We start from the raw sequence: 72,089 nt of genomic DNA, 5'->3' as shown, positions 1-72,089 counted from the left end.
AAGCACTTAGCAAATAAATTGCCATTGGTACTCAGAGCCTTTAGCTTTCTCATTCTTGCCCTTTTTCTTTTCTTGCTTTAATTATATTTGCTTCTTCAAGGTTTTCATGATTTCAAAAGATTTCACAAAATATACTAGATGAAAAACTTCAATTAAATAAAATCCAATGCAATTGAGCAACAATCAATCACACTAGCTTTCCAATACTTGTATGCACATGCTAAATTCTTCTTTAATTCCTTGTTTGTTTATGATCATGATGCTTTTTTGCTTTTGAATTCACAAAACTCAAGTTGGTAGTCATAATGTCATAGCAACATGTTACAAATTAAGATTCAAGCTATGCTTTATTCATACACACATGTAAACAGAAAAGATGAAGACAATCATGCAATTTAAGTACTGGAAACAAATGAGAAGAAAAGGAACTCTACAACCTTGTAGTTCATCTTCATTATTGTTTGTCCTTTTTCCTCTATTCTTCCTCTTTCCCTTGCCAAACTCAAAATGCTTGCTCATCCTCAAGCAACAATTAGAATAATGGCTATGGGGCTAAGATGGATCATGAATGTCTTATGCAATTATATGTTAGCATTACATGTGTTACAAGCAAGCAAAAATGAAAAATAACAATCAAGGCACAAGAGACAGCGACATTTTGATTGCAAGCATAAGAAGGTGTGCACAATACTTTGCATAAAGAATAAGTGGCACATCAAACTTAGTGTGACACTTTCACTTGGAATTGATGCAAGTATCTAATAGATATTGGAACCAAATTTTGTTGCATAGCAACACCAAACATAGAATGCAATCATATGTCAATTTATTTGAATTAAAACTAAGCAGGTGAAACTGTTATTTGTTAAGTACAATCACCAAGCCAAGAATCTGTCATGAATAAAGCTCTCTCGGTAATGTATTAACAAACACAGTAAATAAGCAAACTAAAATGAAAGCATTTAAAAACAGAAAAATGACTAAAGAAAGTAGAATGACAAAGTGTCAAATTAAAAGAAAAAAAATAACACTGTAGAGGCGTTATGATTATGCAGACAAGTAGTGTTGCTTGAATGAATTGCATAGAAAATAAGTGGCACACCAAACTTAGAATCTTGGTGTGTCACTTTCATTTTTGATTTGATGTAATCATCCAAAAAGATTGAAAATAATTTGTTGCAAGGCAACACCAAACTTAGAATGTAATCATATGCCAATTTATTGAAATTTAAACAAAGCATGGAGAAGAAATGTACCTACTGTCTACCTGTTCTTTACTTTCTTCCTCTTCTTCCAATTTGTTAAGAGGAATGACCTCAAAGGGGGAGAAGATTCAGCTACTGTCCCTTGCCTTGGCTTTTCCTCAGCAAGCTTCCTTTTGCAAATGGCTTGATTGATCTTGCTTGCTGGATTAGGGACAGAATTGGTGCTCTTGTTAGTTGCCTTCACTTTTTTGGATTCATGAATTGGTTGCTGTGTGATTTTTGGAGTTTTGTATTCATCCAAGGCTTTTTGCATTGGTGGTTCCATGAGCTTTTCTTCTATGTACTTCTCTGCTTCACTTGAGTTTGACTTCTCTTGAGTATCCTCCTCACTAGCTTGTTCTTCCACTTCCTCTTTTACACTCAACATTTGCTTTAATAGCTCTTTCATGGAGGAGGTTTGTTGATCTTCCCAAGCTTTCTTCATCTCCTCTTCATATTTTTCAATCAGTGTTGAGCATCTTTGGTCCAGGGGAGTTTGAGGAGGTTGTGAGTGTTCAGGTTCTCTTGTCATCTCAAGTGCAGTTTTAGGTTCAAATGTTTCCACCACATCTTCCTTCTTTGCAATTTCACTTGATGCAGTAGCCTCTTCCTCTTGTTTTTCCTCCTTCTTCGTTGCACTCACCAATTGAGCTAGCTGCACTTCCATGTTTTTGAGGGAGTTTTCTTGTTCTTTCCAGACTTTCATTGTCTCTTCCTCATATTTTTTGAACATGGACTCAAGCTTTGAGAGCCTTGAGTGGTTCATGGAAGTTTGTGTGGGTGGTGAGTTTTGAAAGGGGCTTTCTGTTGAAGTATGGTCAAGTGATGATGTCTTTGGATGAATATCATATGGAGCACTAGAATTTCCTTCCCAGCCACCATTAGAATCATGACTTGCATCATTTTGTGGTGGAGGGAAATATCCCATATGATTTTCTTTCTCATCTTGTGGTTCTGAAGCATAGCTCCATGAATTGGAGTGCCCAGAATTTCAAGTTTCTTGGTGATATTCCTAACCACCATTAGAGATTGGTGATGGTGGGTGATATCCCATAAAATTTTGTTTGACCATAAGATGAGTTAAACTCCATTTGTATTTTGTAAACATCAATGAAATTTGAAATTCATGTCATAGAGAAAGAATTTCTTAGTGAGGTAGTAACTCAAACACCTTGGTTTCAATCTGAAACAGAAAACAAAAATAAAGAAAATGCTTGATCTAGACTTCTCACCCACTTAATCATTGTTGATCTAATCAATCCCTGGCAACAGCGCCAAAAATATGATGGTGTTTTTGTGGAAATACGAATTTTCCAAACACATAGATCTAACCGGCAAGTGTACCGGGTCGCATCAAGTAGTAATAACTCACAAGAGTGAGGTCGATCCCACAGGGATTGATGGATCAAGCAACTTTAGTGGGTGATTAGTTTAGTCAAGCTAACATTGAAGGGATATTGGATGAAATGTAGCCAACAAAATTGTAAATGACAGGAAATTTAAAGTTGCAGAATGTAAATGGCAGGAAACTTAAAGAACAAGAAAGTAAATTAGTTAAAATTTAAATTGCAAGAAATATAAATTGCATGAAAAGTAAAGGGGCTGGTGGTGCACGAAATTGCAATCACACTTTTGCAATCCCGCACAACTAACCAGCAAGTGCACTGGGTCGTCCAAGTAATACCTTGCGTGAGCAAGGGTCGATCCCACGGAGATTGTCGGCTTGGAGCAAGCTATGGTTATCTTGTAAATCTTAGTCAGGATATCAGAAATTATCAGGATTGATTGTGAAAGACAAAAGAACATGAAATGATTACTTGTTTTGCAGTAATGGAGAATAGGTTGAGGTTTGGAGATGCTCCATCTTCTGAATCTCTGCTTTCCTACTGTCTTCTTCTTCAAACACGCAAGACTCCTTCCATGGCAAGCTGTATGTAGGGTTTCACCGTTGTCAATGGCTACCTCCCATCCTCTCAGTGAAAACGATTGCATATGCTCTGTCACAGCACGCGGAATTCATCTGTCGGTTCTCGGTCAGGCCGGAATAGAATCCAATGATTCTTTTGCGTCTGTCACTAACGCCCCGCCTGCTAGGAGTTTGAAGCACGTCACAGTCATTCAATCATTGAATCCTACTCAGAATACCACAGACAAGGTTTAGACCTTCCGGATTCTCTTGAATGCCGCCATCAATTCTAGCTTATACCACGAAGATTCCAATTAAAGAATCCAAGAGATAACTACTTAATCTAATGTAGAACGGAGGTGGTTGTCAGGCACACGTTCATAGTTGAGAATGATGATGATTGTCACGGATCATCACATTCATCCGGATTAAGAACAAGTATTATCTTAGAATGGAAGCAAGCATGATTGAATGAGAAACAGTAGTAATTGCATTAATCCATCAAGACACAGCAGAGCTCCTCACCCCCAACCATGGGGTTTAGAGACTCATGCCGTGGAAGGTACTCAAAGAAAACGTGTAAAGTGTCATGAGGTACTGATACAATGTCAAAAGATCCTATTAATAGTAAACTAGTAGCCTAGGGTGTACAGAAATGAGTAAATGACGTAAAAATCCACTTCTGGGTCCACTTGGTGTGTGCTTGGGCTGAGCATTGAAGCTTTTATGTGTAGAGACGTTTTCTGGAGTTAAACGCCAGTTCTCATGCCAGTTTGGGCGTTTAACTCCAAGTTTTATGCCAGTTCCAGCGTTTAACGCTGGAATTTCTGAGGCTGAATTGCCACGCCGGTTTGGGCCATCAAATCTTGGACAAAGTATGGACTATCATATATTGCTGGAAAGCCCAGGATGTCTACTTTCCAACGCCGTTGAGAGCGCGCCAATTGGGCTTCTGTAGCTCCAGAAAATCTACTTCGAGTGCAGGGAGGTCAGAATCCAACAGCATCTGCAGTCCTTTTTGGTCTCGGAATCAGATTTTTGCTCAGGACCCTCAATTTCAGCCAGAAAATACCTGAAATCACAGAAAAACACACAAACTCATAGTAAAGTCCAGAAAAGTGAATTTTAGCTAAAAACTAATAAAAATATACTAAAAGCTAACTAAATCATACTAAAAACATACTAAAAACAATGCCAAAAAGCATACAAATTATCCGCTCATCACAACACCAAACTTAAATTGTTGCTTGTCCCCAAGCAACTGAAAATCAAAATAGGATAAAAAGAAGAGAATATACTATAGACTCCAAAATATCAAGGAAACATAGCTCCAATTAGATGAGCGGGACTAGTAGCTTTTTGCCTCCGAACAGTTTTGGCATCTCACTCTATCCTTTGAGGTTCAGAATGATTGGCATCTATAAGAACTCAGAACTCAGATAGTGTTATTGATTCTCTTAGTTAAGCATAATGATTCTTGAACATAGCTAGTGTATGAGTCTTGGCTGTGGCCCAAAGCACTCTGTCTTCCAGTATTACCACCGGATACATACATGCCACAGACACATAATTGGGTGAACCTTTTCAGATTGTGACCCAGCTTTGCTAGAGTCCCCAATTAGAGGTGTCCAGGGTTCTTAAGCACACTCTTTTTGCCTTGGATCACAACTTTATTTCTTTCCTTTTTTCTTTTTTTTTTCTCTCTTTTTTTTTCGAAAATTTTTTTTTCTCTTTTTTTTTGTATCCACTGCTTTTTCTTGCTTCAAGAATCAATCTAATGATTTTTTTAGATCCTCAATAACAGTTCTCTTTTTCCTCATTCTTTCAAGAGCCAACAATTTTAACATTCTCAAAACAACAAATTCAAGAGACATATGCACTGTTCAAGCATTCATTCAGAAAGCAAAAAGTATTGTCACCACATCAAACTAATTCAACTAGTTTCAATGATAAATTTCAAAATCCTGTACTTCTTGTTCTTTTGTGATTAAAGCATTTTTCATTTAAGAGAGGTGATGGATTCATAGGACATTCATAACTTTAAGGCATAAAATTTCCATTTTTATTAACCATGAATTAAGAACAAGACTCAAAAATAGATATAAAATGAGACTAGAAAAACGAAAAATAAAAGCAAAACAGAAGACAATAAAAACGCAAAAACATAGGCTCCTAATGATAGAGGTTTTCACAGAGTTAGGACTCAACAACCTTGATTTTGAGAAGTGGATGCTCCCTCAGCTTGAGAGGAGAGCTTTTGGCGTTTCAACTCTTGGCGTTCACGCCCCTGCTTCTCTTGTTCCTTCAGCAATTTGCAGAGCATGCAGTTCTGATTCTGCTGTTCTTCCTTCAGTTGCTCCATAGTCTCTTGCAACTTGGTAATAGATGCTTCTAGGCTGGTCCAGTAGTCAATTCTTGGGAATTCAGGGAGGAATTCCTGCGCCCTCCTCTTGATAGAGTTGTCTTGCACTTGTCCTTCCATTGACTTCTTGGTGATTGGGTGTTCAATGGGTATGAACTCATCTACTCCCATCTTCACCCCAGCCTCTTTACAGAGCAAGGAGATCAGGCTTGGATAAGCCAATTTGGCTTCAGTGGAATTCTTATTTGCAATTGTGTAGATCTCACAAGCAATCACATGATGGACCTCCACTTCTTTTCCAAGCATAATGCAATGAATCATCACTGCTCTCTTGATGGTGACCTCAGAACGGTTGCTAGTGGGCAATATGGAACGCCCAATAAAGTCTAGCCAACCTCTTGCAATTGGTTTGAGGTCTCCCCTCTTGAGTTGGTTTGGGACACCCTTTGAGTTGGTTATCCACTTACTCCCAGGGAGGCATATGTCCTCTAGAACTTGATCCAACCCTTTATCTACTCTCACCATCCTCCTCTTGAAGGAATCAGGATCATCTTGCAGTTGAGTTAGTTTGAAGATTTCTCTTATTTTGTCCAGATGGAATTCTGACCATGGTTCTGTAGGTATGGTAAGCAGTTCCAGTCATTCTTTGCTTATCTGTTAGCCACAGATTAGAGTACAATTCCTGAACCATGTTCCTTCCAACCTTTATTTCAGGATTGGTCAGAACTTCCCATCCTCTATTTCGAATTCGCTCTTGGATCCCCGGATATTCATCTTCTTTCAGATCAAATTTAACTTCCGGGATCACTGACCTCAGACCCATTATTTTGTGATAATGGTCTTCATGTTCTTTGGTTAAGAACTTCTCTTGATTCCAAAGATTCTTTGGATTATTCTCTTTCTTTCCTCTTAAATTGGTTTGTTTTCCCTTAGGAGCCATGATCTTGATGAATCTTGGCTTAGTGATCACGGAAAAGCACACCAAACTTAGAGGTTTGCTTGTCCTCAAGCAAAAAGAAAAGAAAGAAGAGAGGAGAGAGAGAGAGAGGAAGAGGAAATTCGAATGGTGTGGTGGAAAGAGGGTGCCAAACGTTTATTTATAGAGTGGGGGGGAAGAGATTTTCGAAAAAAAAGAAAAATTTGAAAGGAGATTTAAGGAGATATGGAAAGAAATTGAAAGAAGGGTGAGTTTTTGAACAAAATTTGGGAATGATTTGGAAGACTTGAAGAGTGATTTTGAAAATTTGAAAGTGAATGATGAGAGATTGAAACGTGTTTTTGTAGGAAAATATGGGAAAGAAAAGGAAAGTTTGAAAAAATCTGAGTTGAAAACAAAATTGTGGTCCCCCCACCTTTCTGGCGTTAAACGCCCAGAATGGCACCCATTCTGGCGTTTAACGCCCAATTGGCACCCCTTTTGGGCGTTTAACGCCCAGCCAGGTGCCCTGGCTGGCATTAAACGCCAGAAATCCTTTAGCACTGGGCGTTTTTCTGAACGCCCAGAATGCTGCACACCTGGCGTTAAACGCCCAGAATGGTGCCCATTCTGGCGTTTAACGCCCAAAATGGCACCATTCCTGGCGTTTAACGCCCAAAATGCCCCTTACTGGCATTTTTTCGCCAGTAAGTTCTTTTTCTCTGCTTTTTGAGCTAAATCCTTCTGTAACTCTGTGAATCCCTTCATTTTTGATACTTGCCTCTGTAAGAACAAATCATACAACCTACTAATGACTGGGTTGCCTCCCAGCAAGCGCTTCTTTACTGTCTTTAGCTGGACCTTCACTGAGAATCACTCAAGTCTCAGTTTTGAGCATTCCTGCTCAAAGTTTCCTTCAAGATAATGCTTGATTCTCTGTCCATTAACAATGAACCTTTTGTCGGAATCAGTATCCTGAAGCTCAACATATCCATATGGTGACACTCCTGTAATCACATACGGACCCCTCCACCGGGATTTGAGTTTTTCTGGAAACAGTCTGAGCCTAGAGTTGAAGAGCAGAACCTTTTGTCCTGGCTCAAAGACTCTGGTTGACAACTTCTTGTCATGCCATTTCTTTGCCTTTTCCTTATAAATTTTTGCATTTTCAAAGGCATTGAGTCTGAACTCCTCTAGCTCATTTAGCTGGAGCAATCTCTTCTCACCAGCTAACTGTGCATCCATGTTTAGGAATCTGGTTGCCCAGTAGGCCTTATGTTCCAATTCCACAGGCAAATGACAGGCCTTCCCATACACCAGTTGGTATGGGGAGGTTCCTATAGGAGTCTTGAATGCTGTTCTATATGCCCACAGAGCATCATCCAAGCTCTTTGCCCAATCCTTTCTTCGGGCTATCACAGTCCGTTCCAAGATTCTCTTTAGCTCTCTGTTAGAGACCTCAGCTTGCCCATTTGTCTGTGGATGAGACGGAGTTACCACTTTGTGGCTAATTCCATATCTAACCATAGCAGAGTATAGCTGTTTGTTGCAGAAATGAGTGCCCCCGTCACTGATTAATATTCTGGGAATACCAAATCTGCTGAAGATGTTTTTCTGGAGGAATTTCAGCACAGTTTTGGTATCATTAGTGGGTGTAGCAATTGCTTCTACCCACTTAGATACATAGTCCACTGCCACCAGAATGTAAGTGTTTGAGTATGATGGTGGGAATGGCCCCATGAAGTCAATTCCCCATACATCAAACAATTCTATCTCTAATATCCCTTGTTGAGGCATGGCATATCCATGAGGCAGGTTACCAGCTCTTTGGCAACTGTCACAGTTACGCACAAACTCTCGGGAATCTTTATAGAGAGTAGGCCAGTAGAAGCCACATTGGAGGACTTTAGTGGCTGTTCGCTCACTTCCAAAATGTCCTCCATACTGTGATCCATGGCAGTGCCATAGGATCCTTTGTGCTTCTTCTCTGGGTACACATCTGCGGATCACTCCGTCAGCACATCTCTTAAAGAGATATGGTTCATCCCAGAGGTAGTACTTGGCATCTGAAATTAATTTCTTTCTCTGCACGTAGCTGTACTCTTTGGGTATGAACCTCACAGCTTTATAATTTGCAATATCTGCAAACCATGGAGCTTCCTGAATGGCAAAAAGTTACTCATCTGGGAAAGTCTCAGAAATCTCAGTAGAAGGGAGGGACGCCCCAGCTACTGGTTCTATTCGGGATAGATGATCAGCTACTTGGTTCTCTGTCCCTTTTCTGTCTCTTATTTCTATATCAAACTCTTGCAGAAGCAACACCCATCTTATAAGCCTGGGTTTTGAATCCTGCTTTGTGAGTAAGTATTTAAAAGCAGCATGGTCAGTGTACACAATCACTTTGGACCCCACTAGATAGGATCTAAACTTGTCAATGGCATAGACCACTGCAAGTAACTCTTTTTCTGTGGTTGTGTAGTTCTTCTGTGCGTCATTTAGAACACGGCTGGCATAGTAAATGACGTGCAGAAGCTTGTTATGCCTCTGTCCCAACACTGCACCAATGGCATGGTCACTGGCATCACACATTAGTTCAAATGGCAATGTCCAATCTGGTGCAGAGATGACTGGTGCTGTGACCAGCTTAGCTTTCAGGGTCTCAAATGCCTGCAGACACTGTGTGTCAAACACAAATGGTGTGTCAGCAGCTAACAGGTTACTCAGAGGTTTTGCAATTTTCGAAAAATCCTTTATAAACCTTTTGTAGAATCCTGCATGCCCCAGAAAACTTCTGATTGCCTTAACATTGGCAGGTGGTGGTAATTTTTCAATTACCTCTACCTTTGCCTTATCCACCTCTATTCCCCTGCTTGAAATTTTGTGCCCAAGGACAATTCCTTCAGTCACCATAAAGTGACATTTCTCCCAGTTTAAAACCAGGTTAGTCTCTTGGCACCTTTTCAAGACAAGTGCTAGGTGATTAAGACAGGAGCTGAATGAGTCTCCATATACTGAGAAGTCATCCATGAAGACTTCCAGAAATTTCTCTACCATATCTGAGAAGATAGAGAGCATGCACCTCTGAAAGGTTGCAGGTGCATTGCACAGACCGAAAGGCATCCTCCTGTAGGCAAACACGCCAGAAGGGCAAGTGAATGATGTTTTCTCTTGGTCCTGAGGATCTACTGCAATTTGGTTGTAGCCTGAATAGCCATCCAAAAAGCAGTAATAATCATGGCCAGCTAGTCTTTCTAGCATTTGGTCTATGAATGGCAAAGGGAAATGATCCTTTCTGGTGGCTGTATTGAGCCTTCTGTAGTCAATACACATGCGCCACCCTGTGACTGTCCTTGTAGGAACCAGTTCATTTTTTTCATTATGAACCACTGTCATGCCTCCCTTTTTGGGAACAACTTGGACAGGGCTCACCCAGGGGCTATCAGAAATAGGATAAATAATCCCAGCCTCTAGTAATTTAGTGACCTCTTTCTGCACCACCTCCTTCATGGCAGGATTTATCCTCCTCTGTGGTTGGACCACTGGTTTGGCATTATCCTCCAGTAGGATCTTGTGCATGCATCTAGCTGGGCTAATGCCCTTAAGATCACTTATGGACCACCCAAGAGTTGTCTTGTGTGTCCTTAGCACTTGAATCAGTGCTTCTTCTTCCTGTGAATTTAAAGCAGAGCTTATAATCACTGGAAAAGTGTCACCCTCTCCCAGAAATGCATATTTCAGGGATGGTGGTAGTGGTTTGAGTTCAGGCTTGGGAGGCTTATCCTCCTCCTGAGGAATTTTCGAAAATTCCTTTACCTCCTCTAGTTCTTCTTGATCAGTTTGAGCATCCTTGAAGATGGCCTCAAGCTCTGATTCTAGGCTTTCAGTCATATTGATCTCTTCTACCAGAGAGTCAATAATGTCAGCGCCCATGCAGTCATTTGGTGTGTCTGGATGCTGCATGGCTTTTACAGCATTCAACTTGAACTCATCCTCATTGACTCTTAAGGTTACTTCCCCTTTTTGTACATCAATGAGAGTTCGTCCAGTTGCTAGGAAGGGTCTTCCTAGAATGAGAGTTGCACTCTTGTGCTCCTCCATTTCCAGCACCACAAAGTCAGTTGGAAAGGCGAATGGCCCAACCTTGACAATCATGTCCTCAATTATACCTGATGGGTATTTAATGGAGCCATCAGCAAGTTGGAGGCATATCCGGGTTGGTTTGACTTCTCCAGTCAACCCAAGCTTTCTGATAGTGGATGCAGGCATTAGATTGATGCTTGCTCCAAGATCACATAGAGCCGTCTTGGTGCAAGCACCTTCTAATGTGCATGGTATCATAAAGCTCCCTGGATCTTGAAGCTTTTCTGGTAAGCTCTTTAATATGACTGCACTGCATTCTTCAGTGAGAAACACTTTTTCAGTTTCTCTCCAATCCTTCTTGTGACTTAAGATTTCTTTCATGAATTTAGCATAAGAAGGTATTTGCTCAAGTGCCTCTGCAAACGGAATCTTTATTTCAAGAGTCCTTAGATAGTTTGCAAAGCGGGCAAATTGCTTATCCTGTTCCGCTTGGCGGAGTTTTTGAGGATAAGGCATCTTGGCTTTATATTCTTCAACCTTAGATGCTGCAGGTTTATTCCTTACAGAAGTGGTTGAAGAAGCCTTGTTAGAGGGATTACTGTCAGCACTTTCGGGTGTCTGATTTTCCCCAGGCGTCTGAACGCCAGGATTGGGTGGAAACTGGGCGTTTAACGCCAACTTTTCCCCCATTTCTGGCGTTTGAACGCCAGAACTGGGCAAGGAATGGGCGTTAAACGCCAGCTTTCCTTCCCTTTCTGGCGTTTGAACGCCAATGACATTCCTCTCTGGGCTCTTACTGTCCTCAGAGGGATTTTGAACAGTGGTTTGGTTGTCCTCTGTCAATTGTTCCTTGTTTGGCTTTTTACTCTTTTGAGCAGTGTTATTCAGGGTCTTCCCACTCCTCAATTGAACTGCTTGACATTCCTTTGTTATCTGTTTAGATAATTGCTGTTTTGCTTGATTCAACTGCAGTTCTATGCTCTTGTTAGCAACTTTAGTTTCATGGAGCATCTCTTTAAAGTCCGCTAACTATTCTGTCATCAGGAGCAATTGTTGATTAAGCTCAATTATTTGTTCTTGAGGACTAGGGTCAGTGACTACTGCCATGGCTTCCTCTTTTGGAGAGAACTCATTGCTAGAGTACAAATATTGGTTTCTAGCAACAGTGTCTATAAGCTCTTGAGCTTCTTCAATTGTCTTCCTCATGTGTATAGATCCACCAGCTGAGTGGTCTAAAGACATCTGAGCTTTTTCTGTAAGCCCATAGTAGAAAATGTCTAACTGTACCCACTCAGAAAATATTTCAGAGGGACATTTCCTTAACATACCTCTATACCTCTCCCAGGCATTATAAAGGGATTCATTATCCTCTTGTTTAAAGCCTTGGATGTTCAGTCTTAACTGTGTCATCCTTTTTGGAGGGTAAAAATGATTCAGGAATTTGTCTGACAACTGTTTCCATGTCTTTATGCTTGCTGTAGGTTGGTTATTCAACCACCTTTTAGCTTGATCTTTTACAGCAAATGGAAACAGTAATAGTCTGTAGACATCCTGATCTACCTCTTTATCATGTACTGTGTCAGCAATTTGTAAAAACTGTGCCAGAAACTCAGTAGGTTCTTCCTGTGGAAGACCGGAATACTGGCAATTTTGCTGCACTATGATAATGAGTTGAGGATTTAGTTCAAAGCTGCTTGCTTTGATGGGAGGTGTACAGATGCTACTCCCATATGCAGCTGTAATGGGGTTAGCATATGACCCCAGAGTCCTTTTGGACTGATTGATCCCACTTAAGTCCATAATGGACAAAAGGGAAATGATAATGATTGCAAAGAGATAAATTTTGTTTGTTTTTTTTTTTTGAATTTACGAAAAAAAATAGAATAAAACAAAATAAAATTAAAATAAAAATTCGAAAATTAAAAAGAAAATAAGATCAAAGCAAATTGAAAACTGAATCAATGAGTTAATCAAAAAGATTTTGAAAACAGCAATTAAAAAGATATGATTGAAAAATTTTTATGAAAAAGATTTGATTTTGAAAAGAGGAAAGAGAAAAACACAAAAAGACACCAAACTTAAAATTTTTAGAAAATCAAACACACAGTTTTCGAAAATTTTTAAGGGAAAAACACAAAGAGGACACCAAACTTAGAATTTTTATAAATCAAAAAGGGACTAAGAACATGCAAAAATCAAAAATTAAAAGAAAAACAAAAGCATGCAATTGACACCAAACTTAAAATATGAAACTAGACTCAACTGAAAGACTCTAAACCAACAAAAATAAAACAGTCCTAATCTAAGCAACAAGATAAGCCGTCAGTTGTCCAAACTCAACAATCCTCGGCAACGGCGCCAAAAACTTGGTGCACGAAATTGCAATCACACTTTTGCAATCCCGCACAACTAACCAGCAAGTGCACTGGGTCGTCCAAGTAATACCTTGCGTGAGCAAGGGTCGATCCCACGGAGATTGTCGGCTTGGAGCAAGCTATGGTTATCTTGTAAATCTTAGTCAGGATATCAGAAATTATCAGGATTGATTGTGAAAGACAAAAGAACATGAAATGATTACTTGTTTTGCAGTAATGGAGAATAGGTTAAGGTTTGGAGATGCTCCATCTTCTGAATCTCTGCTTTCCTACTGTCTTCTTCTTCAAACACGCAAGACTCCTTCCATGGAAAGCTGTATGTAGGGTTTCACCGTTGTCAATGGCTACCTCCCATCCTCTCAGTGAAAACGATTGCATATGCTCTGTCACAGCACGCGGAATTCATCTGTCGGTTCTCGGTCAGGCCGGAATAGAATCCAATGATTCTTTTGCGTCTGTCACTAACTCCCCGCCTGCTAGGAGTTTGAAGCACGTCACAGTCATTCAATCATTGAATCCTACTCAGAATACCACAGACAAGGTTTAGACCTTCCGGATTCTCTTGAATGCCGCCATCAATTCTAGCTTATACCACGAAGATTCCAATTAAAGAATCCAAGAGATAACTACTTAATCTAATGTAGAACGGAGGTGGTTATCAGGCACACGTTCATAGTTGAGAATGATGATGATTGTCACGGATCATCACATTCATCCGGATTAAGAACAAGTATTATCTTAGAATGGAAGCAAGCATGATTGAATGAGAAACAGTAGTAATTGCATTAATCCATCAAGACACAGCAGAGCTCCTCACCCCCAACCATGGGGTTTAGAGACTCATGCCGTGGAAGGTACACAAAGAAAACATGTAAAGTATCATGAGGTACTGATACAATGTCAAAAGATCCTATTAATAGTAAACTAGTAGCCTAGGGTGTACAGAAATGAGTAAATGACGTAAAAATCCACTTCTGGGTCCACTTGGTGTGTGCTTGGGCTGAGCATTGAAGCTTTTATGTGTAGAGACGTTTTCTGGAGTTAAACGCCAGTTCTCATGCCAGTTTGGGCGTTTAACTCCAAGTTTTATGCCAGTTCCAGCGTTTAACGCTGGAATTTCTGAGGCTGATTTGCCACGCCAGTTTGGGCCATCAAATCTTGGGCAAAGTATGGACTATCATATATTGCTGGAAAGCCCAGGATGTCTACTTTCCAACGCCGTTGAGAGCGCGCCAATTGGGCTTCTGTAGCTCCAGAAAATCCACTTCGAGTGCAGGGAGATCAGAATCCAACAGCATCTGCAGTCCTTTTTGGTCTCGGAATCAGATTTTTGCTTAGGACCCTCAATTTCAGCCAGAAAATACCTGAAATCACAGAAAAATACAAAAACTCATAGTAAAGTCCAGAAAAGTGAATTTTAGCTAAAAACTAATAAAAATATACTAAAAGCTAACTAAATCATACTAAAAACACACTAAAAACAATGCCAAAAAGCATACAAATTATCCGCTCATCAGCTGGGGTATTGGAAATTAAATAGAGCAATAGATGAAAATTCAGAATTCTTGCAGAAAGCTTAACTTGCAGGAAAGTAAATTGGGATCATGAACAGAAATGTAAAATGAAGAACAAGTGCAGAAGAGTTAAATTGCTTGAAAGTTAATTGAAAGCCAATGGAACAGTAAAAATAGAAGAGCAGCCAAGAACTCAACTCAATTTCAAAATAAAATTGATCTCAGGGAATCAAAGAGACTAGAAAACAAGTCTAGATCTCAATTCCTTCCTTGATCAAAGTAGAAAGCAGATTGAAGAAGAAAGAAAGATGGAAGCAGTAAATGAGAACGCAGATTCAACTTTCAATTCTTAGAAATTATGCAGAAAATGAACAAAGATGGATTTTAGATTAAAGATTGAAACAGAATTCCTCCAACCTCAATCCAAAATTTCAAAACAGAAATGAAAACTAAGAGAGAGAGCTCTCAAATCCTAATACTCCCTAGTGGAGCTAGCCTCCTTTTTTTTCTAATGGAGCCTCCTATTGATGCCTTTATATAGGCTTTACAAAATGAAAAATGAAAATGAAATTAAAACAAATTACAAAAATGAAAATCCTAATTTAATTGATCCATGTGCCTTTGAGTGATGATGTGGGCTTTGCTTGCTTTGGATTTGAGGAGGAATGGGTTTGGTTGGCCTTGATTCAATTTGGAGAGGAATTGAATTTAAATGAAATTTTGGTTGAATTTTGGCCCATGTTGCTCCCAGGAGGCTGCCCTGCCCTTGTGGAGGGCAGAGCAGGGAAATTGTGCGTGCCAAGTGTGGGATAGGCATTCAGGATGCTGCCCTGCCCTTGTGGAGGGCAGGGCAATGTTGTCATGGTGCGTGCCATGCTTCCCTAGGCCGTGCCAAGTTGTGTGCGCGCCTAAGCTCCTTGCCTTTACTTCGTTGAAGGTCTTGTGTTCGAACCATGGTGAAAGCATTTGGGGGAGCAATTTTCCTTGATTTTTTATGAAGAGCACGACATTGCCCTGCTCTCCAAGAGGGCAGAGTAGAAAAATGAGCGCTACTTGCTTTGGGGTGAGGCTCCAGCTTCGAACCTTGGTGGAAGCACATTGGTTTATTTTCGCTTATTTTTTTCCCTTAAAGATGCCTTCCGTTCCTGCCTCAATTGTACGCCAAATATGGATTGCTATATATCGTTGGAAAGCTCTGAATGTCAGCTTTCCAACGCAACTGAAATCACATCAATTGGACATCTGTAGCTCAAGTTATAGCCCTTTGAAGGAGGCAGGGTCATGCTGTGAGCGCCCAGATTTTACCTTAGCGAAAATTCTTGCTTCCAACCTCACTTTGCATCACGATTCTGCCCTGCCCTTGGCAAGAGCAGGGTAGTGTGTGCTGATTGCTGATTCTCCTTTAATTTGGTGGCTCCAAAGTGTGCTCCAACTTCAAAGTGTGTCCCAAAGCTCTTTTTTTCTCCTTTTTTTGTGCTTCTTTGCTTCTTTTTCTTCTTATTTTCTACAAGATTTATAAAATTAAAAGATCAAGGAAATATACCAATTAAGTATAAAAGCATTCAATATTTAAGCACAAATCATCAATTTCTTGTATGAAAAAGCATAGAAAAATAGGTATATGATGACATGTCATCAGGTACACCAAACTTGTTTGTGATCATATCGTGCAACAAGATTCGAAAATAATCTCACATCATGACGTGTGTTCAAGCCCTCTTGGTGTGCCTTGAACACCAAACTTATCATGTACTATATGTGCATGTAAGGGGGTCTTATCTTGTTTGTCAAAATTGATTTAGAATCCATGAAGTTTGCCTTATTACTACTATTAGAGATTAAAGAGAGAGAGGGTATAGAACATGGGTTGCCACCCATGAAGAGCTTCTTTAGCGTCATTAGCTTGACGTTTGGTCCTTGTCAAGGTGGTTGGTAGTGCTTAAAATCTTCCCCCTTTGCAGTGAACATGTTTCCATTGGCTTTGTTGAGAAGTTCCACATGTTCCAAAGATAAGATTTTGTTGATGGTGTATACTGGAGGCAGCTGAGATGGAATAGTGGGGAGGTGATGTGGCATAGATGGAAAGTATATAGAGACCACTTCATCTCCTAGCAAGAAATCTTCTGTAGGGATTTTCTTGTTTTTCCATCCCCTTGGGACCTTTTTTCTTGTGTCCTTTGATGTCAACTTATTCCTTGTGGTTTCCTCTTTGAGAATGGTTTTGTTGCCTATCTCATATGACTCTGGTGGGTCTGGTTCCTTTTGGATTACACTTGGCTGTTTCTCCTTCTAATCACATTGGTTGTTAACCATAGGAGTTATGAAGTGTGGTGCTTGTGCTCCCTTGTTTAGCTTTTCCATCAGCTCTTTTGTTTGTTTTTCCTCTGTCTTTTTGTTATCATAATTTGCTTCTTGTGAGGTGTTAAAATCATTGAAGGTGAGCTGCTCATCGTGTATTCTCAGTACTAGCTCTCCTCGCTCCACATCTATGAGTGCTCTGGCTGTGGCTAAGAATGGCCTTCCCAGAATGATGGGGTAAATAGGATTCTCATCCATTTCCAAGACGACAAAGTCTGTGGGGAGGAAGTAGTTCCCAACCTTCACTAACACATTCTCAACCACTCCTATTGCCTGTTTTTGTGTTTTGTCAGCCAATTTGATGATTACATCTGTTGGTGTTAGCTCATTGATTTAAAGCTTTTTTATGAGGGATAGAGGCATTAGGTTGATACTTGCTCCCAGGTCACAGAGCCCCTTATCAATCATTGTTTCTCCTATAGCACAGGGAATGTGAAAACTCCCTGGATCCTTCTTCTTTGTGGGTGGCTCTGTTTAAATGAGAGCACTGCAATCCCTGTTCATCTTTATCGTTTGTCCACCCTTCAATGAACTCTTTCTGGCTAGTAGCTCCTTTATATACTTGATGTAGGAAGGCATTTGCTGGAGGGCCTCAATGAATGGTATATTTACATCAAGAGATGCAAACATGTCGAGAAACCTTGAATACATTCTCCCTGCTACACCACCCTTAAGCCTTTGGGGAAAGGGTGCATATGGGTTCAGTATCTCCCTTTTCTTCAGCTCTTCCTTGAGTGTGAGTTGGGGTGTATCATTTCTTTCTTCATGGTTTCCCTTTGAATTATCTTGGAGGTGTTCTACTTCCTCCACACTCCTCTCATCACTTATGGTGATCATCTTACATTCTTCCCACCTTACTTTCTTTGTTTCTCCTCTTGGATTCTTCTTCGTGTCGCTTAGAAATCTATCAGTGGGTTTGGGAATTTGTTGAGATAGATACCCTACTTGGGACTCCAGTCTCTTGATGTTTTCTCCTTGGTTTTTGATATTGGCTCGCACTTCTTCCTTAAATACCTTATTATCTTGGACTTCTCTACATATATCTTCAAGTAAAGTCTCAATCTTTGAAAGTCTATCCTCCGTTAGTGATGGTGGATTGAGATTAGATGGTTGAGAAGGGTGGTTAGGTGAGTGTTGATAGGATCTCTGTGAGGTATGTTGGTGAGTTGCATTATTGTTGGAATTGAGGTTGTGGTGTCTCTGGTCTTGGCCTTGGTCTTGTTGATTCCCCCATCCAAAGTTGGGGTGATTTCTCCATCCAGAGTTGTAAGTTTTGGAGTATGGATCATGGATTTGTCTAGGTGAGTTTTCAACATAGTTGGCTTGTTCCCAGTCACCTTCTTCTCTTATATTCACTCCTTCTTGAGCTGGTGATGAAGTGATGACTGCTGCAACTTGGTTTTTCTCCACCTTCTTGGTAAGATCTGCTAGCTGCTTGGTGATCATCTTATTTTGAGCTAACAATGCATCCATGTGGTTCAGCTCCATTACTCCTCGAGTATTGCTTCTTTCAGAGGCATAGAAGTAGTCATTCTCAGCTACTGTTTCAATAACATCTATGGCTTCTTCAATGGTTTTCTTCTTGTTTAGAGAGCCCCCTGAGAAATGGTCTACAGCCTTCTTTGACTCATAAGAAAGACCTTTATGGAAAATGTGAAGTTGAACCTATTCATTGAATATATCTGGTGGGCATCTTCTTGTTAAGTTCTTGAACCTCTCCCATGCCTCATAGAGAGTCTCACCATCTTGTTGCCTGAAAGTTTACACCTCAGCTCTTAGCCTGTTAATTCCTTGAGGAGGGTAAAATCTTGCCAAAAATTTGTTCACCACATCTTCCCAATTTGTTAAGCTCTCCTTTGGGAAGGATTCAAGCCACTTGGATGCCTTGTCCCTGAGTGAAAAAGGGAACAAAAGCAGCCTATAGACATCCGAGTGGACTCCATTAGACTTCACAGTGTCACAAATTCTCAAGAAGGTGGTTAGATGTTGATTGGGGTCTTCTTGGGCACTTCCTCCAAATGAGCAATTGTTCTGAACAAGGGTGATGAGCTGGGGTTTTAATTCAAAGTTGTTGGCATGTATGGTGAGCTTTTGGATGCTACTTCCACAGTTTCCTGGGTTTGGATTAATGTAAGAGCCTAGAACTCTCCTCTCTTGCCCATCATGATTTGCAGGGCCTTCTCTAGCATGGTTGTGAGCTTCTCCTTCATGATTGTTTTCCAAGTTCTCCTCCATGTTGGTTTCAAAGTACTCTTCCTCTTCCTCAGCACCAACAACTCCTTTCCCTCTTGCTTTCCTCCTTAGTCTCCGGAGGGTCCTTTCAGGTTCTGAATCGAAGGAAGTTGAAGCTCCCCCTCTTCTCCCTGTCCTTGTTAGAGTGATTGTTAGTGTGAGTGGTGCAAATTATCAAACAGTTAGTGGGTTAGTGAGCAGAATTATAGATAATAACAAAGAAAGAGAGAAAATAGAGAGGGTATAGGAGATGAGAAAGAAACTAAATGAACTGGAGATAAATAACTGAATAAGGTAAACAAACAAGGGAAAAATGATCAATCTAGTGAACTTCCAACTTAATCATTGTTGATACAAAATCAATCCCCGGCAACGGCGCCATAAACTTGATACATGAAAACTTGTCTCTCAACAAATTTCCCTTCGGCAAGTATACCGAAATATCGTCAAGTAAAAACTCACAATAAAGTGAGGTCGAATCCCACAAGGATTGATTGGTCAAGCAACGTTAGTTAGAAGAGTATGCTAGTTGAGCTAAACAGAATGTAGTTTGAGAATTGCAGAAAATTAAACGGTGGAAAAGTAAATGGCAGAAAATAAAGTGCAGAATCTTAGATGGGGATTTGGGGGAATGAGCATGAAAATAAATGACAGAAAGTAAAGAGAATGGGTAAGATTAGAAATGGGAATTCATTGGGCTCAGGAGATGTTGTATTCTCTGGATCAAATTCATTTTCATCTCTTCCTCAATCAAAGCATCTATTGATCTCCTTGGCAATCTTAGGTGATTGGATTCCAATTCCTTGGCAACCCAATCTCTCTAAGCTTGAACAATTGCACAATTCCTTGATTTAATTACTCATGGGAAGAGATGAAGTATGGTCACTGATTATACCACATGTATTTCCAAATCAAAGTGTTGGGAGGATTACATGTCACTATATCCGCCTAGACCCCAATTTGGTCCAACATGAGAAAGCATTTCTAGCATGATCTCCTCATCCTTTTTCCAAGGCTCAGAGGAGATCCAATTATGGAGAGTTTCTTTTCCAAGACAACTAACCAATTGAATTAAGATCAAAAGCTTTCTAGTAAATCACAAGAGAAGAAAGAAGAAGAAGAATGAAAACTATAATTGATCCATCAAATTATAACAGAGCTCCCTAACCCAATGAAGGGGGTTTAGTTGTTCATAGCTCTTGAAATGAAAAATGGCAGAAAAGAATACATTCTTAGCTAAAAGTGCAAAAAAGTAAATATACAGAGGGTAGTTCTCCAAAGTGCCAAGCTTCTCTATAGTTCAAAACTACTCCTATATATACTACTTCTCTTGATCTTCTAGTGAGTTCTTCAAGTCTTGGATGTGGGCCTTAGATCTTGAATTGAAGCAGTTACAATCTTTAGTGGGCTCAGCTTGCAGAGAAGTATGAATTAGGCATGGACGTTAGTGAAGTTAACATTAAGTGACATTGTGGGTTCGAGAACATTAGTGGCAATCACCTTTTTCACTAACGTTCCAACCCCATATAGCCCACGTTAACTCCAACATTAATGGCACTAATGTGACCACTAACATTGCCTTATGAACCTTCCCAAGTGTTATTGAGACTCACTTTTCCTAATAACGTTGCCTTGTGCCCCTTGTCCTCACGTTAAAGTTCACGTTAGTGTAACTAACGTGGCTCTTAACGTGGGCATGCCTTATCTTCGAGAGCATTAGTGACATTTACCTTTGTCACTAACGCTCCAAGTGCCCCTACTCTCCACGTTAGACCTCACATTAACTAAGTTAACGTGGTAGTGAATGCCATCTCCAACGTTAGTGACAAAGGTGAGTGTCACTAACGTTGGCTCATCAATCTTAGCTCCACGTTAACGTTCACGTTAGTGGTCTTAACGTGACCACTAACGTGGGCAATGCTAATTTGATCCAACGTTAGTGACAAAGGTGAGTATCACTAACGTTGGCATTGTTCCTCTCTTCCACGTTAGAGTTCACGTTAACTAAGTTAACGTGACTCTTAACGTGGCTCATTGCCAAATTTTGGAGTGTTAGTGGTGTTCACATTTACCACTAATGTTGGAGCTTTCTTTGTCTCCATATTAACTACCACGTTAACCTAGTTAACGTGGCAATTAACGTGGGCTCATGATGGCTTCGCAGGCATTATTGGCGATCACTTTTCTCATTAACGTTGCAAGCTCTTTCCCATTCCACGTTAGTGGTCACGTTAACTAGGTTAACGTGGCTACTAACGTGGTTCTTCCTTGCTTCCTTTGTCCTAAAATCAAGCAAATAAAGTGCATCAAAGCTCTAGTCAAAGTCATGAGATTATGCATTATCAATTTGTCATTCAAGTCTTGCAAAATCCTCATGAAATCATGTGAAATTCACAATAGTTGCTTGAATCAATGTGTGAGTGTATTTTCATCCAAAACTTGCCTTATTCTCTAAGAAAATGCATGAAACTACCTTAAAACAGTAAAGAAAAGGTCAGTGAAACTGGCCTAGATGCCCTAGCATCAACTGGAGAATCTTGGACAGTACGGAACAAAGCCGCACCCATATGAGCCATCCGAAAACTACTGCTGGTGATAAAATCTAGGTGGTGAAGGATAGACACATCATCCATAGGAAGTCGGCCATAAGGAGCAATTTGGTTATCAACAAACCCCACGGCATCAAAATCAGGGGCATCCAAGTCATAAGGATCAACAGTCTTCTGTTTTTTAGGAGGAGGACCAGCAGTAGGAGAAGAGGCAGCACCAGAGGTTAGCTGGAGAGGATCAGAGGAAACCACACGAACTTGGGGAGTCGGAATGATCTTCCTCGGTCCTGAAGTACCCGAGGTCGGCTTCTTAGGAGGAACTTGAGAAGATCCTTTCCCAGAAGCCCTCGTCGAGATGTTCTGAGCAACTGTTGCTTTCTTGGCCCGTTTAAAGGCCTTCATGGATTCTGTGGTCTTCACCATCTCTGAAAAAGAAAGCTCAAAATCAAGTTGCAAGTAAGAAAGGGATAAATTGACAAAAAAACAAACAAACAAACAAAGAAAAGCTAAAAAGTAGTCAGCAACTACCCAATTTAGCCCGAATAAGGGAAGAATCTCCTATAAACTTTTTCATGTCGAGATGGGGAGGCTCTCCCCAATTTTCCTCTAACACATGTACAAAAGCATGCTCAACCTTATCCAGACTTTCCCAAGAATACCTGGCCACTACCACATTCTTTTGCCAGCACAAAGGGAAGGTGGGTTCATTATTTTTGTCCAAAAAGAAGGGTCGAGCTCCCTCAACAGCTCGAACCTTGAAATATTAGTTCTTAAAATCCCTAAAGGACTCGTCATACATGGAGAACACTTTCTTTTCCTGGGTAGCTCGGAAAGAAATCCAGGAAGCTTTCTTCTTAGCTACCCCAAACTTCGTCAAAACAAAAAGATAAAGAAAGAAAGTTTGGGTAAGTCGGATATCTAGTTCTTGACACAACAATTGGAAGATTTTTATGAAACCCCACGAGTTCGGATCATCAAAAAAGCTACAACCTTTTTTCTACCAACAGATCAAAGTTACAACCTTTCTATACCATCACTCAAACAAAAAGAGACAAGAACAGTGACAAGACAAAAATCCCTAAAGAAGGAATAACCACAAGAAAAGCGCACATCACAGCAACGATCAAGCACAAGATGCAATATTTCACAAAAAGATTCAAAAGTAAGGACTCAAGCAAAAATATGCGGCTAAGTCAAAGCAGACAGAAAAGAACGACTGTCGAAAGGTAAAAAGAAGAAAAACCAACCTGCAGAAGAAAAGATGATAACTGCTTGAAGATGAGGAAATGACGCGCTGAACAACCACTGTCAATAGAAGGCCTGTGGGCAAGAGAACGAAGCACCACAAACGAGCAAAAAGACGAAGAGAAAGGAGAGAAAGAAACTATGAAATGACACTTTGAAATTCAAAAATAAAAGGTAAAAGAGGGAAGGATGGAAATGGCAAAGATGAGTTAATGGGCTTTAAAACCCTCGCACGTTTCGAAGAAAAGCGCAACGCATGCTACAATTAAAAAGGGAAGAGAAATGCTTCACATTTAAAGAGCCTCGACAGGGGATTGACTGAAGCAAGATGCTCGAACTCGACTTCCTCAAAGGGTCGACATCTAAAGACACGACCTTAAAGGAAAGATCGAGCTCAAGCAGGAGCACTGTTCATATCCAGGGTCGAGCTATGTAACCCGGGTTGACTGAAGACAAAGCGACCGACCTCCTCAGGACAGGTTCCCCGACCTCTTCATAAAGAGCTCGGCCAAATCACCATAGAGGCCCAAAAGTAGGCCCACACAAAAGGACACGGACCAATCTAATGGCGGCAAGAGCCTAAAAAGATAAGGCGGTTCTCTTAAAAAGATAAGATGACTTCACTCAAAGATAAGATAAGATAACTATCTTATCTCCATAAAGGTCACTCCACACTACTATAAATACACTGGAGTACCCAGGTATAACTCATACTCTGATTCTACTAAAAACCTGCCTAAAGCATGTGCTAACTTAAGTATCGGAGTCTCTTGCAGGTACCACCACCCTCCGGTGATCAAGGGTCAACAACTCTACCAGATCTAACAAGTCGGACACGACAGCTCCGGCCACCACCGTAGATCTCGTCCGAGATCGACCTACAATTTTAGGTAACCCTCGGAACACTTAGTAATTAACAAAAGTTAGGAATTTAAAGTAACTTGGGGGTGAAGTAAGAGGCAAAATGTTGAGTTATACGAAGAAGATATGGATGTTAAATGAAGTTATGATTCCATGGCTTTGATGAATGATTATATATTCCATGGCTTTGATGAATGATTATATAATGATTATGAATATTGAATGACTTATGAATTGATGATATTTGAGATATGAGTTTCCCTGGGTAACAGAACCTGGCTTACCACTTGTTCCAAGTTGAAACTCGACACTCTGTTGCCCTACGTCGTAAGGGTGATCGGGCATGTATAAATTCCTAGGAATGGATATCCCTCATTGAGTGATTTATGAATGAATGATTAAATGATGAATGAATGTGAAATCTATGCATATACTCATGGGGATGCGCGACGAGGGACAATCTAAGGTTTTCGGACTTGTCGGGTTGGCTGGATAACTGACAGATGAGCCTCATCAGCAATAGGACAGGCATGCATCATATGCATCTTGTTTGTTTGTGTGATGTGCATTACTTGGGATTGCCTAACTGAATCATGCTAATCGATATAATAGCTATCTGTACTATTTGCTTTCCACTTGTGCGTGAACTTATTTGGTTGTTTGTCTCTACTGAATCATTGAATGATGGGGGCGCGGAGGAAAGGGTGGATTGGTTAGGAGCTAGGTTTAAAGTAAGTAAGTTTAGTATACTTAGGTCACCTACCCCTTTTTATGGCCTCTGCTAGAGTTTAAGTTTTGTAACTGTATGTTGGAGCTCTACGATTGCCTCTGGCATTTCCAGGACCTTATATATTATATGTGTGGCACATTTACCATGCTGAGAACCTTCGATTCTCACCCCATACTATCTTGTTGTTTTCAGATATAGGTCGAGAGGCTCCTCGCTAGGCATCTAGATTTTCTGAAGCTTTTTGTCCCTGGATTGTATTTTGGGTTCTCATTTTGTATATATATGTATATGTACTTAGCTTTCCCTCCATGAAATTAGATTATTTTATTCCTCATAGAGGTTACCGGAGAGTTAGGGACTTGTTTCTGTATTTTGGGTATTTGGGATACTTATGTATATATATGTAAATATTCTCCGGCTAGCCTTGGCTTCGCAGGCTGAGTTAGGAGCTAGTTTCAATGTATTCTTGACTCTCTTTTCATTCTTTAGCTTATTTATATCTTAAACCTTTAGGTTTCTTAGCACGCAAGTAATTCCATTTTCTGAGTGTTGCGCTTTTTATTTTGCGATTTTACTTTACCCATTTTCAAGACTCTTAGTATATTATATCTTTCCACTATTAAATGTAAATATTTTCAGGTTAGAAGTCCGTAATACCACACTACCTCTGTTCTACGACTTAAGCGTAAAACTCGATGTAGTAGGGTGTTACATAATAACATTATGGGAATATAAATTTTTTAAAATAACGGTTTATTTTGTTCTAATAGTATAGATTATGCATGACACAAAAGATTTATAAAATCAAACTACTTTTACAGAAAAAAATCGTAGGTTGACAAAAGTCTCTGGCTAAGAAGACGAATGTATTTATAGATAAAAACCAAATAATAAGATTTTTAGTTATTATTTTTATATGAAAAAATTTAATTTTTTATTAATAATTAATTTAACATTCGTTATCTAAAATTTGAAATAATTTAACGTGTACACTTTTACATTTAATTAGGTGTTAAGTCTGTTGCACAAATAAAAATAATTAATTTTTATACTTGTTATTTAAAAATAATATTTTTTCTCTATATATATAAATATAATTAGATATTAGTATAAAAAAATTATACAATAGTTATAAAATTAACTCAAAATTAATTTTTTTAAAACAATTGAATCTTGATTCTAACTTTTAATTATAACATTAATATTCTCTCCAAATTATATGTAATAAATATTTAAAAAAAAAAGAAATGAAAATATAGATTTAAAAGATAAGCAGTGAAAATTTAAAACTAAATAAAAAACTAAAAAAATATGTATATAATAATAATAATATTTTTTATTTGAATTATATTATTTTGTTTTCTATAGAACAGAAAGGTAGAAAAAATAGAGAATGGGAGAAAAGAGAGAGAAAGATAAAGATGAAAAATGAGAGTGAGAGTTTGTTAACTTTGGAAGAAAAAAATTTATTTTAATTATAATAAAAAAATATCGGATAACATATTTTGATTTGTCAAATTACTAATATAAAATATAAATTATATATAGAGTAAAAATGGTGAAAGTCGACGGTGACGTAGCTTCCCTACCCCTTGAGTTTGGCCAACTGGAGTTCTACGAGGCACGGAGGATTCCGAACGTTTTTTCCTTCAACAGCTCGGTCAGAAAGCTTCTCCAGAGCTTTGAGTATTTCGATTTCGTACGAAGGTAGGGTTTTGATAAATTTTCACCGACTAAATGATATTTGGTAAGTGAATTGGTGTTTGGATTGAGTGTTATTGTGATTTGATTGCATTTCATGTTGAATTTTGTTGATATATTGATATTTTGATGAGGTTGTGTTTCAGTCAGCTCGAGAATGGATAAAATTTTTAATAATATTTTGATAAAAAATAAAATAGGTTTTTGGTCTCGTTGGAGGACAAGAAATTAGTTTAAAAATTTTATTTTGTAGGATGTCATTTTATTTTATAAAAAAGACTGAGGTTATGTTTATAATTCTAAACTATGTTTTGAAAGAAAAATGCTATTTTGAGTTTTTATTCAAAATTACTCTCTATATTAAAATAAATTATTTTCATCAAAGATAAATTATATTGTGAAATGATACAAAGGAGAAGAGGAATAACGAAAAGTAAAGAAAAGAAAGATAATTAAAGGAATCTCTGCCATAGGAGAGCAAAGAATAAAGATTAAAGAATATATTAACTAAAAGGATCTCTGCCATAGGAGTGCAGAGAACAAAGATTAAAGAAATATATTAATTAATGAAATGACTGCCACAAGAGAGCAGATGTGACATTGTTTGGGCCTTAGTGCCAAATGTAAAGTGAGGACGCCCACACACTGAGAACTGTTTTTCAGATGTACGCTTATTGATTTGGAAAGTCACACTGTATGCGGCCTAGCCATACGACTTAAAGTCACACTGTATGCGGCCTAGCCGTACAACTTATAAGCACACTGTATGCATATGGAAAACCATATTTGGGACTCGTGCCCGGGTAATGTCGGGAGTGGGTAGGCAATCGACACATGAGCTCATGGCCTGCGTTAGGAATAGACATGAATCATCCTTGTTGCGCATGTGTATTTTATTTGACATTGAAATTGTTTGTGATTGTCTTCTTATGTTTATACATTCCTTAATATTATTCTGAATGGTGGTGACTAGATATTTCTTTGTGACACTTGCATATTTCGTTGTGAATTACTTAAACTGTGGTAACCCTGACTAAACTAACCACATCGACCTTACTAAGAACCCCCCAGTTCTTATCCCTTTTCTTCCTCCCCTTCAGATGGAGACCAGAGTTATATTTTACGAGATGGACCCTCCCTATATATACGAGGATATTGTACAGCATAGGTTTTATGTAGTAGCTGCGGAGATTAGGACTCGTATGTACATTCTGCGTGATCATCCCTTCCATCACCCGATTGACACTCCACAGTTTAACCCCGACATGCCCTATGAGTTCTTATTGTAGTGGCTCCACCCAGATACTCCATTTCACCCATTTCATGATGGGCCGGTGCCTCACCAGCATCCCGATCAGCCTGAGGATCAAGCGAACCCTGAGCCTGAGCACATGGAGAAGAATTTTCCAGAGCCTGTACCGGAGGAGGACATCCCACTAAAGCAGATCTTAGTATCTTCATCCGAGCCATCTTCTGAGGAGCCGCTCACCGTCTCTATTAGTGGACCGGCGAATACTGGTCAGACCAGTAGCACGAGTGCCAGTACCCCTCCTGAGATTATAGAGATTTCCGATGACGAGGACGAGGATCTTGAAGAGTGTTCTGATGTGGTTGTGATCTCCTATGACGATGAGAGTTAAGGCCTGGGAGCTACGGTTGTGCCTTTTGATAGTTTTTTTGGTGTTAGCCTAGTTTTTGTGTTAATCTCTCACTTTTGATTAGACTCACTGAGAGAGTAGGGTGTACATAGTTGACTAGGCTAGTTCGGGTGCTAGCTTAGGAATTTTCTGTACGGACCAGGGCCCGGAGTGTTGGTTTGTACTTAGTAGGATTTCTGAAGGGTTGTATGCTAACCCAGGATATATATATATATATATATATATATATATATATATATATATATATATATATATATATATATACACACACGACAGTACTTGTATGCATATGTATGGTCTATGCTATATGTTATGATTATATATAATGCCGGCTTGTGTATCCTCGCAAGTTTTCTTATAATAGTCTTTCCAAAAATTCGATAGTAAGCTAACCTGATTACAGGCTTAATAATAAATAGTAAAAGTTTCATGTGAACAAGTTGGTGATACGTGATTTCTGATATGACCATGACTTAATGGAAATTGGGTCGTTACAATTAGAGAAACAAATTTAAATTATTTATGCTATATCTTTTATAATAAGAATAAAAATTATAAATTTATGCAAAAAAATTTTGATATAAATGAATTTTTTAAAATTAATTTAGTTAAAAATAATATTAAAATATATAATTATTTTTTATTAAAATTTTTAATTTTAATATGGCACATTTAATATTTTGCTTTTGACCTCTTTTTATAAGATTTTGGATTCGCCACTAGTTATAGTTGTGTATTAAATTATTTTAAAATTATTAAGACAATCACATGAAATAAAATGGCTTTAGAAGACCTCACAATATTTTAATTTTTAAGATATTTTTGTGTTTTATTTTATTTTATTTTATTTTAAATAAAATACTTTATTTGTCTCTTTTAATTATAAAAAATTATAAATGTTTAATTTAAATTAGGGATAAGTATGATTTTGGTCCCCAACGTAAAGGCTGAAAATTTATTTCGTCCCTCGCCTTTTTTCGCTCCAAAATGGTCCCCAAGGTTTCAGTTTGTTTTAAAATCGTCATTCGAACGAAAATATCCCTCCCTCCCTCCCCTCTTCTTCCTCAACACCCATCTTCTTCCTCAACATTAACCAACAGCAGCAGAAGCAGATCCGCAAATACAGAAACAAAAACATGCAACAATGGATAACAACAAGCTCAACCAGAAGCGGAAGAATAGCAACAACAACAACCAGATGCAGAAGAAGAACAACAACAACCATGGATCTTGTATATAATTAACCATTAACAGAATCTAAGCTAATTCTATCAAATCTAAGCTAATTCAACAACAACAATAACAATTCAGCAGCAACTTTCAGCAATTCAATAACCTAAAATCAACAAACAAAAATTTAAAATCAACAAAATAATAACCTGAATTATGAAAATAGAAAACAGAAAAGAGGAGATAGGGGAGGCAGTGGTGGAGCACAGGCGGTCTGGGCATGACAGGAAGGGGCTGGAGGGAGGGGAACGGGCGGCGGTAAGCTCTGATTCCTTCTGTGACAGGGATTGAGGGAGGGGAAGCAGGGATGCTCGCTGGCGGTGGTGAAGTAGGGGAGGCTGCGGCGGGCGGTGGTGCGGCGGGTATGGCAGAAGAAGAAGAAGAAGAAGAAGAAGAAGAAAAAGAAGAAGAAGAAGAAGAAGAAGAGGCGGCAGTGGGCGGATAGTAGCGGTGCGGCGGTGAGCTCGTCCCTCTTCTCTCCCCCCTCCACCCTCCCCCCACCTTTCTCGGCCCCCCTCCCCCCTTTCTTTCTTTCTCGGCCCCCCTCTCCCACCCTGCTTCTGTATCCCCCTTTCTTTCTTTTTTTATTTTATATTTTTTTATTTTATAATTTTTTAATAAAGGATAATTTGGTAATAAAAAGTATAATTGGTAAAAATGATGATTTTAAAACAAACTGAAACCTTGGGTACCATTTTGGAGCGAAAAAAGTCAAGGGACGAAATAAATTTTCAGCCCCTACGTTGGGGACCAAAATCATACTTATCCCTTTAAATTACAAATTTTAGGTATTTATTTGTTTTTTTATCTTTGTTTTTAGTTTTTGAATTTAGTTTTAATACGTTAATAATATAAAATATTTTATATAATTATATAAATATATTTTTCCAATGATTATTTAAATAATTAATATAAACATAATTATTTTTATCTATTCTATTATATAAAAATCGGATGTTTATACTTAATGATGGAGCTGACGTGACATGCTCCGGAGAGTGTTTTCTGATTTCATTATTTTAACTCAATCAATACAATTTATTATCATGATTTAATTATATCAGCTATTTGATTTGATTAGATATTTAAATATTAATATAATTTATTATAATATATATTACTTAATTAATTTTACTACCTTAATTATAATTTGTTACATAAATTTATTTATTTATTTATTTATAAAGTCTAAAATAAAATAAATAATTTATTGTTTATTCTAATTGAATTCATTAAATTTAATTATACATTATATATGAATTAATAATAATAATTTATAAATCACTCTAATTTATAATATTCAATAAAATAATTTGTAAATCACTTTATATTATATATATATTAACAAAATATTATATATGTCTTAATGTGTTAATTAAATATTATATACACACAGAAAAATAAATACAAAGATGATTTATATAATGTTGATAATATTATATTAACACGGTGATTTTTTTTGTTTTGATATCATATAGTATTGGTAATGATAATATTATTATATAGTATTATATAAACTTTCTAATATTAGTATAGAAAATTGGAAAATTATTCCTTTTGACAATCATTCTTAGTGGAATAGTGTGTCTCCTCCCTTATATAGTATTGATAATTGTTGCTTAATTTAAAGTAATTGTATGTTAGTATCTTAAATTTATTTTTCAATAATGACCTAAATAAATAAATCTAATTGAATTGAATGATTATATAAAATATTTTATATTATTAATATACTAAAATTAAATTCATTTTTCGGTACAGAATTTTATAGGTAAATTTTATACAAGATTAAGTTATTTTTTATTTTTTTATTTGTTTTATATGTGTTACTTTATTTAATTTTAAGTAGCGTCATCTATTCTATCTATCTATCTATTCTATTATATAAAAATCGGATGTCTGCACTTAATGATGGAACTGACGTGGCATGCTCCGGAGAGTATTTCCCGATTTAATTATTTTAACTCAATCAATACAATTTATTATCATGACTTAATTATATCAGCTAAATGATTTGATTAGATATTTAAATATTAATATAATTTATTATAATATATATTACTTAATTAATTTTACTACATTAATTATAATTTGTTATATTAATTAATTAATTAATTTATTTATTTATTTATAAAGTCTGAAATAAAATAAATAATTTATTGTTTATTCTAATTGAATTCATTAAATTTAATTATACACATTATATATGAATTAATAATAATAATTTACAAATCACTCTAATTTATAATATTCAATAAAATAATTTGTAAATCACTTTATATTATATATATATTAACAAAATATTATATATGTCTTAATGTGTTAATTAAATATTATATACGTACAGAAAAATAAATACAAAGATGATTTATATAATGTTGATAATATTATATTAACACGGTAATTTTTTTTGTTTTGATATCATATAGTATTGATAATGATAATATTATTATATAGTATTATATAAACTTTCTAATATTAGTATAGAAAATTGAAAAATTATTCTTTTTGACAATCATTCTTAGTGGAATAGTGTGTCCCCTCCCTTATATAGTATTGATAATTGTTGCTTAATTTAAAGTAATTGTATGTTAGTATTTTAAATTTATTTTTCAATAATGACCTAAATAGATAAATCTAATTGAATTGAATGATTATATAAAATATTTTATATTATTAATATACTGAAATTAAATTCATTTTTTGGTACAGAATTTTATAGGTAAATTTTATACAAGATTAAGTTATTTTTTATTTTTTTATTTGTTTTAATTTTGTTACTTTATTTAATTTTAAGTAGCGTCATATTTACAATTACCGCCAGTATGATATTTTATAAAATATGAAAATCAATTTTTTTATAATTTAAATATCAATGTTTGAGTAAATTTTAATTTAACTTTTTTAAATTAACGTTATCTTTCATTTAGATATTAATTAATTTAAAATACAAAAATACTAATATATTTACTGTCTTTTTAAATAATAATAACTTTAATTTATTTACTGTCTTTTTCTCCTTTTATATTTTGTTTAGCAAAGATAATATATGGATTAGGATGTAGTTAAAAAAGACTCTATGTGATATATATTTGGCACTGATAAATTCATATGAAATAGAAGAGAAGAAAACAGAAAGCTAAAAAATACGGAGTTAAATGGTGTAAACAGATTTATTGAAGTCAAGTGTCTCTGTGTTTTCATGTCTCATCTCATTTTTCAAAATTTAAATACATTTTAAATGTATGAATTTTAATTATATTTTTTTCCTCTTTAATAAATACTACCATCTCTTCCTATTTTTGCTATAGGCTTGTCTTTTTATTTAAAAAAAAACACACACACAAAAAATGTAAAAAGAAAATCAAAGAAATTAAAACTGTTATTATATTTAAAAAAATTAAATACTCTTTTAATTAAATATCTATATAATTCTTATCTAGATATATAAATACAATATTTTAATATATTGAGTGGTAAATATAAAAAAATATAAAATAGATAAGTTAAAATAACGAATAATGAGATATCTATCTATCTATCTATTTTATTATATAAAAATTAAATTTTTGCACTTAATGATAAAGTTGACGTGCCATGTTTCTTAGAATGTTTCCTGATTTATTTCTTTTAACTTATTAAATACAATTCATTACGGTGGATTAATTATATCAACTAATTGAGATATTTAAGTATCACACAATTTAATATTATGTATATCAATTAATTAAATATAATTGTTAGAGTATAATTATGATCAATTAGACCAATTAGCATTATTTAACATATCTAAATATTTATTATAAGATATTACGTCTTTATTATTTCGATTCTCTTAGCACCTATAAATACCCTTCTATATTGTATCATTTTACACAACTTGAATACACACAAACCTTTTCTCTATTGCGCTCTCTTACCCTTTCTAATAATAATAAGTACAGTTTAATTTAGTTAGAAGTTCATTATTTTATAGTCTTCTATAAGATAATCTTTTCATCACTTTGGATATTTTAACTCTTTTTTCTTTTTCTTTTTTTTTCCTCTTTACATGTAATTTTGTTGTGCATTAACTTTGTTTATTTAATGATGAAATATACTCATATTAATTCTATCATATAATAGTTTGTTTTTCTCCTATGTATTTTGATTTGTATAGTTACTATTGATCTTACTGTTTTTGTTTTCTTGAATTGTTCTTTATTTTTTTATGACTTGATAATTTAAAAAAAAAAGTAAAGAATAGAAAACAAAGATGGCCAAAGACGAAGGCTAGAAGCCTAAAGCAGTATTATTATTAAATATGAACTTTATAATTTCTTTTCTAACATTCTTTAATATAAGCTTCGTTTCTTTTTCTTAATTATTATTAATAGTTTTATTCTTTTCTTCTCTAATTATAAATCTCCTTATAATAATTTTTTTATCAAATATTTTTTTGGTCTAATAAATTTTTTTCTCTATTTTTTGTCAAAAATAATTTATATTAGAAAAAAAGATAAAAGTAAATTTTAAGATTCAAATTTAAATAAGATGTGCAAATGATAACTATTGAATTCATTTGGTCGATTTAAACACTTTGTATTATTTTCATTGAAAATTTTAAATACTATAATAAAATTTTAGATATTTTTATTTTATTATTCTTAAATTATATATTATACCATGTATTTGAAGAGTTTCATCTTTTTAAAAATAAGTGTGACATTATATACTTTTTTAGATACAATAAATGAATAATAAAGTTAAAGTGAGTAACAAAATTGATTATATAATAAGATACAAATTTTTAGAATTTCTAGCACAATTAACAAATTTTTAGTTTCAAAATAAATGTTTACTCTATTTTTTATCTTTTATTTGATTTTTTATCATTTTTTCTTGATTTTTTTAATTAATTATGATTGTAATAATTCATCATAAATTTGTGTTTTGTAAAAAAAGATATCAATCATAAAATACAAAAGACTTAACCAAAAAATTTAAAAAATATTGATTAATCACAAAATAAAAAATTATGAATTGTGCTTTAATTATGTTCTAAAATACAAATTGGGACTATTTAAAATTAGTTTTTTACTATTAATATTAACTTCAATCATAATAAGGTAAAAAGTAAAAATTTTATATAATAATTTAATTTTATTATTTATACTACCAAAATTATTTTTAATGTATTATATCCGATTTATTTTTATTCATTGATAATCTTTAGTTATCTATTTTCAATAAAAATTTGAATTGATTAAATAGATTATTTTTCAATTAGTAATATAATTATTGTGATATTTACTTTGTTCAGTAATATTTTTTTAATTTATTTAATCTGATTAATCATCTTTTTCTTATTTTATGCTAATTTAACTAATTAAAATTAATAAATTTCAGTTATTTTAATTCTTGTAATTTTTATTATAATAATGTATTTTTATTAATGTATTAATATAATTTTAAAATTTATATGTCATTAATAATAATCTCATTTTAAAGTGATGTTTTATTCCCAATATATATAATATGTCTAATTGTAAAAAATTTACTATTTTTTATACGATTAGATTAGACATATTTATATTCAATTTATTTGATTATTTAATTAAAATTAATTATATTAAAAGATTATATTAAGATTATAATAGACTAATTATATTATTAATAATTAATTATATTAAAAGATTAAGATTATGATAGATTATTATTTTTTTATATTAATTTAGATGTTTAGCTTCTCTTTATTATCATTTTTTATTCTCTTATTCTATGTATTTATTCCCATAAATCTTGCTAAATTAAATAAAGTACTGTATATCTTCTATTTATTCTTCTTTTATATACACATAAAATTTATTAAATTATTTCTCTTCCATCTAATAATTTTATTTTTCTTCTATTTATATTTCTTTCCTTCAATATTTTATTGGTTCTTATTTTTCTAAATTTTATTTTAATTTATATATTTGTTCTTACTATACCTAATTTTTTTTTATTTATGTGTAACATACATTTTTATATATGTTATAGAAATATGATTTGATTCTATTAACTTGCCAAATTGTTTTGAAAAATCTAAAGCTAAAGCACAAAAATATATTTATAGATGTTTTACTTTAATTTTTTAACTAAAAAATATAATTTTTTTTGTCATATTTGTTGGAATTCTAAGTTAAATATGAATATTAATTTTTGAAATAGAATAAATATATTTTAAATTTTTTGCATCTAAAGATAATATTCTATCAATGTTAGAATTATTTTAGATGGATAAGTAATAGTGAATATAGAATTATTTAGGACGGATAGAACTAAGTACATCTTTTTATTGAAAATATGAATTTAAAAATATTATATTCAATTCTCAATAGTCAACCTCTCATTGAACCATTGTATTTTCAAAAGATTTTTGAAAAAAAGAAATAGTTTTAGGTGTATAATTTTTGTAAAAGTTTAATTAATTTAAGATATTTATTATCGTTGATTAAAAAAGTAAATTAAAATGATAATTTAATATTTTTATATTCTTAAAATATTATTTATTTATTTATCTAGCATTCTTTATCATTCAATGATCACATTAATATAATTTAATTCAATAAAATTATTTATTATCATTTGATTGAATAAAATTTTTATTTTAGCTGAAAATTTTAAAATTTTTCAGCCTCAAGATCATCTATATTAAATCATTAAAAAATATAACTAAGAACATCTCGAACGGGAAGGAAATTGGAGTCCAATTACTCTTGTGTCAGAGAGAAAGAAGAATTGGAGCGTTGGAGTAGGTTGAAAGTGAGTTCCCTCACTAATTTCAAGAAGAGGGAGTCCCTATGAATGGGGACTCCCATTATCCAATCAACACTTGCCATTTGGCAAGTTATGTAAAAAATAAATAATTATATAAAATGTTAATTAATTAAATAGTTATATTAAATAATTAAATAATAAATAATTCAATAATAATTATAATAATTAATTATATAAAATACTGATATTTTTATTTAATTAATAATTTATCTTAATTATTTAACAATATTTATCGTCAATTATAGAGTTTAATTATGTTTTTCTTTATATTAAATAATTTTACAATTTACTCGAATTATATATTTTGTGTATTATTGTTATATATGAATTTATTTAAAATTAATATCTTTTAATAGTGAATTATTTTTAAATTTATAAATTTAATTTATATAATTCAAAAAAATTAATTACATTAATTTTAAGTATTTTAATTAATTAATTAAGTGGGATCACAACAGGGACTAAAGTTAGTTCCTCCTGATGGAGAAGAGAGAGATGCTTTGAGTTTCTATTTACTGTTTATGATACAAAAGCTGACGTGGAGTTACTTTTTATGACAGGTGGGCCATAAATAGGAACTATGATGAGTTTCCTATTGGAGATTGTCTAAGAGCGCGGAAGCGTCTCTTCATTCGAGAGTATGATTGAAATCAAAGAGCTTGGCTCTTGTGATTCTTTGATCTTCGTCAACCAAAATCTTCTGTATGTTTGATAGGGTTGAATCACAATTTTACTGTGGGAAAAGAGCTACGAAGGCAAATTTGATGTGTTAGAGACCAAAATTCTAAAGTTATTATTTATATTTGAGTGTGACACTCATTAAACTCTAAAACTCAAATAAAATAGTATCTATGATTTTAATCTCATTTAACCAAATCAAAAGTAATAATGACTTATTTAATTCAACATTTATGACAATAAATGAGATCACCGTTATATAAGTCATTTAATGTGAAATTACTTAATTTACGATTATAATTAATATATGTATTATTCATAAACATATTAAGAAATAATAATTTCCTAACAATCTTCTACTTGGGTTATAAATATATATTTTTTTTAGATAACCTCTTATAAATTTTACACGTAAATCTGAATGTTATTTCTCTTATTACTTTAATAATCTGGTCTATCTCATATATTATTTATGAAATTACCGAAACTTTTATCACATTAATGTCACAACAAAACCACGATGATTCCATACTAAAATACTCAACCACATAGATCAAATTTGGATGAGAAAATTCAGAAATTACATGCAAAAATAATTCCATGCATGTCTATTTTTAACTTGAATAAAATTTCTATTTTATTCGGTGACAGACTCAGATGAAACTGCAACGGCAACGTCTCGGCTCATAGCGAAGGCGACTAAGTGATGAGTCTGTGGAAGAAGAACAGAAAAATTTAACAGACTCATAATGAAAGAGAGAAAGAGAGAGAGAGGGAGGGAGAGAGAGAAGGGGAAATTTACCTAGAAAAAAGGGACTCGACAGGGGAAAGGTGGCGACGGGCTCAACAGTGACAGTAACGGAATGAGCAGCGATGATGACATAAGCTATGAACTGTGACGGACCCAAAAAAATTTACTAATGGGGACAAAAATATAATAAAATTTAGGTATAGATATTTTTTTTGCTTTTCATGATACTCAACAAGTTAAGGACTAATCCGTCATGAATTTGAATTCCATTTAAGAATTTACAATTGACCGGCAACAAGTTGCTATATATACGAGACAGAATTCGAACCCTCAATATACTTACTTAAGCGGACGACTAAGTTGATCACTTGACCAATCTAAATTGGTTTAGATATATTCAAAATTTAAAATTAGAACTATCTAATACATATTGATAAAAACTAGAAATATACACACAATTATTATTATAATATTTAAATTAATAAAAATATAACTTCATACACATAGTATAATATTTAAAATAATAAAAAAATATTTATAAGGACTTTTTTTTTATTTTTAACATGATTAATTATTTTTTTATATATATTTTTAAACAATTATTTTATTTTTTATTATCTTATATTTAATTATAAAATCTACTTATTATAATTTTTATAGTATAAATAAATTTTTTAACCAAAATAATTACAGTATATTAATACATAGATAATATATTTTTTATCTTAAACAATTTTTAAAAAATCACTAATAATTTAAGTTGTATTTAATTAGAAAACTAAGTTTTAATTTAATTATTAATTAATTAACTAATATAATATAATTAACTATTACTATTTTTGAGTGTATTTATTTATTTTTCATACTAAATCAAATTTAACAATATAATTATTATTATTATGTGTTAAGTTTAACAAAATATTTTTTAACATAAAATACAAAAGAACTATTTATATTTTATTTTGAGATAAATATAATATAATAAGTGGTATATATGTATATAAGTATTAATTCCTTTTTAAAAAAAATTGTGGGGGCAAATGCCCCCTCTATATTAAACGTGGGTCGCTCCCTGGCTGTGAAGGAAGATGGGAGTTGTGAATAGGTAGGCGGTGATGGACTCAGCAACAATATGACGGGAGCTATGCGATTTTTTGTGAAGATTCCGAGAAGAAGAAGATTTTGGGTGAGTATGACTGAGTTTATCTTGCATGGCTATAGAGTATAGACTGAAGTTATGAATCATCTATGATGTGAGGCAAATCCTAATTCCTAAAAAGTGTTTATATGTATATATTCGGAGCGGGTACACCTTAAACCCGACCATACCCTATCTTGAGTCTGCCCCGACTCAGTTCAAGTTATTGCCCTTTCCATTCGGGTATGGACGGGTTGGGTACCCGCGTATTCAAAAACTCCTCCAAGTCTAACCACGTATTGATACTCCATTTATTAAGGGTTTATCACTAGCCAATGGATTGCTATAACACAAGGCGAGATTCTAACTCCTAATAGTTGTTTAAGTGGACGAGTGAGATAATCATTTAACAAACTCAAATTGATTAAGACAGATACTAATTATTTTTAATATTTTAATATTAAAAATTTTGAGAATTTGATTTTAATTATAACTCTATAAAATATTTATAATAATAATTACTATATATATTATTTAATTTTTAATAAAATTTTTAATATAATTTTATGTATTTTCCGTACAAGGTACGCGAACATACACTAGTTAATGTAATATTATATAATTAGACTTTTTTGGTAGAAAACTATTTTCTCAAAATTAAATTCCTAAACTTTTCTTGTTTGTAAAAATTAAACATGAGCGGCGAGGCCCGAGCGGTCATAGGCAAAAATAGAGTATAAAATGGAATTTGGCAATTTGCCCTAAGTTGGTATCCTGCCGATTTCATTTTGGTTTTTGTTTGAACCTGAACTGAACTGAAGGAAGTACCAACCCCATCTCACAATAACACCGATACATACACATTTCATCATGGGAGAGGAAACACCGGAGACTGAAACTCCGAAGAATGTTGTCAAGGCTGAGACACCTGTTATTGTTGAGACCCAAATTGAGACAGCTATGCTTTCTCGCGTTCCTCACTTCAAGGAACAAGCAGAGTCAGTACTCTCTCTCTCTCTCTCTCTCTCTCTCTCTCTCTCTCTCTCTCTCTCTCGTAATTAATCTACTTAGTAGGTATATCGTTTTGCTCTCTAATGTAATAATGTGCACTTATAAGTTTGATTTCTAGATTTTTATTTTGGGAAGAAAGAAACCTTGCTTGTGTTGTCGTTCGTTTATGATTTCTGGGGCTTTGGATGGTCTAGCCATGTTGTAGTAGTGTGTGCTTGTATGTGTGAAACTCTTGAGTGAGGCATTATTAAAGGGAATTATGGCATATATTTTTGGCATTTCTGAATTGCCGAAGTCCAAAGGGTTTAGGAAAATTTGGACAAAAGGAGAATCTTGGTCTATGGAAACATGTCTTGTTTCCTTTTGGTGGTGTTTGTGAGTTGGGATCTTGGAGATAAAGAGTCGGAAGGGTGGTTGGTAAAATGGACTCTGCTCTACTCATCAAGCATTCTCTAAGATCCCAACTCACGAGTAAAGCCTTGGTAGTCTGAATTCTGAAACTACCGGATGGTTCATTGAGTCGGATTTTGCTGACATGGGGACTTGGTGTCAATTCAATTAAGGAAGAAGATTATACTCCTCCTGTCTTAGAGGTAGCAGAATGTCTTAAATGACATGAACCCAACGACAATTGAATGCTATTGAATCAGTTGTTCTGTGTTCCTTGAACTAAAGTTTAGATATATGATTAGTTTGAGTAACCATAATCTTCCCTAAATAAGGTATTTTGTGATCTGAGTTTATATATACACAATGGACTGTGGATGTATCTGAAATTTGAGCAATTTTTTTTTTCTTTTTTAATGCAGTTCTTTGACATTTGAGGGGGTTCGTAGACTGCTTGAGAAGGACCTGGGGTTGGAGGAATTTGCATTGGATGTCCATAAGAGATTTATCAAGCAATGTTTGGTAAAGGTACCGTGTTATATTAAGCAATATTTTGTCTTTGCTTTTATTTTTATTTTTATTTATTGAGGATCTCTATTCCTCCATGCACTTTGTATTATCCAACACTTGTTAATAAATTTCTTCTTTTATGGAAAAAGTTAATCTGACCGTTGAAAATTCATAAGAGATAAGTGATCTGATTTTCAATTAATCTAGCAAACATGCAGTTCAATGTCACATCTCTAACCAAACTAGATGTAATTTGTTGTGTCTTCATACTTTATTGTGGGACATCTTGCATCCTTATGCAATGGATTTTAATTGGAATATTGTGAGAAATAAGTGCAGATTGAGAAGTGTAATTTTCACAATGGCAAGACTTTTCTACTAAATTGTTCAAATGATGAAAAATATAGAAAATAATTCTAGTAATATTTGGCTCCATTTTGGATGCGACCCTTTCTCGGACCCTGCATTAACGCGTGTTTGTGCACCGGGCTGCCTCTTGTTTGCCCTGTTGATGTCTATGTATGGTTGTTCTTATCAATGGTTCCTTGTTCAACCCTTCTGGTGGAAGGAAGGAAATTAGTATGTGTGATTTTTACTGACCGATGAGAGTTCCTCTTGGGATAAGACATATGAACTATGAAGGACAGGTGGCCACCTAAGCAACTAGTTTGTATTAGAGTATCAAGTGCTGTTTCTAATATGTTACATAAATGAACAGTAATTTATTGAAGGTCGTCACGAGACCAAAAGAATTTTTTTGTCTTTATAATGTTTAATTTGTATAATGTGGTGAATCATGAATGTATTTGATGCTAAGTTCGCAGAATCCCTGAAGGCATAGAATGACAATTACTTGAGTTCATGATTTCTTTTTTGTTACATGCTGTGTTGTGTGTTTGATTGTCTACGTACCACATTACTCTAGTGGTGAAATGGCTATGGTGCTCTCTCATAGAATCAATCTCTTTGGCATCAAGTTATCGAAAGTAAATATGGTATGGACAGTAATGGTTGGTACGCCAATGCTGCTACTCATTCTAGCCCTTGGAAATTCATTTTGAAAGGATACTCTGCTTTCAAACCGTTGCTCTCCTTTATGGTAGGTGATGTGTCTTATTTCTTTTGGGAAGACCGTTAGATAGAAGATACCTCTTGAAACCTGGTCTTTCCTCTTATTCATCATCTATCTTATTTGCGTAATTCTCTTTTCCAGTCTTTTTACATTGCACAAGGTTCTTGTTTCTCTTGGGACTTCCATTTCTTTCGTAACCTTAATGACAGGGAATCCTCTAAGATTTTGATTCTCTTATCTCTCCTTGATAATTTTTCTGTCTTGTAACCCTGACTAAAGGATATAGTCTCTTGATTCCTTTGGTAGTTTTAGTTGTAATCCTTCTTCCAATTTCTTACTCACTCCTAGAACACAACTTCTTTCCATCTAAAGTCAAATCTTTAGAATGCACAACTGTGCTTAACATAACTAATACCAAGGAATTGTTGCAGGTTCAAAGGCCACATAAGGCTATCTCCCCTGATGTGTGTGTTATGTATGGGGCAAATTCAGAGTCAAATTCACATATGCTTTTGCATTGGCCAATTGTTTTGTTATGGAACAATTTGTTTAGCATCTTTGATGAATGTTGTGTCTGTGCCCTGTAGCTAATACCAATTTCTATTGACTAGTTTGGGTTTGGTAGCAGAAATTATGGCACTGTGTAGTTTTCGCCACTATCTGGACTATTTGGTTGAAGCGTAATGCATGTACCTTCAATGACATTTTATAACAAGCATGTTTTATGGGGATAGAATCAGATGCCTAGCATCTAGTAGGTGTAAAGTTCATGATCTCTATAGGGGACTTTTCCTCTTGGACATGTTGAGAGATTGAAAGCTATATTTTATAGATAAATCTCATTTTTTGTTTTTGCTTTTGTATAGAGGAACCCTTATCCCCCATTTTGTATTTATCCTTATCCTCATCTTAATGAAATTCTCTTTTTATCAAGAAAAAAAATGTCTCTATACCTTGAATAGTATATATGTTGTCAAATCTTGAACATGGTTGGTTGTAATTAAATAATTTCTTTATTTTGTAAATCTAGTGGAGCAATTATACCTGTATTTGCTTTTTATGTAGTATAATGGGTCATGTAAGCAGATTTTGATTAATATAATGAAATGGTAAATAGTGTGTTCTTTAATTTTCAATGCTAATTGCCATTGATGATTATTGCAAATTGCTTAAGAATGTAGTTGTCTGTTTGGACTCAAATTTTGAAATGATGAAAAATGCTTAAATTGTCTTATACCATCTGTCATTTTTTTTCCCTTCATTGTGATGAATAGTGCTTAGAAGGTGTTGGTGATGATGATAGCCAAAAGATATCTGGGGAGGCAGGGGTGAAAGGTGCAAGTACAAAAGAACCCATAGGATCAACAGATGAATGCCAATCAAAAGAAGATGCAAAGGATCGTTGCCCTGAAGATGAGGAGAAAATGGAAGATTCTCCAGTCTTGGGTCTACTTAAAGAAAAAGAAAAGAAGGGAGTTAAAAGGGAAACCAAGGAAGATAAAGACAATGGTGGAAAAGTAGTTCCAAGTGAAACTCTAATTAAGAAAGCACTTCGAAAAAGAGCTACTTACATCAGGACTAATTCAGAGTATGCTACGGTTTCTTTCAATTATATATCCTTTTGACCTCTTTATGACATGTATACTATCCCTGTCTTTACATGCGGTACATTTATTCACATGAACTAATTCTGGTTAATATTACTAATTCTTAAGGTATAACTTTTGTACTTTTGACTCACAATTTCAGGAAAGTCACAATGGCTAGCCTTCGTCGACTATTGGAAGAAGATCTTAAACTTGATAAATTTGCTCTTGATGCCTACAAGAAGTTTATTAGTCAACAGCTAGATGAGGTAAGTTCATATGCTGTCAATTTAAATGTAATTGATGCCTAGTCTGATTCTTAGAAGTCTTTGTTAAATGTGAAGGTATTGAATTCTTCAGAAGTTTCAAAACCTTCAAGCAATGCCAAGAAAATAGTGAAGAAGAAAGGTGATACCCCAGTAACTAAAAAGTTAAGCAGTGTAGAAGAGAGCTCTGATGCTTCAGATAATGAGAGTGATGAGGAAGTTGTCAAACCAAGAAAGGAAATGGTTAAAAAGGCGAAGAAGCAGAGTACCACTGAACCTAAAAAGCGAAGCGGATCCATGGAGGAAAAAAATCTGCCTAGTAAGAAAAGGGCCAAGCCAGCTAAAGATGCTTCAGAAGACAGCAGTGATGCAGAAGGTAGTGGAGGAGACTCTGAAGATCAGTCCCGTTCTTCCCGAGAGAAACTCACGAAGGTCATACTAACTAATATTTATATGGTGATTGCAGTGATGAATTCTTGGTTCTAAGTTCTACAATTGAGAGCATAATTTTTGAGAAATGCCAAGGGGTTATCAAAATTTGTTGTTTTTGGCCATCATTTAACCATCAACTCAATTTCTTTAGTCTAGTTCCATTAGTCTAGTAATCCAATAACATACTTTATCCCATATTTTTAAACATTGGTGGCTAACTGACGGCTAAAAACAATAAATTCTGATGGTCCTCTAGCATTCCTCTTCATATTTTAAGAGAACAGTTATAATCTCAAAATTGAACTGCACCTATGTTACATAGCCAGTCCTAATCCTGAATAGAGGAGGAGGGTTGTGTTAGGCCCTTGAAAGCCAACATAAAAGTTTGTTGAATCTTCATGACATGGACCAAACACGTTAGAGCTCAATGGCGTCGTTTGATCTATGTAGCCGACCTCACCTAGTGGGATAAGGCTTTGTTGTATTGTAGTTATGATCCCAAAATTTAGTAGCTGCTCACTTAAGTTAACTACATGCTTGTACTTCCCATCTGATTTTATACAAAGTTTATTCTTCATATATTATTCTTTATTTCGTGTTAGTTTTTACTGAGTAAATGGATGATGCGAATCTGATTGGACTATATCTTTCTCTTCCCAACTGCAGAAGAAAGAAGTTTCAACTCCTGTGTACGGCAAACGTGTGGAGCACTTAAAATCTGTTATTAAAGCATGTGGAATGAGGTAATTTCCCTTTGTTGTTTTCATTCTATGATCTTAGTTGTTTATTGGGGATAATAGGCTGATGTTATTGTCCTATTACAGCGTGCCTCCTTCAATTTACAAAAAAATCAAGCAGGCACCTGAAAACAAGCGAGAAACCCAGCTAATCAAGGAGTTGGAGGAGATACTGTCTAGAGAAGGATTGTCTTCTGATCCTTCTGAAAAGGGTGAGTTAAATTATTGAGATAATATATGTAAATATCATATCCTGAATGATTGAAGCATTTATTACTTTATAAGAGAAGCTATTGCTTCAGCTATAGCTCTGCTCATTTATCTTCACTACAGCCTAAACAGCTAAATGCTTAGCTGGTTTTATCTTCTGTTTACTAGTTTTAATCATGTCTAGTTATCTAAACTGATGCATGTAAGCATAATATGATTTTAATTCGTCACGGTCTATCCATATTCAAATTAACCCCGTGATGGTATATACAACACCTGTAACTAACTTGGTTTAATAGTTGCAAACTGAATTGTTAATCAAACATGTTTTGGACGTCTTTATTAATATATGAACCTGTCTTTTAAGTTTTAATCTTTATTGTTGAAATTTGTAATGTTATTTGAAGTGATTTATAATATAGGATAGCTAATAAAATGAATGGATCTTGCAATGAGTTTATAGCTCTTTCGCTCAGATGGATTCATCTAAGTTTTCCAGATCACTCTTCTTGTTCTTCTATGTCGGTGCTTGCTCCTCCTATGTAACTGAAATAATATTAAGAAGGGAGGGAAAACCCATTTCTTTATGTATTTTTATGCACATGATAATGTCATCCTTATTGTCGGTATTCGTTCGGAATAGTACACTAACAATCACTGCAGAAGTTGCCTTGCTAACTTACAAAACTGGGGAGATTGATTCCTTATTCATTTGGTACAATATTGTACAAAAGCTGATGGAAGCATGTTCAAGCTCTGATAAGAACAATTGATTAAATAGGGTATCTAAATAGTTTAAGGTAGATGAAGACCAAAAAAATCATATAGATGAAACCATTATGAAAGTGTTAGGTTTGAATGTCTTTTCGATGGATATTGTTTACAATTCACACAATAGCATCATTTGGTTTTTGTCTTGATGCTGATTCTAATTTCTCTGTGGAGTGGAAGTCAGTGTACCACAGGTAAAGTTGAATTCATTTTCTTGTTAAGTACTCTGCCTTTTCATTTTATTTTTATGGATTCTGCATTGAAGTGTACATAATGACTGCCTAGTCCTTGGATATGATTTGGTCCAGCTATATGTTATTCCATCTTTTTTCATTTGATACCTTTTTTACCCTCATATTTTCTCTCTCTCTTGTGAACATAGAAATCAAGGAAGTTAGAAAAAAGAAGGAAAGAGCAAAAGAACTTGAGGGTATTGATTTAAGTAATATTGTGTCGAGTTCAAGAAGGAGGTCAGTGACAAGCTTCACACCTCCTCCTCCAAAGCCCAAGATTCCAGTTGAAACTAATGGCAATGATGCTAAGTCTGGTGATCATGATAAAGATGATGAAGATGATGATGATGAAGAGGATGAAGAAGATGAAGAGGAGGAAGATAGTAGTGATGCTGAAGAAAGTCAAAGCGATGAATTTAATGAAGGTAATTTAATATATGATTTGGCTCTGCATTTTTATCTTTGGTTTATGAGTCTTAAGTTCTGCAATCTCTGTTCTTGAATGCTTTTCGTGGAGTCCTCAAAATAAATAAATGCTTTGATAGGAATCACATTAGAGAGCTGCATGGATCTGGCCTAGGCAATTGCATAACTTAATGAGCTGTGAGCCATGCCAGTGCATCATAAAATGAACCTGTCATTTCAGGCCTAGATGCTGTGAACGCTTTACTGATTATGGAGGATATTTTACCCCCCAAAAAGATACTTGTGTGTCCAGGATGGAATTATGAACGGATTTATTAGGAGAAAACTAAGTCAGAGTATACCCAAAAAGAAAAGGAAGAAAGTATGTCCAAGGTAGCACTAAAATAGGTGCTAAAATCTTTCCTTAGGTGGCTTGGTTGTGTTAATAGATCAAATGGAGAGTATCCCGTGGCTAGAGGTAGAGACCCTATGAGAAACCATGCAAAACCATTGTGGAAGATTTAGATTTTATTTGAGTTGGTTCTACAATAGGAGAATGTAGTCTTGTCTAACCCACATAGTTGACGGAAAATAGGTTTGGTGGTGCAGTGGTGCTTTTATTGTATATTTGTGTATGCAAGGCCTAATCTTCTAGTAACTTTGATATTTGTTGTGCACATAGCTTTTGTTTATCTTATGCATTCTGTCCACCTCTCTACAGTCGAAGTTTTACACAAGGTTTACATTGTTGTCGTTCTTGTTTATGCAGATGATGATGACAGTGATTGAAATTAAGGCAGGTACTTTAGTGGTTAAAACTTAAGAAAGGTTAGAGTTGAGAACTTTGTAATGTAATGTGTCATCTCGTCAGCTTGTGTACTTACAAGACCCCTCCAGCTTCTCATCAATGGTGTTATATTTTTCTGAGGACCACATTGTTAGGAGCCTTAGACAAACTCTGGTTAGAATTTAGTCTTGATGGGGCGTTAACATTTAGATTGTGCAAATGGCAGTGCGATGAGTATGAAGTTAATACTGTTTCTTGTGTTATTAAATCTCAGCAAAACATATTTCAATTAGTAAGTCTACAGTTGGTTGCGCCTGAATTGGCTTTGTTGTAGGTATTGTATGTGCTAAAAACTCATGTACAAATACTCAAATACTCATCTTTATGGTAAAACAAGTAGTAGTTTTTTTTTTTAATTTTAATTTGAACAAAAATTTGGAAATAAATTAATAAATGATAAACTATATGGATTAATCCACGAAAAAGAAAAGAGGATTAACTACATGTATGTTCTATGATAGATAGAATATTATATTAGTTATAATATCATTTGGTTTATGTAACTAAGTGACCTCATCTAATGTAAGGTTTTGTTGTGTGCAACATATACAGAAATAGTTGTGGCAGGGGAACTATTTTAAGTTCATTGTGGGCGCACACAATTAACTAAGAATTCAGTTCAGTATTGCAATAATTCTGGTGTTACTAACATTGTATTGGTTTGATAATATGCCACTTTCTCTGTTATTGATTCGCTTCTAAATATTCACATACATTAATAAAATAATTGAAAGCTTTTTAAAGATACAAAGTCATAAAAATATTTTACAAAATTACCTTTAATTGTCCTATTTATTCTCAAATTATTTTACTTGCATCTCACTCCACATTTTCCAATCATATTATTGAATACGAATATAATTAAAACAAGGAATTAATATTGCATAAATTTTCTAAATGGACAATGATTTGAGAACATACATCAAGCAGTCAAGTTTGAAGAAATTTTCATCGATAAAAAAAATGAAATCGACTTTCATAAATATTTGATTTGAAATTAGTTTACCAAAATGTAATGTGTCGAAAATTAGGTTGAATAAAAAGCGAGCCAATATATATATCACGTTCTTCACAAACACTGACACAAAAACAAAACTCGACGTTGAGTTCTTCACACTACGTGCTGCCACTCCACAAGGCTGCCGCCAAATGAAAACACTACTCGTATTTTCACTAAATGAAACACTACGACTATACCTATAATGTCGTGTTTTTTGTCTTTGAAACGCTACATCTTATATGTCGTTTTCTATATTTTTTTTATTTATTTTTGGTGCACATCCCAACATCACATTCTTGTAAAACTTTTTAGAGTAAAATAATAAATAAATTTCTGAATATTTTTATTTTGGATAAATTAATTTTTAAAGAAAAAAATACCAATAAAATCTTCTAGGATAGCATATGTAGACACAATCTTTAAATTAGTCCCTATAATTAGGGTAGAAAGTTTTAATTGAACTAACTTGTCTACGTTTGATATTTTAGAGCACTTTATTGATACTTTTTCTTTAGAGACCAATCTGTTCGAAATGTAAATCCTCAGAGGTTTATTTGTCATTTTACTCAACTTTTTAACATCCTTTATTTTTGTAACCAATGTTTTATTTTTCTTTATACATGTGAATCGGCTAAAATTTGTTGAAGTAAAGTATCATTTGTCCCCAATGTTTGGGGTACATCGCAAAGTTGTCCCTCATGTTTAAATTATTCTATTTAAGTCTCTAATATTTTAAAATCGTCTCAATGTTGTCATGTCATTAGGAATCTGCTAACAGAATTGATGGCGGGACAAAATTGAGATGATTTTGAAACGTTAGGAACTTAAATAGGACAAGAACATTGAGGATAAAAATGATACATTACTCTTATAAAAATTACCAAATCAAGTAAAATAAAAATAAATTTTAATAGAATGCATTGCATTATGAATTCAAAATTTTTATTTATCATAAAATACTTGTATAATGACTAGTAGATAAACTTCCGAAAAAAAAAGTATGATATATAATAATGTCTCTAATATATTGAAATTCTTTAATGTTTAATTTAGTCAAACTTTAATTTTAATTTTATCTTTCAATAATATTAATTTTTTATTGTAGATAATTATTTAATCTTTTAAATTACATTTAAGTAAAATTATTTTTACTCACATTACTTTTATTCTAAATAACTTTATTTATTATTAAGAGTAAACTTAAAAAATAAATTAAATAATTACCTATTGTAGAAAAGGTGAAATTATGGAAGGAAAAAAAATTAAAATTTATTTAAAAGTTAAAAATAAAGTTTAAATTAAATTAAATATTAAAAAAATTTGATATATTAGATCTAGAGATATAATTTATACTTTATTGTATATTACATTCTCTCTTTTTTTTTTCTTGAAAGTTTATATACTAGTCATTTTACAAGTATGAGTAAATCTTGAATTCGTAATGCAATTTATTCGATAAAAATCTACTATCAATTTACTTGATTTGGTAATTCTTCTAAGAATAATGTATCATTTTTGTCCCCAACGTTTTCGTCCTATTTAAGTTTCTAACGTTTTAAAATTGTCTTGATTTTGTCCCACTGTCAATTCTGTTAACAGGTCAATAACGATAGAACAATATTGAGACGATTTTGAAATGTTAGGAACTTAAATATAACAATTTAAATAATAGAGACAACTTTGAGACTTATTCCAAATGTCAGAGACAACAAATACTTTACTGAATTTGTTATTATGAATGAGGAGTGTATGCAATCTAACTCTATTGGCTTTGTATGTGTTTTTTTTTTATGGTATGGAAATGTGTGATCGGTAGGTCCGATTAATTTGCAAAATTTTTTTTGAAAATCTTTTAATATCAAATCCGAGGGTCTAATTTTTGCTTCCCAAAATATCAAGGGTTCGATTTCTACACCTTAAATCAAACCGTGCTGTATTTGAGATTAACACCCATACAATACATGATTATGAAAAATACCATTCCCACCCCAATATAAAAAATAATTATGTATTTTAACAATTGATTAATCATTCATCTACGACAAACATATGCAGTGTTTCCCCAATAGAATTAAAGTTAAAAGGGATTTGTTAAAGTCTCAGGATGTTGAAAGCTGACAGAATACACTGAAGCATTCAACGTTTCTCCGAAAGAAAACGCCTCACTTCGTTTGCAAGATCAATAACATGGTTGTCTTGGCATCCTAAGAATGATTAGTAAAAATAAAATAATAAATAAAAGGGAAATTCATATAAAAATGATTAAACTATATGTTAAAAAAGTCTAACCTATTTGAAGAAGAGCCTTTTCAAGTTGGAAAAGATAATCTCTGTTAGGTCCTGAGGGCCCTTCAGCATGAATTATTTGCCTATAGGATGAAATATAAAGAATCCAAAAGTTGTAACTATTATACGAAATTCATATAAAAAGAATGGATCCAGTTTGGTTTTAAACCAAAAAAAAAAAAAATCCAAACAATGAATACAAATCCCCAAAAAGAATATGCACAACACAGTTAAAATTTACAATGTAACCCTGAATGCATGAACAATGAAAAATGCATTTAAAAAGTGGAACAAATGAAATCTATCTGATATTGAAGGTTCAGTTACAAGCAAATTATCGCATTATTTGTATTTAGTAATCAAAGTGTTAAAAGATCAAGCTTATAGAAGTGATGTTTAGATATTTAATAAGGTTCTTGAAGCCAGGATCAGCAAATTAATATATTATCATGAATCATTTTTTATTGTGCGCAACAAAGACAATGCTGTGTCGGGGGAAGATGAATACCTCGCTATATGTTCAGAAGATGCAGGACCCAAGTAATTTACATTAACTTTCTTGTCTGGAGATGCTATATACCTGAAAAATGTTCACACCAACTATCTAAACTATTGACGATCAAAGAGACAAGAAAAAAGATGGAAATAGGTCTAAGGTTGTTTCTTTCACTTACACCATGACACCAGTTATGGCTGGGCTTGTAGCATTAATATCCTGAAAGAGATTTCAAATACATGCCAAATTTCATCTTTCGAATAACATTTATTATAGAGCAGAACGAAACGCCACACCTTATTGGTCTGAAAAGATCTTGGCATAAGGTACTTACGGTGAAAAGATCCACATATTCCTTCTTGTCATATTGCTTCTCTCTCACTTCCAGATACTGTGCAGTAATTAAAATTAATTAATAATTTTATCATTTAAAGTACTGAGCTATTCAGTTAGCTACTGAAAATCCCACAAGGAGTAGAAGAACCATTCTCCTTTTTGTCTGCAGCTTTAATTGATGGATAAAAACTCTACATATAACGTTGGAAACAATAGACCAAATCAGCTTCATGCTTTAGCTCAGAGGCTATCGTTCCTTGAGATGCTTTGCTGAGCTGATAACATATAACAGTAGGCCACAATATCATGTGTGTGGAAAGGCCATTGTCATAAAGACATGCGTTATTTGCAAACCAAAAAGAAAAGACTGGAAATTATATCCACAACAAATTTATATCTATAGTAATGACTAATTACATACGAAGTCAGATGGCCAGGTGATGCGATCCCACGTTAGTTAGGAAAGTCATTAGTTTATTATGAATAAAGGGGAAGAAGAGATTAGAGATGGTGGGTCTTTCTTGTTTTGGACATTTGTTGGAGTCATGGGAAGACTTGACAGGTCTCTCTAATATTATCTCTATCTTGTATAACTCTTCAATAAACACTCCCTCTGATTAAAGATTCTAACGCAAAGTCATATATGTAAGCCATTCCAAGAAGTGCTAGCGCAGCTTAGTTTAAAGCTTAAACTGAGCCTTAAGCATTTTTAATTTGTATCAGTATTTCTAGTTTCCAATATGGGCCTCGCTTGTGATGTTTAGCATTATTTTTCAATGAGACATTTTTCATCTTATACGCTGATGTCTAGCAACATGATCTTCATTTTCATCCCGAAATAAGCCACTATGGCATGAACTAAGAGCCTAATTCTCAATCCTTAAAATTAGGGAACTGGATACAATGGGTGAAAAAGCAAATATTTCTGCCATCAGTTGTTTCATATACTTCATTGTAAAGACCTCAAAACTGCCAAATTAGCTATGTTATCATGAATATGAATATAACCACAACACTTAAATGCTTAGATAAACATAACAAACTAATTAAATCAATATGATGTTCTATCATTACGAATTAAATGCTTGTTTATATTTAATTACCTGAAAATCAGTGTATCACAACACTACCGTAAATCTGTAATGCTTAACAAAGACTAATACTACAATAAAGACGTCTCATTTGGTAGGGTTAGTTACATACATTAGATGATGCCATGGTATCTTGCCATGAATCATGTTTAAATTTAGACACCTTAGAAAAGCCTAATATCCTAAATAAATATTCAGACCATTACTGTTACTGTAATTTAAAAGGTTGTTCATTACCTCTTCTCCAGTCTACTGATTAAGCCTTCACATTAATTTTCGAGGATTTATGATTGATGAGCTAATTTTGTGTGAATAACATAAGGTGGGGTGTGTGAGTGTATATATATATATAAGAACTTTTGACTGCTAGGGCTAATAATATAAATAGGAAAAGAATATAGATTTAATATAAAAAAAGATAAAATTTGAAGAAGCATACCGTTAATGCGATTTCTTGGTCTTCTTTCTTGGAGATCTTGTAAGCAACTCCCCACTATATCCTTCCAAAACACAGTAATTTTTCATTTCACATATTGATTGCATTTGATAATTTCAACTCGTAACATATTAAAAGCCAACAACAGGAAAGACTAGACAGAAAACAAAATAAGAAGAAAAAATTGAAGTTTAATGCTAGAAAACTAAAATCAATTTTAGTCTTGATGCAGATAAACTTGAATCAAGTAGGATATCTTCATAAACTTCACAATTACATCTATACTCAGGTGATGAACTATGAAGCTTGTTATCACTAATAGATCAACATGAATAATATGCCTTGAAGACTTCTCTAAAAATGGTTAAATCAGAAAATATTACTCAAAATAACCTAATAATCAACTTTGAGTCTGTTTTCATTAATGACGATGGCTCCGAAGCACATTAAACTGTGATATCACAGCACATGTGTAATAGGTGAACTCTGATTGAAGACTTACACATATTTCTCCTTCAGCAGGCTCCAGGGTCACTGTTCTTCCAGGATACTCAGGTGTTCCTCTGTGGTCAGTTGAGCCTAAAAAGAAAAATCATGAGAGAGAGAGAGAGAGAGAGAGGATGGAGGGAGGGAGGGAGGGAGGGAGCAAAATGACGAAACGAACCTTGGTAGAAGACACGTCGATAGCCTTTGATGAAACCAACGACGCGCTCATCGAAGTGAAAGCCAGCCTTCCAGATGAGAGAACCATAACCAAATACCCACATTACCATTTCTACCCGATGTATGTTATATTATGAACAGAAGCGATCACTTGGCAGATTCGCAACTTGTTGTGACGAGGAGAAGAGCCAATTGGAGCTGGCAAGTTAACTCAGGCTCTGACTCACACTGCCTTGGCGTAGACAAGAGTACACGACTGACGACACATTTCAGGGAATGGATCGTCGGCTGTAAAGTATTTTTTTTCTTTTGTGGCCCACAATATTTCCTAATTCCGTAGATAAAAAAATATTTTCTCCCATATCTGAGCTCTAAATTTAGCGCTTAATAGATTGCTTTATGTATAAAGTGCAATTTAAACTCCTCATACTTAAGTAATGAGTTAGTGAGCTGATCACTCAATCAATTTAAGGTGGTTTGTCGTTTATAAAATATAAATTCTCCAATTATCGTTCACTTTTTTTTAAAGAAAAAGATAAATTTGTCTCTAACTTTTTGTGTCACAAACATTTAGGTTCTTAAAGATTAGCCAATATATTTAAATCCCTAACTTTCTCAAAATCTCGACACCTAGATACCTCCATCCATATGGAACTACAAAACATAATAGAGATGTTTAATATGAACACCGTTCTACAGAGATAGCCGTTACTGTAATACTCCGTTACTCTAAACCTTACCTCTAGTCGTAAAGTAAAGGATAACAAAATACCACGACAGTTCTAAAGCTATATGTATATAACTAGAAGTCCGATGAAGGAGTAGAGCTCAAAGTTGCATAAAACAGAATTACGAAATGCGAAGTGTTCACACACAATAACTAAAAACATAGGTACGAACAGAACACGACATAATACATATAAAACCTTGTAGCTTATAGATAGCTCCAGGATACACAAAGTAATAATTAAAATAAATAATATATATATATATATATATATATATATATATATATATATATATATATATATATATATATATATATATATATATATATATATATATATATATAAGATGACTAGTCACAGCTTGCGGAGTTTAGACCAGCTAGTCAAATTGAAATACAAAAGAGTTTTGGAAGTTTAAAACAGCTTATACAACTTATCCCTCAAATCAAGCCTCTAAGGCCATAAAGTATAGAATATGAAAGGTGAGAGAATAACTACCACAAAAGTAAAGTAAAATAAAGCACAAAAAGATCACCCTCCGCTTTGTCACTATATCCGCAAACTCACCAAGGTAGGTTGCGACCTGCATTTGAAAAACAATAACAACATATGGTATGAGAACCAGAGGTTCTCAGTATGGTAACAGTGCCCAAAATATAAGATGTAAGGTTCCGAGACGCCAAATACAATCCTAGAACTTAACATCAAAAACAGATATTCAAGCTTAAAACAAAATAAATAACGTAAACCGTAAACATGGTATTCTAACTTAAGGGATTTCTAACAAACATAGCACCACTGTCCCATAGTCTTCGCCAGCCTAACCTCCGTGCAATCCCATCGCCACCACCTTCCGATCCTCCTCAATGCCAGAAAAACACATTTAATGCAAACAAGAAAACCACAAATAATATTCATGTATAACAGGTAAATCAATTGGCATTTAGACATATTATTCAAAAAGGCATAACTCAAGTAGTCAAAGCAAGCAACCATGTAAAAGATGCGTATGATGAATGTCTATCCTATTTGGCTCGTGATATCCCTTGTCGGTTCAAAATGCTAACCCGACATATCTCCGGGGATGTTGCTTTTCTTCCCTGCCAGGGATATAGGCCCTGCACACTCATGCAGCAAAGAATCTGTGTAAGAACCGCAACTGATCAACCGGTTAATTAAGTGATTAATTGTCCAAATTAGATCCCGAAAAGTTAGAGAGAGAATTTGAGAATTTAAAAGTGATTTTTGGACTCGGTGGGTCTTTTTGAGTCAGAAAATGTGCCTTTTGCGAAAAACCGTAAAAAACCACGAACCGACAGTTGAACCGGTTGAACCAATTCAAGTCTGCCCAGTACCGCACGAGAAAAGTGAAAAACCGTCGAAAACCTTAGAAAAATTTTAGAAGTTGAAAACCGGGCGTTAATTTTAAAGGTTTGGTTCGAAGTTGGGCTAAACGGGCTAAATTGCTAACGGGTTGGATCGGGCCCAAGTTGGGCCCAAGCCCAACATATAAAAGGCTCATTTAATGAACCAAACCGGCCACAACACCAAGTTGTGAATTTATGTTTAATTGGAACCCTAGATTGATTTGAGGTGATTTATATGTGTGTAGTTTGATTATGGTTATTAGAGTGGAATTGAAAGCTTGGATTATGGTTGGAAGCTTGTTTGTGCTAAATTGGAGATTTGGTGCATATAGGGAATCGACCAAGGTACGATTTCGGTTTTCTCTATGTAGTATATAATATTCATGGACACTTAGGCTAGTGACCCATAGGATAGGTTTGAATTTAAATGGTTGTTGAGTTGTTAAATGTTGCAATGTGGTGATTTATAATGATTTAATGATTGTTGGGTTTGAGTATGATGAATGATGGTAATATGATAATGGTGATTGATTGTGTAACTTGAAAAGGAATAATGATGATGTAAATGATGTTGAATTTGATGATTTGGCATTATGGTTGTAAAAGTGTGATATATTGGTGTTGATGTTGAAGATGATGAAATGTGAAGGAAAATGTGGTAATGTTGGTGTATTAGGGCAAAACAGGTTAATTTTGATGAAAGATGGAGTTGTTGAATGGATTGGTATGATTTGCAATGTGTATGGTAAGATATTGTGTAAATTGTGAAGTTTGGTAAAATTGGATTTTTGGTAAACTTTGTTCGATCATAATTTTTATTTCAGTTTTCAAAAATTGGTGAAACTTGTCTACAATTAAAGATCTTTGAAAACCCTTTAAATCGATATAAAGTTTGTGAAATTTGGAATTTTGTAGAGGAAGTTATGATCATTCAAAGTTGGTGTTAAAAATCTGAAATTCTGCAAAGTTGCAGAATTTTATGATTTCTAATATGTGCGCATGCACAGTCTTGTGCGGATGCACATACCTGTGCGCACGCACAGGCAAGGAAGCGCGTTCTGTTTGTAGCGCTAGCATAGACCCCTGTGCGGCCGCACACGTCCTGTTTCTCAAATTTACTTGTTTTCAACTATTCTACCTTCCCAACAAGGTTGTAAGCTTCTATAACACCATTTTAAGACTTTTGGGCCTAGTTTTGGGTATTAGAACATGGGATATAACTTAAGGGTTCTAGTATATAATTTTATGATAAATTAGAAAACGGAGGCCTAGGTTTCTGGCGTGCTGAGAATGGTTTGATGTTAGGTGAAGGATGCTTGATATATGAGATGAGAAATGATGAACTTTTGATAGTTGGAAGCTGAGTTGTGAATGGATAGTGGTTGAGATGAGTCGGGGACTCGGATTGAGATGATGGATATCTGTACACTGAAAATGCTTTTTGAAAACCACTGAAATAATATTTTTTCTGAGTTTATGAGACGCTATGCGTCCGGCAGGGACGGTGGTTAATCCTGCCTGTCGAGGTAGCGGCGGCAGCATAAGGACGGTGGTTAATCCCGCTTACGTTGAGATGTGAGGTCTGAGGCAAGAGTATCCCGCTCGCATCCCTTCGGATCTATAGAGTGTGCAGGAGCCGGTACCTGGACAGTGATTCGAGCACTATGTCTCGGGGGTTCCCATATGAGAAGTCCGAAGGGTGACGTCTCCATGGAGATGTGTCGGGTTAGCAGTTGAACTGATAATGTGATATCACAGCTAGTAGAGCAGGCATTCATCATATACATTCTCTATCTGTTTGTATGCTTTGTTTACTTGTAATGGCTTGCCTAATCGAATAACATGCTTACTTGCTATCTGAATTATTTGCCTTATATGCTTCTACTTGTGCTTTGCTTGCATTGTATATTACCTGTGTTTTCTACTGAGATTGAGGAGGTTCGGAAGGCGGTGGCGATGGGATCGCATGGAGGATCGGTTGGTGAAGGCTGTGGGACAACGGTGTTTGGTTAGAGTAGAAATCCTCTAAGTTAGATTACCTGGTTTATTTAAGTCAATGTTGGTATATTATGCTTATCTGTTTTAGAATGCTTAAGTAATGAAATCTTATTATTTATATGGAGCTTAGGATTTCCTTTGGCATCCCAGGGTCTTATATCCTATATCACTGGGCACTGTTACCATACTGAGAACCTCCAGTTCTTATACCATATTTCTGTTGTGTTTTTCAAATGCAGGTCGCAACCCACCTCGTTGAGTTGCTTTGGATGGTGACAGAAGCGAAGGATCTTAGATTCTTTTGGAGTCTTTTTGGTTTATTTTGTTTATACATCTCTCCTTTTGTATTTTGTTTCGCCTAGAGTCTTTTTGGTTTATTTTGTTTATACATCTCTCCTTTTGTATTCCATTTTCACTTGTATTTTGTTATATCTTATCTATTTCTTGTGTCTTAAGCTAGTAGCTTTGTTAGTACGTTTTGCACTTTGAAATCCTGTTTTTGAGCTATGTCTTTCATCGGGCTTCTAGATTATACCATTTTTCTATATAATATATATATATTATGTATGAGCTTAGAACTGTCGTAATCTCTGATTAACCTTTGCTTTACGACGCGAGGTAAGGCTGAGACTAATTAGGGTGTTACAATCTGCCACGCCAAGGATATGGGCCCTACACACTCATGCGGCAGAAAATGTTATCAATCATAACTTCATCCCAGGGATATAGTGTCCTGCTCACTCTTGCAGTAGAGAAATCTGCCACGCCAGGGATATAGGTCCTGCATACTTTTTCAATAACCAACAAGTCCCTCATTCATTTTCGAGTTTCACACTCATTGTAACGACTATCAGTTCTTAATTTGCAAACTTATCAACATTTCCAACTCTCAAACTCATCATCCATCGTCAATATCACAAGTTCATCATCAACCCGGCTCCCTATTAGTTCACATGACAATTCTATCTAACTGATATACCTGGCCTAAATCACCGTCTTCTAAACTTTTTACCAGAAAATATCTAGTTAGACTCACTTAGGGTATTCTCTATGTTTCAAAGCCTACAAACAAGTTAAAAAATCATAAATAAGTGTTATGAAAGTTCACAAGCTTGTCAGGAAGGTAAAACAGTTAAAAACAAGGTTTTTATTGAAAAACAGTGCAGTGTGCATACGTATAGGGTTGTGCGTATGTATAGGGTTGTGCGTACACACATAAAGTAAAATGTTCTATTTTGTGTGCACGCATGAATACGTGCGGACGCACTCAAAAATAGGCTCTTCCCAGCTTGTGCGTACGTATGATGTTGTGCGTACGCACAACTTGCAAATTTCATAGGGTGTATGTGCGTAAACCCCTTGTGCGTACGCACGAGTCATGACACTCGTTCTGCTTGTAGCTTAGGCACAGGTGTGTGCGTGAGCACAAAACTAGAACTTACAATTTTCTACAACATCACAGAATTCATATTTTTGACACCAACTTTCAACGATCATATATTTTTCTACAAAATTCCAATTTCAACAAAATCTATACTGTTTTAAAGCTCTTTGAATTATCTTTAATTTGATACAAAATTAAATAAATTTCAAAAAAGTGAAGCTTAAGATATGATTTGCCAAAATTTGCCAAAAATTCTTTTTTTACCAAAAAGCTTTAAAACTCAATTTTACCAACACTCTCAATTCAAAACCAATTGCTGTATATCCAAACCAATCCTAATATATCTAAATTATATTCATATACTCTCCAATTATTCCACAACCTATCAATATGCAATTTCATCAATTTCATCCAAAAATTCTCACCTACATACCTCCAATTCTTAAATATTACAACTCAAAGCATCATTTCTCTACCCTCAACATTTATCAACATCAACAAGCTTCATAATTCATGATCAACACTCAAAATCATCATTTTCAACCCCACATCTTAAATCAACATCAACATTTACCAAACTCATAACAATCATCAAAATCATCATACATCAACACTCTTTACCAACCAATTCAATCCTATCCTAAGGTCTACTAGCCTAAGTGTCCAGAAACATTACATATACATAAAGAAAACCGAAACTATATCTTGGCCGATTTCCAAAATGCACCAAATACCAAAACAAAGACACCAAGCTCGATCCAAAAGCCTCAAACCAACTCTAACAAACACCAAAACTCAATCTAACATCATGCAATATACCAACATCAAATCTAGGGTTCACAAAAATAACTAAACACAAGGGTTTGAAGATACCTTACCTTATCCAATGAGATTAGAAGCAAAACCCAACAATATTGCAATGCTAGTTCACCCCTAAAAAACCAAAATCACACAATCTACTCAAAAACCAAACGTAAAAATGCAAAATTACTTAGGGCAGAAAACTGGAGCAGGAGGCACGAGTTCTTACCAGCAAAGCATAGTTAGAAATGACGTACTCGGAAACAGTGATGCGTGACCGTAAATGGCTCGTCAATCGGAGCTCTGTAGCTCAATTTATGGCCAAATGAAGGAGGAGATGAATAGTAAAATCTCATTCTCTCTTCCTCTCTTCACTTCAGCAGCCCCGTTCCTTATTTGTGGGTGAAAATGAGCTGAATTGGCTCTTAAGTGAGGCATATATATGTTGGGCTTGGGCCCAACTTGGTCCCGGTCCAACCCGTTAGCATTTTTAGTCCGTTTGGCCCACTTTGGGCCAAAACCTTTAAGATTAGCACCCGTTTTTCAATTCTAAATTACTTTTGTCCTTTCAAAATAATAAACTCAATTTTCAAAATCTTATTTTTCTCAATATGCATTACTAGAAAGACTAGAGCCAGTTCTATTGGCTTAAGCACCGGTACGCATGTTTACAAAAATTTTTCAAAAAAGATACATTTTTCCACTCAGAAAAATTTATTGAATTCAAAATTTGCCTTTTTATTTTCAAAATATCATTTCTATATTTTCGAACCTATTCTGAGCAGTTAAAAATTATTATTTTATTAAAGTTATTTTTCCGGTTCTTACAGTTACGACATCCTATGTGGATGATATAAAATGGGTTGAGGACAAAAAAGTCTCTAATATTACGTCGTTTTAATGTTGGTGGATTTTTCTTCATCCACCATATAAATTGCCCACTGTTGTTTAAGCCAGCAACAATGACAGATTTAGTGTCAAACTAATTCGAAAAGATTGGCTAGAACAAGTTCTTCCTACTCTCAATAGCTCATGAATTCATCAATATTAGTACAATCCACATCAAATGTGTAATAACCGAAAGAAAGAAAAAAAAAGAAGAAAAGAGGAGCATTTGGGAGCACATGCCCTACTTAAATCTCCTTTTCTCTCTTTACACTCATTGAGCTCTCTCTACCCCCTCTCTGTCCCTCATTATCTTTTTTTTTTTTTCCATTTCTTCATAAGAGAAAAACACACAAACCCTATTCTTTCCTTCATCTCTTCTTCTATTTTATCTTCTTTGTTCCAAAATTTTTATCCAACCATAACACACACTAGATTTTATTTTATCTTTCTATTTTATCTTTAGTTTGATACATCACTTATACCTAAAGAAAAAATTTTATTTTCTCACAACCCTAAATCATGGAGTTCATCTTAATGAGTGAAGGAAGCATTCAACTTTGAAATTTCAGTTATTATTGAGGTTTTAAGGTAACTCTTTGACTCAATAATTAGCTATATCTCTAATTTTTGTCATTCTTATACTTGCGGGTATAGCAAAATCCGAAATTAGGGTTATTAGGTTAGAAAATTTAGGATTTTTGTCAAATTGAGTAAAATTATATTAATTGACAATATTAGTAGTCACAAATATCATTATTGGCATATTTCAAGAATTGTAAAGTTATTGGACATCATTTGGTAGCTAGTTGACGCACTCAGAGTTGCTTCCGGTTCCTTGAAATCAAGTTGTGAGTGAATATTATATCTGTAATTGTTTTTACATGTATTACCATTGGTATTTAACTTGGATTTTGAGTTTTTTTTTCATATGAAATTATTTGATTTCTATACATTTTGAATTATTGGAATGAATATTTATTTTTGGAAACTCATAACTTTATAAAAATACACACGTGACAATATTTATATATTTTATAAAGCATACATGTTTTTCTTATTTGACTTTGTTAAACTTTAATTAAATTTTTAGTATGCATTCTTATGTATATTATATGAATTATGAAATTTAGTAATATGTTACAAGCATTAGAGATTTGTTATAAGTGATTTAGCTTGAATTGGTTTGAGAGACTGTGACTAGAAAACTGTAGTTAACAGCGGTTATGAAAGTAACCTAGATGCATCTGGCTCAGACCTTAGCTAGCAGGGGTGTTGCTAGCCTAATGTGTAGGCCACATGTTGGATCTGTTATACCGTACGTACACACTAGAGAAAAAGGCTACCTTTAGAGGTGGACTCACCTTAAGTGTGTAATATTCGATTTGATTTGACTTCTAAAATGAGAACTCCCATTTCAATTCCATTTAATTACTTATCTAGTTATTCACATATTTACTTAATATGAATTTTTTATCTCTAAAAAGAAATATGACTTTTAAGATAAAGTTGTACCGTCTTGTGTGAGTTATATATATAATGTTTGCTCCTAAGTTGCAAAACTCACACATCTGAAATTACTCACAAACAACATCAATGTATCGAATGGAAGGTAAATGGAATAAAGTTGGCTAATTTAGGCACAAAAGAGCATGTTTTCATAATTAAGCACAATTTCGGAAGAAAACTCAAAAGCATGTTATTTAAGGGAATAAGTGCAAGTTTATGTGATGAAATCCACTCAAATCAAATAAAAAATTATCGTAAAATATGGATTCATCACTCACCCTATTATATTTCCATGTTTTTTAGATACAGGTGTCATTCCATATTCCATTCCATCTGCCCCTCAGTAGATCTTAGTCATTTCGGTGAACTCTTCTTCTTTCCAAGGGCTATGTGTTTACGTAATGGAACCTTTGCTCAAAACTCTAGATTGTGTCAATGCTCCATATGTCACAGGCAGGGTCCTTGTGTGGGTTATGTTATTTTGAATCTCGAATTGTTTAGATAGTAATTAAGACTTGGTTATGTACAACGTATGGATTCAACAATATACTTTAGTTATCAACTTAATATATATGATGCGACTTTTGAATGTATGGTTGTGGATATAATTGGAATTTGTTGTTGTTGTCATCTTTGAAAATGGATGTTTATTATTGATATAGGAAGATAATATTCATGTTGGTAAGATTATAGGAATAGAGAAGATTCTGTCTGTTTTTTGAAAATTCGGTCGTTTGGCTTGCTGAGGGACTTGTTCCTTGAGCACTAGTTATGGCTTGGTTCGAGCCATGACAAAATGCATATCTTGTTCACTATCTCATAGAGCTTTCTATTAGGACTCCACTAAAAAACATCTGTGGCATTATCGATATAGGTAGTGTTCTCCTTGTTATAATTGCTATAAACAACTCAACCCCATGTTTGATCTTCAACAATCCTCCATTTATTCTAACATTTCATGTGAATTAGAAGCATGCCATATACTAGATACAACAACGTTGTCTTCTCCTCAAAATGATTATCAATGCAACTATACATATGCATATGCTAGTGTTTCTATAACACAAGGTGTTCTTATACATGAGAAATTCACTTTCAATTTTACTTTACGCCAACCCACTTCACTTAAAGGTGTTGTATTTGGTTGTGGACATAATGACACTGGTAGCTTCAATGATCGTGAGATGAGTATAATAGGTTATATTGGTAGAGGCTATGATAGTTAAAGAAGCTTTGATTCTGACGAAAAAATTGGAATTGGGCAAAACTATCATTGACATAGATCTTGACAAGGGAATCCGCTACTTTATCTGCAGCCTCACCAACACCTCTTCAACGAACTTTACCTTGGTTCAGCTAGCAGTGGCCACTGAAGATGGAGGAGAAATCACATCAGACACAAAGCGAATCCTTTGGTAGAGGTGACGCGATTAGTGTACGACGATGGGGTGGGTCCTTGATGAGCGGATAATTTATACGCTTTTTGGCATTATTTTCATATAGTTTTTAGTAAGTTTAAGCTACTTTTAGGGATGTTTTCATTAGTTTTTATGTTAAATTCACATTTCTGGACTTTACTATGAGTTTGTGTGTTTTTCTGTGATTTCAGGTAAATTCTGACTGAAATTGAGGGATTTGAGCTAAACTCTGAAGAAGGCTGACAAAAGGACTGCTGATGCTGTTGGAATCTGACCTCCCTGCACTCGAAATGGATTTTCTGGAGCTACAGAACTCCAATTGGCGCGCTCTCAACGGCGTTGGAAAGTAGACATCCAGGGCTTTCAGAAATATATAATAGTCCATACTTTATTCGAAGAATGACGACGTAACTTGGCGTTGAACGCCAAGTACACGCTGCTGTCTGGAGTTAAACGCCAGAAAAACGTCATTATCCGGAGTTGAACGCCCAAAACACGTCATAACTCGAAGTTCAACTCCAGGAAATGCCTCAGCTCGTGGATTAATCAAGCTCAGCCCAAGCATACACCAAGTGGGCCCCGGAAGTGAATTTATGCATCAATTACTTACTCATGTAAACCCTAGTAGCTAGTCTAGTATATATAGGACATTTATCTATTGTATTAGACATCTTTGGTCTCCGTTTTGTTTTATTCTTCATCTTAGGAGATCATTGATCACGTTTAGGGGGCTGGCCATTCGGCCATGCCTGAACTCTTTGCTTATGTATTTTCAACGGTGGAGTTTCTGCACACCATAGATTAAGGGTGTGGAGCTCTGCTGTACCTCAAGTATTAATGAAGTTCTATTTTCTTTTATTCAAATCTCTTCTATTCTTATTCCAAGATATTCATTCGTACCCAAGAACATGATGAATGTGATGAGTCAAATTACCCTCATTATTATTCTCACTTATGAACGCGCGTGATTGACAACCACTTACGTTCTACATGCAACAGAGCTTGAATGTGTATCTCTTAGATTCCCCAACAGAATCTTCGTGGTATAAGCTAGATAGATGGCGGCATTTATGAGGGTCCGGAAAGTCTCACCTTGTCTGTGGTATTCCGAGTAGGATCCTGGGAATCCGGAAAGTCCAACCTTGTCTGTGGTGTTCCGAGTAGGATTCTGGTAATGAATGACCGTGACGTGCTTCAAACTTTAACCTGCTGGGCGTCAGTGACAGACGCAAAAGAGGGATTCTATTCCAGTAGGAGCGGGAACCAACCGGTGATTAGCCGTACTGTGACAGAGTGCGTTAGCATAGTTTTCACTGCGAGGATGGGATGTAGCCATCAGCCATGGGTGATGCCTCCAGACTGGTTAGCTGTGCGAGTGACAGCCGCACAGGTTATTTCCCCGTGAGGAATGAAAGTAGCCACAGTTGATAGTGAACCCCTATACAAAGCTTGCCATGGAAAGGAGTAAGAAGGATTGAGTAGAAGCAGTAGGAGAGCAGGCGTCCTTGGGCTCTACAGCATCTCCATCCGCTTATCTGAAATTCCCACCAATGAATCTGCATAAGTATCTTTATCCCTTTCATTATTTCTATTTTCGAAAACCCATAAACTATTTTAATCTGCCTAACTGAGATTTGCAAGGTGACCATAGCTTGCTTCATACCAACAATCTCTGTGGATTCGACCCTTACTCACGTAAGGTTTATTACTTGGACGACCCAGTACACTTGCTGGTTAGTTGAACGAGATTGTGAAGGAAATAAACAATGCCCTCAGAGTATAAATCCAATTACAAGAAAAAAGGAAATCACAATTTCGTCCACCAAGTTTTTGGCGCCGTTGCCGGGGATTGTTCGAGTATGGACAACTGACGGTTCATCTTGTTGCTCAGATTAGGTAATTTTCTTTTCAAAAATCTTTTTCAAAAATTTTTCTTTTTATTTTTCGTTTTTTCAAACTATATTTTCGAAAAAAATTAATAAAAATACAAAAAAATCATAAAATCATAAAAACCAAAAATATTTTGTGTTTCTTGTTTGAGTCTTGAGTCAAATTTTAAGTTTGGTGTCAATTGCATGCTTTTAAAAATTTTTCTTGCATTTTTCGAAAATCTCATGCATTCATAGTGTTCTTCATGATCTTCAAGTTGTTCTTGACAAGTCTTCTTGTTTGATCTTGATGATTTCTTGTTTTGTGTTGTTTGTTGTTTTTCATGTGCATTTTTGCATTCATATTTTCCATGCATTAAAGATTTCTAAGTTTGGTGTCTTACATGTTTTCTTTGCATCAAAAAAATTTTTCAAAATTATGTTCTTGATGTTCATCATGATCTTCAAAGTGTTCTTGGTGTTCATCTTGACATTCATAGCATTCTTGCATGCATCTTGTGTCTTGATCCAAAATTTTCATGTTTTGGATCATTTTTGTGTTTTTCTTTAAAAATTCAAAAATCAAAAAAATATCTTTTCCTTATTTTCCTCCAAATTTTCGAAATTTTGGGTTGACTTGGTCAAAATTTTTTTAAAATTAGTTGTTTCTTACAAGTCAAGTCAAAATTTCAATTTTAAAAATCTTATCTTTTCAAAATCTTTTTCAAAAATCATATCTTCATTTTTTTTATAATTTTCGAAAATTTCAAAAATTATTTTTCAAAATATTTTCAAAATCTTTTTCTTATCTTTTTATCAAATTTTCAAAAATTAAGCTAACAATTAATGTGATTGGTTCAAAAATTTGAAGTTTGTTACTTTCTTGTTAAGAAAGGTTCAATCTTTAAATTCTAGAATCCTATCTTGTAGTTTCTTGTTAGTTAAGTAATTTTTAAAATTAAATCTTTTTCAAAATATCTTTTTCAAATATATCTTTTTATCTTTTATCTTATCTTTTTCAAAAATTTTATCGTTTTCAAAATTTGATTTCAAAATATCTTATCTTTTTCTTATCTTCTTATCTTTTTCAAAATTTGATTTCAAATCTTTTTCAATCAACTAACTAACTTTTTGTTTGTTTCTTATCTTTTTCAAAACCACCTAACTACCTTTCCCTATCTAATTTTCGAAAATATCTCATCTCTTTTTCAAAAATTCTTTTTGTTTTAAAATTTTAATTTTAATTATATTTTGTCTTTGATTTTCGAAAATTACTAACCTCTTTTTCAAATTTTTTTTCGAAAATTTCTCTTCCCTTCTCTTATTCTATTTAATTAATTAATTACTAACACTTCTCTTCACCTCTCTTCATCTAAAAATCCGAATCCATCCTTCTTCTTTCTTATACCCCTTTCTTCTTCTACTAACATAAAGGAATCTCTATACTGTGACATAGAGGATTCCTCTTTCTTTTCTTGTTTTCTTCTCTTTCATATGAGCAGGAACAGGGAAAAAGGCACTCTTGTTGAAATTGATCCAGAACCTGAAAGGACTCTGAAGAGAAAATTAAGAGAAGCTAAATTACAACAATCCAGAAACAACCTTTCAGAAATTTTCGAACAAGAGAAGGACATGGCAGCCGAAAATAATAATAATAATAATGCAAGGAGAATGCTTGGTGACTTCACAAAACCAACATCCAAGTTTGATGGAAGAAGCATCTCCATTCCTGCCATTGGAGCCAATAACTTTGAGCTTAAGCCTCAACTAGTTGCATTAATGCAACAAAACTGCAAGTTTTATGGGCTTCCATCTGAAGATCCCTATCAGTTTTTAACTGAGTTCTTGCAGATCTGTGAGACTGTAAAGACGAATGGAGTTGATCCTGAAGTCTACAGACTGTGAGACAGGTCAACATTGTCTCTCAAAATCTGAATGGATTGCAACATGCATCCAACAGTACTAGAGAGGCAGCTTCTAAAGAAGCTTATGATCCTGAGAACCCTGCCATGGCAGAGGTTAATTATCTGGGTGAACCATATGGAAATACCTATCACCCATCATGGAGAAATCATCCAAATTTCTCATGGAAGGATCAACAAAAACCTCAACAAGGTTTTAACAATGGTGGACGCAATAGGCTGAATAATAGTAAGCCATATCCATCATCTTCTCAGCAACAGACAGAGAACTCTGAACAAAATAATTCTAATTTAGCCAATATAGTCTCTGATCTGTCAAAGGCCACTTTCAGTTTCATGAATGAAACAAGATCCTCCATTAGGAATTTGGAGGCACAAGTAGGCCAGCTGAGTAAGAAAGTTATTGAAACTCCTCCCAGTACTCTCCCAAGCAATACAGAAGAAAATCCAAAAGGAGAGTGCAAAGCCATTGACTTAGTCAACATGGCCGAATGCACAAAGGAGGAGGAGGACGAAAATCCCAGTGAGGAAGACCTCCTGGGACGTCCTCCAAGCAAGAAGGAGCTTCCTAATAAGGATCCTGAGGAATCTGAGGCTCATACAGAGACCATAGAGATTCCACTAAATCTCCTTCTGCCATTCATGAGCTCTGACTATTATTCATCCTCTGAAGAGGATGAAGATGTGACTAGTGAGCAAGTTGCTCAATATCTAGGAGCTATCATGAAACTGAATGCCAAGCTGTTTGGTAATGAGACTTGGGAAAGTGAACCTCCCTTGCTCATTCGTGATTTGGATACTTGGATTCAGGAAACTCTACCTCAAAAGAGACAAGATCCTGGCAAGTTCTTGATACCTTGCACCATTGGCACCATGAGCTTTGAAAAAGCTCTGTGTGATCTTGGGTCAGGGATAAACCTTATGCCACTCTCTGTAATGGAGAAGCTAGGGATCATTGAGGTGCAACCTGCTTTGTTCTCACTGCAATTGGCAGATAAGTCAGTGAGACAAGCTCATGGGATAGTAGAGGACGTGCTTATAAAAGTTGAAGACTTTTACATCCCTGCTGATTTCCTAATCCTAGATACTAGGAAGGAAGATGATGAATGCATCATCCTAGGAAGACCTTTCCTAGCCACAGCAGAAGCTGTGATAGATGTCAACAGAGGAGAGTTAGTCCTTCAATTGAATGGAGAATACCTTGTGTTTCAAGCACATGGCCATCCCTCTGTGACAAAGGAGAATAAGCATGAAGAGCTTCTCTCAGTTCAAGGTCAAGAAGAGCCCACACAGTCAAACTCTAAGTTTGGTGTTGTGAAGCCACAACCAAACTCTAAGTTTGGTGTTCAAACCCCATATCCAAACTCTAAGTTTGGTGTTGGGACTAGACAACATTGACTTGATTGCTCTGTGGCTCCATGAGAGCCACTGTCAAGCTATTGACATTAAAGAAGCGCTTGTTGGGAGGCAACCCAATTTTATTTATCTAATTTTATTTTATTTTGTTTCTTTGTTATTTTTGTGTTTAATTAGGTACATGATCATGAGGAGTCACGAAAAAAAAAAAATTAAAAACAGAGTCAAAAACAGAAGAAAAAAATTTTCACCCTGGAGGACGCACGGGCCGGCGTTCAGCGCCCAGAAGATGCATCTGGCCAGCGTTCAGCGCCAGAACAGAGCATCTTCCTGGCGCTGAACGCCCAAAACAAGCAACATCCTGGCGTTTAACGCCAGGATGCGCACGCAGAGGACAATCTGGCGCTGAACGCCAGAAACAAGCTTGAAACTGGCGTTCAACGCTAGAATCAAGCATCACATGGGCGTTTAACGCCCAGATCAAGCATCACATGGGCGTTTAACGCCCAGAACATGCACCAATGGGCGTTTGAACGCCAGAATGGTGCATGAAGGCAATTTAGACGCCTATAGGGTGAAGGAATGGTATTTCTTTTCACCTCAGGACCTGTGGACCCCACAGGATCCCCACCTCAGGATCTGTGGATCCCACAGGATCCCCACCTACCCAATTCTCACCTCCCCTCATAATCCTACTTTTGTGATTTGAATATCCATGTCACAATTCCCAATACCCTTCACCAATCACCTCAACTCCTCTTCCCCACAAACCCCTTGCACCATTCACATCAACCTCCACCTCCCCATAAACCCCACCTACCCCCACTAGATTCAAATTCAATTTTCCACCCTTTCCCACCTAAAATGGCCGAAACCTAACCCTCCCCCCCTCCCTATAAATACCTCTCCTTTCTTCTTCATTTTCACACAACACTACCCATTCTTCTCTCATATAGCCGAACCCACTTCTCTCCCTCTCTTCCAATTTCTCTTCTTCTTCTTCTTCTACTCTTCTTTTCTTTTTGCTCGAGGACGAGCAAATTTTAAGTTTGGTGTGGTAAAAAGCCTAGCTTTTTATTTTTCATTCACCATCATTGGCACCCAAGACCGGAGTTTCCTCAAGAAAAGGAAAAGGGAAGGCAAAAGCTTCCACTTCCGAATCATGGAAAAAGGAGAGATTCATCTCCAAGAGCCACCAAGACCACTTCTATGATGTTGTGGCAAAGAAGAGGGTGATCCCTGAGGTCCCCTTCAAGCTCAAAAAGAATGAGTATCCGGAAATCCGACATGAGATTCAAAGAAGAGGGTGGGAAGTCATAACCAACCCCATTCAACAAGTCAGATTATTGATGGTTCAAGAGTTCTATGCTAATGCATGGATCACTAGGAACCATGATCAAAGTATGAACCCGAATCCAAAGAACTATCTCACAATGGTTCGGGGGAAATACTTAGATTTCAGTCCGGAAAATGTGAGGTTGGCGTTTCATTTACCCATGATGCAAGGTGATGAACGCCCCTACACAAGGAGGGTCAACTTCAACCAAAGGTTGGACCAAGTCCTAATGGACATTTGTGTGGAAGGCGCCCAATGGAGAGTAGACTCCAAAGGCAAACCGGTCCAACTAAGAAGACTGGACCTCAAGCCTGTAGCTAGAGGATGGCTGGAGTTCATCCAAAGATCCATCATCCCTACAAGCAACCGATCTGAAGTTACTGTGGATCGGGCAATCATGATTCATAGCATCATGATTGGAGAGGAAGTAGAGGTTCATGAAGTCATAGCCAATGAACTCTACAAAATAGCTGACAAGCCTTCATACATGGCACGGCTAGCCTTCCCCCACCTCATATGCCATTTATGCTACTCAGCTGGAGTTATCATAGATGGAGATGTCTCCATTGAAGAAGACAAGCCCATCACCAAGAAAAGGATGGAGCAAACAAGGGAAGTTCCTCACGGCCCCCAAGGAGAACATGAGGAAGTTCATCAACAAATGCCTCATGGAATGCACTTTCCTCCCAACAACTATTGGGAGCAACTCAGTACCTCCTTAGAAGACTTGAGCCAAAACGTGGAACAACTAAGGGTGGAACACCATGAACACGCCCTCACTCTTCAAGAAATAAGAGAAGATCAAAGAGCCATGAGGGAAGAGCAACAAAGGCAAGGAAGGGACATAGAAGAGTTGAAGAACATCATTGGTCCTTCAAGAAGAAGACGCCACTAGAGGTGGATTCATTCCTTGTTCTTTATTTTCTTTCTGTTTTCGGTTTTTAAGTATTATGTTTGTCTATGTTTTTGTGTTTCTACTTCATGATCATTAGTGTGTAACCATGCCTTAAAGCTATGAATAAAATCCATTAGTCCTTCACCTCTCTTAAAAGAAAAATGTTTTAATTCAAAAGAACAAGAAATACATAATTTTCGAAATTATTAGTGAATTTAATTTAATTATATTGATGTGGTGGCAATAATTTTTGTTTTCTGAATGAATGAATGAACAGTGCATATTTTTGATCTTGTTGTTTATGAGTGTTAAAATTGTTGGTTCTTGAAAGAATGATGAACAAAGAGAAATGTTATTGATGATCTGAAAAACATCATGAATTTGATTCTTGAAGCAAGAAAAAGCAGTGAAAAAAAAAAAGTGGCGAAAATTTTAGCAAAGATCCAAGGCTTTGAGCATTAATGGATAGGAGGGCCCAAGGAAATAAAATCCAGGCCTAAGCGGCTAAATCAAGCTGTCCCTAACCATGTGCTTGTGTCATGAAGGTCCAAGTGAAAAGCTTGAGACTGAATGGTTAAAGTCGTGATCCAAAGCTAAAGAGTGTGCTTAAGAGCTCTGGACACCACTAACTGGGGACTTTAGCAAAGCTGAGTCACAATCTGAAAAGGTTCACCCAGTTATGTGTCTGTGGCATTTGTGTATCCGGTGGTAATACTGGAAGACAAAGTGCTTAGGGCCACAGCCAAGACTCATAAAGTAGCTGTGTTCAAGAATCAACATGCCTAACTAGGAAAGTCAATAACACTATCTGAAATTCTAAGTTCCTAGAGAAGCCAATCACTCTAAACTACAAAGGAAAAAGTGAGATGCCAAAACTGTTCAGAAGCAAAAAGCTACAAGTCCCGCTCATGTAATTAAATTAATATTCATTGATATTTTGGACTTTATAGTATATTCTCTTCTTTTTATCCTATTTGATTTTCAGTTGCTTGGGGACAAGCAACAATTTAAGTTTGGTGTTGTGATGAGCGGATAATTTATACGCTTTTTGGCATTGTTTTCATATAGTTTTTAGTAAGTTTAAGCTACTTTTAGGGATGTTTTCATTAGTTTTTATGTTAAATTCACATTTCTGGACTTTACTATGAGTTTGTGTGTTTTTCTGTGATTTCAAGTAAATTCTGACTGAAATTGAGGGATTTGAGCTAAACTCTGAAGAAGGCTGACAAAAGGACTGCTGATGCTATTGGAATCTGACCTCCCTGCACTCGAAATGGATTTTCTGGAGCTACAGAACTCCAATTGGCGCGCTCTCAACGGCGTTGGAAAGTAGACATCCAGGGCTTTCCAGCAATATATAATAGTCCATACTTTATTCGAAGAATGACGACGTAACTTGGCGTTAAACGCCAAGTACACGCTGCTGTCTGGAGTTAAACGCCAGAAAAACGTCATTATCCGGAGTTGAACGCCCAAAACACGTCATAACTCGAAGTTCAACTCCAAGAAATGCCTCAG

At 35.0% G+C, this 72,089-nt stretch overlaps 2 protein-coding genes and 1 non-coding gene across 4 annotated transcripts; 2 read left to right on the top strand and 1 right to left on the bottom strand.

The window, feature by feature from the left end:
* Positions 1-18,430: 18,430 nt before the first annotated feature.
* LOC112718983 (small nucleolar RNA R71) lies at positions 18,431-18,537 on the top strand. The gene has a single exon (XR_003161308.1). It is a non-coding gene; the product is annotated as a small nucleolar RNA R71 (small nucleolar RNA).
* A 20,438-nt stretch (positions 18,538-38,975) lies between these two features.
* LOC112715652 (uncharacterized) lies at positions 38,976-47,152 on the top strand. 2 transcript variants are annotated; one of them, XM_025767431.2, is made up of 9 exons: positions 38,976-39,327; positions 40,150-40,255; positions 42,584-42,897; positions 43,059-43,164; positions 43,240-43,593; positions 44,260-44,336; positions 44,418-44,542; positions 45,694-45,969; positions 46,719-47,152. In XM_025767431.2, exons 1-9 carry the CDS (start codon positions 39,200-39,202, stop codon positions 46,736-46,738), a joined length of 1,506 nt encoding a protein of 501 aa, XP_025623216.1. In that variant the 5' UTR covers positions 38,976-39,199; the 3' UTR covers positions 46,739-47,152. The 2 variants fall into 2 exon arrangements, with proteins under 2 accessions (XP_025623216.1, XP_072060987.1); XM_072204886.1 differs by having other exon boundaries at positions 43,219-43,593.
* Positions 47,153-49,792: 2,640 nt separating this feature from the next.
* Positions 49,793-53,464, bottom strand: LOC112715651 (gamma-glutamylcyclotransferase 2-3). The gene is made up of 8 exons (XM_025767430.3): positions 53,106-53,464; positions 52,944-53,020; positions 52,445-52,498; positions 50,913-50,969; positions 50,757-50,797; positions 50,591-50,662; positions 50,086-50,165; positions 49,793-50,000 (listed from the first exon to the last, which is right to left on the bottom strand). The coding sequence occupies exons 1-8, from the start codon at positions 53,212-53,214 to the stop codon at positions 49,933-49,935; spliced, it is 558 nt and encodes a 185-aa protein (XP_025623215.1). The 5' UTR covers positions 53,215-53,464; the 3' UTR covers positions 49,793-49,932.
* Positions 53,465-72,089: the final 18,625 nt, after the last annotated feature.

The sequence above is a fragment of the Arachis hypogaea genome, chromosome 10 (assembly GCF_003086295.3).
Source record: "Arachis hypogaea cultivar Tifrunner chromosome 10, arahy.Tifrunner.gnm2.J5K5, whole genome shotgun sequence".
Lineage (NCBI taxonomy): Eukaryota > Viridiplantae > Streptophyta > Magnoliopsida > Fabales > Fabaceae > Arachis > Arachis hypogaea.
Note: the sequence above shows the minus strand (reverse complement) of the source record. Positions and strands in the feature narration are given on the sequence as shown.

Excerpts from the sequence above, each read along its gene's own strand:
- LOC112715652 (XM_072204886.1), top strand. The coding sequence starts at position 39,200 with ATGGGAGAGGAAACACCGGAGACTGAAACTCCGAAGAATGTTGTCAAG. Across the intron at positions 42,898-43,058 it reads TACATCAGGACTAATTCAGA|GAAAGTCACAATGGCTAGCC; the intron begins GTATGCTACGGT and ends TCACAATTTCAG. Across the intron at positions 45,970-46,718 it reads AAGCGATGAATTTAATGAAG|ATGATGATGACAGTGATTGA; the intron begins GTAATTTAATAT and ends TTGTTTATGCAG.
- LOC112715651 (XM_025767430.3), bottom strand. The coding sequence starts at position 53,214 with ATGGTAATGTGGGTATTTGGTTATGGTTCTCTCATCTGGAAGGCTGGC. Across the intron at positions 50,166-50,590 it reads TCTTCTGAACATATAGCGAG|GCAAATAATTCATGCTGAAG; the intron begins GTATTCATCTTC and ends TTCATCCTATAG. Across the intron at positions 50,001-50,085 it reads AAAGGCTCTTCTTCAAATAG|GATGCCAAGACAACCATGTT; the intron begins GTTAGACTTTTT and ends AATCATTCTTAG.